This window comes from Balaenoptera ricei, chromosome 3 (genome assembly GCF_028023285.1).
Source record: "Balaenoptera ricei isolate mBalRic1 chromosome 3, mBalRic1.hap2, whole genome shotgun sequence".
In the NCBI taxonomy this organism is placed as follows: domain Eukaryota; kingdom Metazoa; phylum Chordata; class Mammalia; order Artiodactyla; family Balaenopteridae; genus Balaenoptera; species Balaenoptera ricei.
Window position 1 is genome coordinate 81750061 of NC_082641.1, and position 72089 is coordinate 81822149.

At 34.9% G+C, this 72089-nt stretch overlaps 2 pseudogenes; one reads left to right on the top strand and one right to left on the bottom strand.

Annotated features, from left to right (window-relative positions):
* Positions 1–14110: 14110 nt before the first annotated feature.
* LOC132363356 (myotilin-like) lies at positions 14111–15468 on the bottom strand (annotated as a pseudogene).
* Positions 15469–34398: 18930 nt separating this feature from the next.
* LOC132363357 (phosphatidylinositol-glycan biosynthesis class W protein-like) lies at positions 34399–35803 on the top strand (annotated as a pseudogene).
* Positions 35804–72089: the final 36286 nt, after the last annotated feature.

The window sequence follows — 72089 nt, forward strand, 5'->3', positions numbered from 1 at the left end:
TCAGAAACCTTCTCCATTTCTTTTTTATAAGCTGCCCATTTCTCTAAGGAAGCATGTTTATAAAATACTCCATGACATACTAAGACAGACTGCTTTAGAGGAAAATCAGAGGTGTATCCAGGTTGTGAAGCTTAGAAAATTTGATGTGTCCTTTGTAAGAGAAAGAAAGCATAATTACAACTTTTAAATTAAGTCCAAAAGTGACTATATAAATCACAACGAATAGCAAATTTCAGAAAATTACAAATAGTGGATCACAAAATCCAGAAAAATATAATATTTTTATCCAATAACTATCTCACCACCTCTATAATACTTTTTTCTTACATTTTGATTGTATTATTTCTGATCACCATGTCAAATGAAAAGAATTTTGTAATACAATTGTCAATGTAGAAATAAAAAATATTATTCAGTCTTTCTTTAGTATGGTTGATGGAAACTTTTATTATTAGTTATTACTTAGAAAAGTTTCTTTCAACTTCAAACTTATTATTGGAAATGTTATATAAATTCCAGGATTGTTTCCAAATTTGTTAAAACCTCTTTTGAGTTTCTTTCATGTGTGAACTTTAAGGTTTCAGGAATTTTCTGTGTGTTTGTTTTCCTGTGCAGTGTTTATAAGAAGCAGATATCATTGTTCCCCTGAATGTGAATTGTCTTTTACTCTGCCAGCTTTACAGAATATTTTTCTGTTTAGTTTTTAGCTGTATGACTATGATGGGCCAAGGTATGCGTTTTTGTACTGTTTATCCTGCCTAAGGTTCCTGAACTTCTTTCATCTCCGCTTCCTTTGTGTTGGGCTGTTTATTTATTTTTTTAATTTTTTTCCTATTTGGAACAATTTCTCCACTATCTCTTCAAATATTCCTCCCTCCTGGGTCTCTTTCCTCTTCTGGAGCTCTAATTGCACATATGTTAATCATATGGTATTGCCAAATGTGGAGGTTATGAGAATGAGATAGTTCACGTAAAAGCACAATACTTGGCATGTACTATCTATTCAATAAATAGTGCTACCTTTCTTATCTATCTCACCCCACAACATTCCTGTAATGCAGATGCTTATTGTGGAAAGTCATCAAAAAGACGTGATCTCTAGTCTGGCCCACAAGCTGGACCTGACAATTGGAGGCTCCTCACACCCTCCCCTGTCCTTGGAATATGCATTCCGCTTACCTTGCCCATTTCTGGAAGCTGCCCCAAGGACACAGCCTTGAGATAACAATGTAGTGATGAAACGGTCTGGACTGTGTACGTGACTAAACCCAGTTAAGGCCTCTATATAATCTTTCGAGATTCTGAACAGGCAGGTTCAGAAATAAACTTGTCTTTCAATAATTTCTCTTGCTTATTAAACCCACCACCTACCAATCTGGAGAGTTTGCCTGCTTCTTAGATCTCTCCCTGCCCTCCGTGAATGGGGCCAGTTTCAGGTAACAGTCAGGAAGCTCTGGAGGAAACTGCAAATCAGCAATGCTATTATCATCACCTTATAGATGAGGAAACTGAGGAACACAGCTAACAAATGGCAGGACCAGGCTAGGTCTCATATATCTGCCTCCTCACACTGTAGTTTATTTCTTTTCAGTTGGCACAGTGGCAGATTAACTTATCTCTCAAGGTTGACTCACAGGCACAGAGAGGGACAGGGGCCACTGGCCTAGAACTTCTCTAAGAAGTGCCCCTCTAAAGGGAATCTAGAGTTAGCACAAGGAAAGAGGCTCTGTCTCACCACCCATATCAGGACTTAGCAATAACCCAATGTCCCTTCGATCCTGGTTCTTCAGAAAACCCAGGAGCACAAGGTCACACATCTATCAGCTAAATTCCAACAGTTATCCTGATGTGATCTTTAACAACAACAAAAAAAAGAAAATAACATTGCTTTTTTAAACTTTAAGCTATTGACATTTAGCAATATGGAGAGTTACAGAGTGCTATAGCTATGATGTTACACTTATGGAGAGTTGTTTCAGTAACAGCTGTTATTTAGAAATCTATCTGGGAGAACTGATTAGAAACATGAGACAATTTTCTTTGATGCCAAACCTAGTTATATCTCCACATCTTTAGTAAAATTATTTTTTAATGAAATGGAATAAGGTTAAACAGATTGCCTGTGTTATGCCTTCCCTTCTTAACAACAAATTCATTCTTTTCCTTGGAATACGAAAATATGGACCCCACATGTATTTATTTTTAAAACCATTTCAAAAAGAATAAATAAAACTAAGCAAAAACTTATCTCTTCTGATAAATTTGACAGCCTTTCTGAAAGAGAAATATCCTTTCTCCATATATGATCCAGATATTCAATTGTAATAAGAAAGTGAATATGACATGACTCAGAGCTTGGTTACTAAGATGTCAGGCAATCCTGGGCTAAAATTCTGACACTATCACTTTTTTAAGCTCACTAGTGCATCTTTAAAATGACAATGATATAATTAACTCATAAATTTGTTGTGACGATTAAATGGGATAATGCCTTAGTTGAGCAATTAGCATAGAGTGATCACTCAACATTATCTGCTATCAGTTGTAGCAGGGGTAATAAGACAGCTAAAATATTTTCATTATAAAATAGTCCTCTCAGGTTATGGCTCTAGGTAGCAAAAGATTATGATTTCCCCAAAAAGCTCATCACAAAAGGATTCCAGATTCATCCTCTTAGAAGCCTGAAACTTGTAGCTCACCCCACACTCATCCCCAGGTCTGCATTTTCAATGTAAGGCTGTACTTTCCTCTTTCATTGTTCAATAACCATTGTTCTTAATAAAGAAAAAATTAAACAAAAACAAAACAAAATGCCAGTTTAGAGAATGCTAGCTACATTTTATTGTAAAGAAAGCATTCCAAAGCAATATCCAGGGCATTTCCAGCTTACCAAAACAAAGCATGACAGAAGGCATGGGTTACACCAAAGACACATTCAATGCTTACAAATTAGGTCAGCAGGAGGGAGTGTCTACACTGTCCTGGGCATGGGACTAGGCTTTGTATATCTGTCGCTCACTTTAATCACAGAGAAAGGTTCTGGTGTCCTTTTAACAAATAACAATGATAAGACTCAGAGAGGTCAAGACTATTGAGGACAAAGGTCACACAATGGCAGGGCAAGCATCCTAACATGTCTTTCCCTGACTGCAGAGACCAAGCCCTTTCCTCTACATGAAACTGCCAGTAAATTGTCTGAAAATGGTAAAGGGGAATTTTCTTTAGATGGAAGAACTTTCCATCTAAAACTTGGAAAACTTTCACAGCAAAAAAAGATATATGGTATATTTCCCATTGCAATGTTAACATTCATTATGCTTTCTGAAAAATGGGAAAAGAAACAACGTTTAAGTCATGATTACTAGGGTCTCTTATTAAAATGGGAAATATTAAGTTTATTATTTCCCCGAACTATAAAGGGTGTGTTTACTTTAAATGAAGTAAATGTGCCAGTTTTGTAAGTCAAAAGTTATCAAATATTGGCAGTTGTAGACAACTCAATCAAAAATAGATTGAGAATCACTTTTATCCCTGTTAATTTGACAGACATTTAAAAAATTTTTCAAAATAAATTACTTACTAGATTCATCACTTTTCAATATTTGCCATGTGGTATACTTGAAAATGTGATTGTATTCCTTTAGCAAATAAAAAATAGAATAAGATTTCTCATAGTTAAAGTTTAATTAAAACATTTACCTTTTTTCCTAAAGGATGTTGTCTTTTTTATACATACATGTCTCTGCACATGCTAGCTAAGAATTTAAGGGAAATTAAACACAAGTAAAATGATATTTAGGGAAAAGAATCAGGAATGTTCAACAAGGACTTGTTAGTAGTTATGACACCCAGCAGGGCTCTGTGAGGCTCCTGGGCACAAAGCCTTTCTGTGTCCCCCATTTCTTTGATTACAGGAGATAGTCTTCATTCAGCCTCCATGACCTTCCCTGAGTTCCAATGGGCAGATTCAAGCAGTTGTTAATTAGGGAAGGAGGGGATGCGAGACAAGGGAAAAACAAACAGTCAAGAGAAACAATAGTGCAGCCTTGGGGCAGGGTCCTGGTTCCCCATCAATGGATACACACAACAATTTGAGCTGTTTTACAGACACTGAAACCCCCTAATTTTATTCGTGTTTATTTTCAATTAAAAAAGTGTAGAGTAAATCTGCCTAAATTTAACGTACCTCATATTTGTGAAAATCTCAAAACAGGAACATGCTCTGTGGTACTTTATCCCATGAATTGATCATGTCTTCTGGAAGCAGAAAATGTTTAATTATCCTCAAACTTGATCACTCATTTCTGCTAGACAGAACACTGTGCTCAGAGTTGGATAAGGAATTAGACATGTAAACAATCTATTTGCATCAGCTCTTCTTAATCTAATGTGTAATTTAATTCTCTTACAGTCTCTCTCTTAAAGTACTGTTGACTTTCTCAAGGGGCTGGTAACGGCAGGAGAAAAGTCCCTGTGCCCAACAAGTAAACCAGTGTTCAAGAGTTGCTGGTATTCCAGTAGTTCTCCAAACCCTCTGAGCTCATGAAAAATCATTCTATCAAGGGCCTGAGTTACCTTTATCTATTGATTCTTTAACTTAGATACTGATTTTCAAACGTAGCAAGGCAGAAACTAGGTGAATTCAGTCATAGCTTCAGGATATCCAGATATTTAATTTTGCAAATGACAATATTTAGATATATAACTATAAATATTTAAAGAGGCTAGAAACAAACAAACAAAAAAAACCCACAGACCTTCTTTTTACCTTTTTTTTTTTAATTTGGGGCACAACTGAGTTTTAGGATCAATCTGAATTGTTTTACAGTAAGTCCCCTACATATGAACCTTAAAGTTGCTAACTTTCAAAGCTGCTAACATGGGTTCCATCAACATGAGGCCTGAGTGAAATTGCAGCTTGCCCTCTGTCTCCTATTGCTGACAATCCTTCAGCTCTACCATCTCCCACCTCCTCTCCCTCCTCTAGTCAGTAACTCTTCTTGCCTGTTCACTCGATGCCAGCCCCATGTATGCCAGCTGTTGTACTGTACCACTGTACTTATCAAGGTACTATACTGTAAGATTAAAAATGTTGTCTTTATTTTTTGTATTTGTTTGTTTTTTATGTATTATTTCTGTGAAAAGTATTATAAACCTATTACAGTACAGTACTATATAGCCAATTGTGTTAGTTGGGTACCTAGGCTAACTTTGTTGGACTTATGAATGCACTCTCAGAATGGAACACGTTCATATGTAGGGGGCTAACTGTACTTTGCTCGTTACTTACACTCAAGTGGAAAAAATTAAATCTTGGGAATTAAAATATATTTCTTAGATTTATATTCACAAAAAGCTGAAACTAATTTGTTCATCCTAGCAACTTTTCATTCCTGATCTCTACATACAGCAGACCATGCAGTCCCTTCATGTTTCTTGGAAGCCTCTACTCAGGTACCTCAGAAAATTACAAAAGCACATCCCATTGACAGAAAATTACAAAAGTGTGTCCTACAGGGGCCATTTATAGAAACTCATAGTGACAAGTTAAGTTTGAGCCAGCAACTTAATGATGCTATTGAGATACAAAATACGGGGGAAACATTCCTCAACTCAGGACAGAGTAAGATGTGCCCGGTGCTTATCTGAAGGGTTTATTATAAGAACTGCTAGAAGATCCTTCTTAAAATAAAAATTAATATCATGATATTAATATGAGACCTCCATTCATCTTTAATGACAGTCATGATACCCACAGTATCAACAGACAGAGTTTTAACTGGGTGGGGCTCATATAATTGTAAATGTAGGCATCTAATTTGAATCATAATTTGATAAAATAAAAAATGATTTTCAAAATCTCTCAGGATTAATTCAGTTAGAACTTGTTATAACTCTAAGAAGGTGAATATAAATAATCCACGAATTTCTGTTCTACAAAATGCAGAGGTTATTTCTTAAATTTGATATGGATGAATTAAAACATGATAATGAACTAAGTGAAGAGCTCATGCTAATAAAAAGCAAACAAAAAATATTGTGCAAAGGATGATAATCCATCAATCGTCCTTATCAATGATCTCTACCTCAAATGTTTATCATAATATGTAATCATTCATTCATTTGGGCAGTCAAAATTAATTTACTGAGTATCATCTCTGAACTCTAAGCACTGGGAATAGAGATGTATATACGTATTCCAGGAGCCCACAGGCCATAAGGGTGATAGACATGCAAGCCACTGTTTATGATATTTCATGATAAGTAGCTTAGTTATACTATGCATGGGGTGTTGTCATACCACAGAGGTTGATCACCATACTCAGTCTGAAAGAGGAATGTTCTAAGAGTTTTTACTAAAACTGAGAGAGGTCAGAAAAATAAGAATAAGATCTAGAGTGGAAGGGAAACATTCTTTTAATAGAGAGCAGGATACATATTATACTTGTTCAAATTTTATATCTTCTAATAGACAACTGAGGTCAGAAATTTTGTCATTTTAATTTTTATGTCTCTGATTTTATAAAACTCTTGCATGCAGTTGATGTTAAATTAAGATTATTAAATGAATTAAATGTTAAAAAAATAAATTCATCTGATTAGTCACTGAATATATATGTGCAAAAACTGAAGATATATACTTAAAAAGACACACACTGAATGCAAGTAAATTATCAAATAAAGTCAGAAGAGATTGAAGACAGAAAAAAAATAAAGCAATGAAGAAGTGTAATATGCTAAATAAAACTGACTTACTAGAAGTGACATTGATATATGCCAGTAATAGGAGTCTGAAGGAGCACCAAAGACATTTGAGTTGAAATAAAAGGAGAGGGAAAGAGAAGTAAAATCACAATATAGGACTAAGTTGTAGGGACTATATACTGCATTCCTGCTATCGATGAGGAATCTGCAATAGCATGATATCAATGATGAAAATTTTGAATACAGAAAGTGATGGTGAGTCTCAGAGGCAAGATAGACCATTTTAATTAACATATAAAAGATTAACTGGAAAGTTGAAGCGTATGATGAGTTACCCTCCTAGAAAGCAGAAACATAAGGAATTCATCTGCCTGCAGCTTGGGATAAATGTTGTAATAGAAAGAAACAACAGAGAAAACATAATTAATTCCTCAGCTCCCATTTCATTTCTGACTATTCTGTCCAGAAGAATAATCATAAAGCTATAAAGGAGATAACAAGTGGTATTTGGTAGAGCTTAAGACCCAAGAAAAATAGAGGGCCTTAAGAAAAAGACACATGGATTTAAATACTTGGACTTGGGCACATTACATTCCCACAGGATTATTATAATGTAGAGATAAGATGCCTGAACTGATGGCAGTGAACTAAGAGGACAATAGGGAATGGAAGGGCTGAAGGAAGACTGGAGATGAAAAAAACAATCCCGATGAAAACGAAGTATAGCCTCCAAAATACAAATGTAGAGATTTCCATTATTCTCAAGGAGAATTCTGTAATGGATAAATTAAAATATTCTTCTCTTTAGAAAGGGTTCAGTTATGGAGGGAAGCCAACATGGTTTTATCTGGATGTGGTCATGGAAAACTAATTTATTTTTTTCATTACTTCACCCATTCACTTCTGCAATGTCTACTGAAGGCTCTCCGTGTGCTGGCAAGAGTAAAGATTTGGAGTTCTCAAAAAAGAAAACTTGATTCATGTGAAGTACCATATTTGGGTTTAAGCAATCAACTATAAGCCTGCAATTTTTTACTAGTGGAAGTGGAGAAAAAAAAAAAGTTTAGACAATATATATTGTACCAAAAGGGCCACTGTTACACGCTATTACATTGAAAAAGACTCTTTATATTAGAGATACTTGAAGTGGTTGCTAGAGATGTAGCCTAAAGAATAGAAAGAAGTCTTCAGAGGGAACATAACAACTCTTCAAATAGGTAGACGGTTATGGAGTAAAAAAGAGAGTAAAAGCAGGATCTAGGAACCAACAGGCAAAAAGTTTATTTCATTCATTTAGAATTGAGAAAAATACATAATCCTTCATTAAACAATCCACACAGAAGCTAGAGATTACTTATTGATGATTGGTTGGTGACAGAATGTTATTCTTAAACCTAGAATTATAATATTCTGTTAAAGTTTTATAGTCCCTTATTAATCTTGTGTTTAAAAAGTTTTTTGGAGAGAACACTGACAATTAGTAGAATAACAAAGTTCTTTATAGAAAATAATTCAGATTTATATAATCTTGAAAAAACATAATCAAGAGATCAATAATTGTCTATGATTTTCAAAATGGTTTCTTCTGAGAACAAAGACTGGTCATTGATATTTCCTATATGATAATGGGTTCACACAATATGAAGAGTATTCTGCTAGGACAGACTAATAGACTTCTATTAATTTTTAAGTGCTGGACAGGCTAAGGAGAGAGGTTGTGAAACTTTCATAACAGGGAATCTTTTATGATAGTATAGCATCTCCTTTGGATGTTTTAGAGATTCATCTTGCCATCCATGTTTCAGACAGTATCTAATATGGTATCTCCATGGGTTCCCCTTCTATTCTTATGGTCTGAAAATTTCCTCATGTGTTCTAATAGTTTCTGTCTCCTACTGCTTTTGGAATAGCTTCTCCATTGGTAAGTAATATTTTGCACAATTTAATTTTATGATGGTAATTAGTCCTCTATTGGTTCTTCTCTGTTAAATAAAGTCACTAACTTTTATCCTTTTTATATTAGTTATGCTGGATTATTTCAATAAATTAGATATCTATATATTCATTTTAAGTAATACACATCCTATGCTTTTATGAACAATGTTCTCAAAAATATGAGATAATCTTTCCTTATTATCAAGTATTATTAAAAACACAACTGAAAACATTTCTCTCTCTTTTTAACACTCTCTTTACTGAATCAAGCTGAAATCATTTAGACATATGATTTTCTTTTGAAAATTGTAAAATAAATTTTGCAATTTCTCATTCTATTAAATGCACTATTTACTAAAACATTTTTTCCTGGTTTATTTTCATGAAACAGAAACATGTTTAATCCAATTGGATTTATTTGAATTACCAAATAAGTATATAAAACAGTTCAGGGATGATATGGCAGCTTTACAATGAAGGTTTTCACCTTCCTACTCAAATATCTTTAACTACAAGAAGCAAAAACCCAAACCAGCTGATTTTATCTTCCTTTAAAGTGATTTCTTGAGCTCTAACTAACACTTCCTGCTTACATGCCAATGTCAAAAATGTAGCACAGGCCACCCACGTTGCAAGAAAAGTTGGGAGCTCAGGAAACTTATCCAGACACACAGCTGCCCCCCTCTGAATGGGTCCGTATTATTAAGAAAGAAGAAAATGAACATCATTTACGCAAATAATTTCTGCCACAGAACTGAAACGACACAAATTTCAAGGAAACAAAGAGTATGTGAAGATAGTATCTTGCAAAATAGGCTAGAAGAGTGTTCCCTTATAGGAAAACTGTCTCTTATCTAATACGTATAGCCACTGTAGTCCACTGCTCTCTAATTCACAATATTTTGTTCAGTAAGAAACAAAAGCATTCACAGACTCACAGAGAACGAACTTATGGTTACCAGGGGGGAAGGGTGGAGGGAAGGGATAAATTGGGAGTTTGGAATTGACATGTACACACTGTTATATTTAAAATAGATAACCAACAAGGACCTACTGTTGAGCATAGGGAACATTGCTCAATATTCTGTAATAACCTAAATGGGAAAAGAATTTGAAAAAGAGTAGATACATGTATATGTATAACTGAATCACTTTGTTGTACACCTGAAACGAACACAACATTGTTAATCAACTATATTCTAATATAAGATAAAAATTTAAAAAATAATAAAGAAACAAAGGCATTCAGTCCATTCAACAAATATTAATTAAGCTCCCTATTATGGGTCAAAAATACTTCAGAAAAATTCCTTGAAAAATGTTCACTGTTTCAGGTACAGTTCACCTTGTAAATGAAATGAATACATGAAAAAAGAGTGATAACATAATGCCCTTGCCCTCAACAAGTTCACCCTGAAACAAGTGACAAAAGAAGATACACAAATGATTATAGCACAGTGATATAAACACAAATAGAAGTATCAATAACATTCCGTTGGAATAAAAAATAACAATTTATTCTCACTGGCATGGGGGAAAGTCAAACAAATTGAAGGAATGCAGGAACAGAGTATAAGAATTTTTCAAATGGGTCAAGGTTTTACAGAATATGGTTGGCAGAAACCATTCATTTTTCTAACAGATGTATTTAGACGCGGTTTTATAAACTTTTTAAAAGAAGCTTCGAGAGGGTAATTTAAAAAAACAGATTTTATGTTCAGTGTTCACTGATCCATAAAATTGCTTAGTCTTCCATGTCCCATGACTTAGTTTGTCATAATTTGAAAAATTTCTTAACACCCATAGAATAATATTATAGTCCTAGAAATGATAACCCTCAAGGAGAAGATTATAGCAGAAGACTGGCAGATGATTCAGGGGTTGTGAACTTTGCTAATAGAATAAGTCAACTTTCACATTGAAAGACATAAAACACTAAGTGCTATCAAATGGACATATGAACTCTTCAGCTAATTTTTCACCTTGTAATATTTTACCATTATACACCCTACATCCCAAACTGACATCTCTGAAATCAAAACCCATTATTAATTCATTTACCTATTAACACATAGGAAGCATCAGAACAAAATTCTTCACAGCACCTTGTGATTGGATTCAACCTCAGTGATTAAAGAAGAGACTGTCATTTTTATTAAAAAGGTTTTTTCAGGTATTGTTATCTGCATAGTAAGTTAAAAAAGAAATTAGTGAACTACAATTGCCATTCTAAAAATATCCTTAGAGTTGAATATCCATTTCAAAAAGAAAAGAAGGAAAGAATATTTTGCTCAACGTACAAACTAGGTGACATAAAAGTCAAATATGTCCAGATATGACATGATTTTTAATCAAATGTAATGGATTTTTTTTTTTCAAATAATATTCCTGGAGGCCAACAACATAAGGAAGAGTTACAGTGAACAAAACATGAGGTTACATTGCTTAACATTTCTTTGCCTACATCCCTTCAAAGACTTGAGAAAAATGAAGTTAACCAGACAAGAACAAACTGTGTATAAACAAAACATTCAATGAAAATCAGGAACTAAAATCTCTGAGAAAAGTAAATGTATTTTCACATTAATAATAACTTGTTAGTAAGTTATTGATTTACTTAGAGCTTTAATGTGTCAATGTTTACAATTACAACGCACATGAAAATAAAAATGATGCAAATGTTTTCCACTGAGGAAAAGAAATCTATTGCTATCTGCATTACACACTCTCATTTTCTTAGATATTTATGAGAGTAGTACAAGATTTAATAAGAGCTATTTGTTTTTAAGCCACTATTTGTCATGAAATGAAGGAGAATCTCATCAAAAAAATATGTTTTCCAAGTTTTTATTTATAATAAATAATATATATTATCCATTATATAACAGCTCAACTATTAAGCTAATTTTGAAATTCAGTTTTGAATTAGCTTGAATTTTTTTATTTTTTTTAATTTATATTTAAGTATAGTTGATTAACAATGTGTTAATTTCTGCTATACAGCAAAGTGACTCAGTTATACATATATACATATTTTTTTCATATTCTTTTCCATTACGGTTTGTCATAGGATATTGAATATAGTCCCCTGTGTTATACAATAGGACCCTGTTGTTTATTTATTCTATATATAATAGTTTGCATCTGCTAATCCCAAATTCCAAATCCATTCCTCCCCCTCCCCTACTCCCTCTTGGCAACCACAAGTCTGTTCTCTATGTCTGTGAGTCTGTTTCTGTTTTGTAGATAAGTTCATTTGTGTCATATTTTATATTCCACATATAAGTGATATCATATGATATTTGTCTTTCTCTTTCTGACTTACTTCACTTAGTATGATAATCTCTAGGTTCAACCATGTTGCTGCAAATCACATTATTTCATTCTTTTTTATGGCTGAGTAATATTCCATTGTATATATGTACCACATCTTCTTTATCCATTCTTCTGTCGGTGGACATTTAGGTTGTTTTCATGCCTTGGCTATTATGAATAGTGCTGCAGTGAACATATGGATGCATGTATCCTTTCGAATTATACTTTTGTCTGGGTACATGCCCAGGAGTGGGACAGCTGGATCCTATGGTAACTCTATTTTTAGTTTTTTGAGGAACCTCCATACTCTTTTCCATGGTGGTTGTACCAATTTACATTCCCACCAACAGTGTAAGAGGGTTCCCTTTTCTCCACACCCTCTCCAGCATTTGTTACCTGTAGACTTTTTAATGATGGCCATTTTGACCAGTGTGAGGTGGCACCTCATTGTAGTTTTGATTTGCATTTCTCTGATAATTAGTGATGTTGAGCAGCTTTTCATGTGCCTATTGGCCATCTGTATGTCTTCTTTGGAGAAATGTCTATTCAAGTTTAGCTTGAAGTTTTAGTTGAAAATGAGCAACTAACATGTATCTTTGTGAAGGTTTCTTTTAATACTAACCTTCATCCATTTTATCTTTATTTGAAAACTTCGTGTATTTAACCATTCTTACAAAGGCTCTGGAAAACTGAATAGGCCTCCTGGTCTCTGCCGCTGGCCTTGTGCACCTAACCTCAACTCCATCTTCTTCAGTTTAAGAAACAGGATAGTCTATTTCATATACAAGAGACAATAAGGGTGAGACACTTTAAAAAGCACCTATTCTTTTATTATTTTTCCACTGTACTCAAAAGAAATGGAACAGATTATCTTGCCTTTCATAAAGCTGGGGGTAGCTTCATAAGTTACCTACAAATATGATTTTTTAAACTGAGTTTGTATGAAAGTATGGCTTCAAGTAACCCATTGTTCAAGAAACAATCCTATCACTCCCAGTTATATATACATCCTTTTGAACAAGTGACTTAAGTTTTCTAAGTCTTCATTTGTCATCTGTAAAGTGGGGATGACATTTATCTTGCAAGATTTTTTAAAGAGCCAAATAAGACAATAAATGTAAAGCATCATAATGACTGACCCACTAAATATTAAAACGTTATTCACTTTCTCCCCTGGCAGCTAATATGTAAGTTGTTCTATTTGTTAGGCATCATTTTGAATTAGGAATTAGAAATTAACAAAAGTATATTTTAGTGATTTCAAGAAATCAACTATATATATCATTTTTTGCAGAAAAGTTAAAGGTAGCATCTTGATGTTATAACTCTAATAAGTAAGCAAATCTAAGAATCAGATGATGCCTTATTGACTGTGTGATTATACTTAGTCACCTTCTGGGGTTCACTGTTAGCTTTCTTAACTCCAAAAGTTAGCACAATTTATATAGCTTTCTAAAAAATATTTTCTTCAAAAAAATGAATCTGATGGAAAATAAAATAGTAGGAGAATTATGAATAGAGCTGAAAGAAGACAAAACTCACTTAGATAAATAGCTATTTGTTTTGGTGTAAGAGGAAATGTATTTTTTTGTTGTTGCTTGTTTTAAATATTTCAAATTTTATTCTCTTTTGATATAAAACTATGGAACTCTCATAGTTTTTATCTAAAACTCTGGCATCATCTATACCTTGTTAGTAAGTACAAGAGAAAATAGATTAAACAGTATTTAGAAAGCAGTACCAGTAAACTTTATTAGAAGCATTAGATGTGTTATTAAAGTTGATATTAATTCATAATCTGCAATTGTTAAATGTGTATAACTTAATGTTAAAATCCCACCTTTATAATCTACAATTATAAACCCAGATTTTCTGTAGGCTTCACAAACCAGAGAAGTAGCTCAAATGTGCAAGAGTCAAGGGATAAATAATATTATAAATATACATATCTATACATATATAGGCATTATATTTATGTGTAAATATTATACACATAATTATAGGCACAATGTTATATGTGCATGTGTATATATGTGTATATCAGTTATATTACCTAATTAAAACCATAACCTATAAATAGTTAAGAATTTATTTCAAAAATTCAATCAAATATATTACTAACAGTGTAGTCATTGTGTTTTCAATGTTGGTAAAGTTATTCAAATTTTCCACTTACATAAAGTCCAAATTGAGCTGCCAGATGCTGAAACTCTCCTTCTAAGTTAAAAGCTTGTTTCACATCCAAACCTTTGAAGTGCTAAATATTTGCTGAAAATTGGTTGAATCCATAACTGCTTAGGAGTTGGAAGAGTCTTAGGTATTATATGCAGTCATTCATTAACTTAGCTTCAGCAACTAAGTGCGTAGACACTATGTCACCCTGCATCTTCCTTATTTATATCTTTTATCAGTAAAGTAACTAATCTAGTTATCATGCTATCAGCTTATTCAGTCAGTGCTGAACTGAACCATTTCATGATTTCTTTTCCAGAGCACCTTTAGTGGAGGCACAGGTGAGATCTGGCATTCTAGCTTCACTGAGTCTCCCTCAAAAACTTCTTTGCTCTGTGGTTTGTAGATAAATATCAGTGTTCTTCTATGTTCTTTTGCAAGGATGTCCAGCTGCACAGTAAAGGTGGTTTCTCCTGCTCTGTTCATGGCAACACATGCATAAGCCCCTGAATCTGAAGCTCTGACCACTTTGAAGATGAGTGAATGAAAACCCTTTTAAGACACTATCATTTTTCAAAAAGCTTCCATTTATACACCATGACACATGAGGAGCTGGCAGTCTACTCACTTTGAAGTCCATTCTGCAGAATCTTCCTTCTTCACTTGACATGTTCTCTAGCATTTAAATGAATCATGGTGGGTAAAATTTCTCCTGGATTCCACACTGATCACTCACATCTCCCTTTGAGGATGATCTACTTCTTACTTGTGACTTAGGAACTTGTAGTCATGCACATTCTGAGTTGTGCTGTGGTATATCTTGGGCCTCAGTGTTATTTGAGCTTGAAACACAGCCATCTGTGAAACATCTTATCCTCAGATGTTACCTGTTTATTTCCATGATGAAGAAGCTGTCCTACATTTCAGTTTTCTCTTCCAAATCTTGAATCAAAGCTTATTTATTTATTTATTTATTTATTTTTGGTCCTTATGTTTCGTGGTTGGGAGTGCTTGATATGGGGCTAGCAATTGCAGTTCGGCCAAATGATGGTTGTTGATAGTTGGAGTCCACAGTGGAAGGGATTTTACTGCTGCTGTCATCAGGCTGTGGTGACAATATGGAGCCAAGGAAGCTGCCTGGAAACTGGTTATAGATGGCTGTAACCCTTTGGCTCTGGCTGGAACCAGAAAGCTGCTAGGGAGAAGCAGGAAAAGCAGAGGAGGCATGGTGATGTGAGAGCTCACTGTTGAGGGGGCAGAAAATCTTTGCTCTGTGCCCTGATGAGGATGGATGAGAATGGAAGGCTGTTCGGTCTGGCCAGAGGAGCTGGAGCTTTCCATAAAATGTATGTTTTTATATGCACTGTTTGTCTTGTGAATTATAATACTAATTAAACAAAGTAGAGGCAAAAATAATTCTTTTTTTTTTTTTTTTGGCTGCGTTGGATCTTCATTGCTGCGTGCAGTCTTTCTCTAGTTGCAGCGAGCAGGGCCTACTCTTCATTTTGGTGCGTGGGCCTACTCTTCATTTCGGTGTGTGGGCTTCTCAGTGCCATGGTTTCTCTTGTGGAGCACGGGCTCTAGGCGCGCGGGCTTCAGTAGTTGTGGCACATGGGCTTAGTTGCTCCGTGGCATGTGGGATCTTCCTGGTCCAGGGCCCGAACCCGGGTCCCCTGCATTGGCAGGCGGATTCTTAACCACTGCGCCACCAGGAAAGTCCCCAAAAATAATTTTATAAAACAGAAAGGATGAAGTCTTTCATATAGGACTTAAAGTCAATTGCCTACCAGATCTTATTAAAATATAATTTAAAACAATAACTTGAGTGTATAGAAGTATGCATTAAATCTCATAAATGATTTACAAATGGGTTATAATTTGGGGGTTACAGTAGTTTCCATTTTATTTGAATCTGTAAATACTGTGATGGATGTTTTAATTTATAAATGTCCAAGGCCTCCTTGAAAAACATTTATTTTAAAAACATTCTATTTATTTTCTCCTATGCTGATAGGTGAAAGATCAGCAATATGACATAGAGATCGGTTGTCCTAAGAGGTTAATTTAAACTAAGTGTTCTGTTTAAAAGTCTGTTTTGAACAAAAATGTTTTAATTAAGGTGTGTGTGTGTGCATCTGAATAAAATAAAATTTCATAAGTTTTGGAATGAGAAGATCTAACTGGATGCCCTTGGGCATGTCAAGGTTTATGAACTTTGATTTCTTAATTTTTAACATAAGGGAATACATACCTACTAGTGTTATCCATATGTGTGGCTCTGGCTAGTATATCGTGTTTCAACTCTCATGGCCTTTGTGACACAATAGATAGTTATGGTGCATGCCATAGACTGTTCACAGTCACTCGACCTCGTTCTCATTACATATCCTGCTAACATCACTTGAGCCTCAAGAATTTTTTTAGAAGGAAGCTACCTTTACTGAATGTTGATTTAGTAGAAACAATTCTAGGTGCATGCATACATATTATCTTATTAATGAATATGTATAATACCACGAAGTAGTTATTTTTAATTCCCATTTTCACAAATAAAAGAAACCTATGAAAAATTTACTTTTCTTACAACAAACACACATTGGTATATAGGAAAGTTAGGGGAGTTCATCTGATGTTTGTATCATCATCTTGAGTTCATCATTTTTATAATGCATGCATTTTTTAATTTAACCATACCAGAAAAATAGGTGTGTTTCTTATTCATATTTCACATATGAGAAAACAGCACACTAAAGAGCTTAAGTATCTTATTATCAAAAACAGTATTTAATTGATAAAATAAGGATTTATCCCCAAGGTCATGTGACACAAGAGCTTCCGCTCCTAACAACTACTCTTATTAGTATAGCTCAAGGTGGCAAGGTTCACAGATTAAGTGTGATCAGAAATATGTAACTACAAATCATCAAGATAAACAAAGGGCTCCTCTTTAATCTTAAAACAAATGAATTAATCTCCCTGATATTCCAAGGAATTCAGGATTTTGACTCCTATGGCATTGAAGTATAATAAAGTCATGACTATTACAATAACCATATTCTGTTTTTTATATAGATTCAAAATTAGCCAAAGATATTTTTTCCTGGCATAATCTAGAGGAATATAATTCTAATTCTCATTTATTTTAGGTACTGAATATTAAATTTTTAAAAACTTAAACTAGTACATTTTTGTTCAAGAGTCTTACTACTTTCATTCCACATTTCATTGCCCTTTATTGACTCCTTATTTCAGAGCGTAAATTTTATTGTCACTCTTGTCAAAAATAATTTTTAAAATTTTACCATGGAAACAATTATGCACATACATATAACTGATTATTATTCATCAGGAATATATCATGGTATGAAAAGAGGAAAACAGAATGCCTTGAGTCTATGAATATATTGAAATTTTAAGAATATGTTGGTTATTATATCTAACATTCAAATGGGTAATTTAAGTGTCAATATCTATCTTTTTCTATTGATCTAATCTATATAACCATCTGTCTATAAACACATTTATACACACAAGCACACATATATATGTGTATGCATATTGTTTATGTGTATTTACATAGGCACGTGCATGCACACACACACACACACACATATAGACAGAGGAAGAGAGATGACATACATTAATTTAGCCCCAATAATAATTAGATACCTAGAGTAGTAAACTGTATAAATGCTGCAAAGGAAACAATGTTATCCTTACCCTACAGAGTATTATAATGGCGACAGGAAGATTAGGAAGATAACAAAATCATTACTATCAACACATAAAACATATGTGATATAGGCAATTTCTAAATTCAAATGAATGTAAAGATTAAGTGTAGTTAATTAGAGAATACATTTTCAAGGCAATGAGTCTTATGCATGGAAGACCTCAGAAGTAGAGAATATATCTTAAAAAATGAAGTAAATTTGAGAATAATACTACAGAATGATAAACACAGAACACAGTTGGCCCTCAATATCTGCAGGTTCTGCATACATGGTTTCAACCAACCATGGATTAAAAATATTATTTTAAAAAAATCCTTAGACTTCAGTAAAGCAACTATACTCCAAACAATTTTTTTTAATTAAAACAAATTAAAAATATATATACAGTTGGGATTCAATAAATGACAGTTATCAATGACCAAAAAAAAAAATCCATAAACTTCCAAAAAGCAAAATTTGAATTTGCCACACAACAGCAACTAGTTATGTAGCATTTATGTTGTATTTACCACTCTTTACACAGTACTTACATTGCTTTAGATATTGTAAGTAATCCAGAGATAATTTTAAGTATACGGGAGGATTTGTGTAGGTTATACACAAATACTACACCATGTTCTGTAAGGGATGGCGCATCCGCAAATTTTGGCATCCAAGGGGTGGGTGGGGTGAGGGAGGTCCTTGAACCAATCCCCTGTGGGTACCAAGGAACGACTGTACTACATGAAAACACTGTATGAAAAACACAGAAAAACCTGGGTTTTATAAGAGATTCTCAGGGAATCTACTTTTGGAGAGCAGAAAGGCCATACTTAGAAATATTTATGTAGAAGACTTGGATGTTAAAATAACTTAAACTGATAGAAGTAGAACTGCTGAACAGCAGTCTATGGTGCTCAGAATGAATCTCACTGAGGAGTCACAAGAGATACTTATGTTGAGCCAGAGGCGACAATGAAGAAGTTTTGGGAAGACTGGAAGAGCACGATACACACATCCATCCTCTGAAGCCTACTTTGGTTCGTAGGACACTTCATTATCAAGGAACAACCTCACCAACAAAATTTGTTTCCCAATGTGGAATAGTAGATTGAAAAACTGGCTAAAATCCCTCAGTCTTCCTTATGTTCACACCTTTTAAATGTTGCTTTACATTTATTTCTATCAAGGAGTGAAGTTTCTCCATCTGTTGAATATGGGCTATCTGTGTGACATGGTTGGCCAATAGAATGTAGTATAAGTGACAGCATGCCAATTCTGAGTGTAGGGATCAAGTCCAGAGTCACTTCCCCTCTCTTCCTTGAAATCCTTCTCAGTTGTCATGTAAATAAGTTCCAGCTTGCCTGCAGAAGAATGAGAAAGAACAGGGAACAGAGACATCGTCCTGGCTACAGTAACTCTACTTAACCACTTCCCAGTTGACCATCCTGTTGAGCTCAGACACATGTGTGAGCCCTGCCAAGACAAGAACAACTGCCCAGATAAGGCCAGCCCAACTGCCAAGTCATAGACTCAGCAGTTAAACCACTAAGATTTGGAGTCCTTTGCTATACAGCAAAAGCTAACTGATACACACGGTCAATATCCTCCTGATGAAGGAATAAGGTTACTGTAGTTTATCACACAGGCAATCTAAATGCATTCCTATGTATATTAAAAAGTTTAATTGACACTTCACTCAATTATAAGATAAACTTCTTTTTCATCAAAATGTATTAGATAAGTCAGAGGTGTCAGTCCCGCTTCTTTAAGTTATAATTTGAAATGAATATGCATTGTGATTTTTTATTTTATTTTATTTATTTTTGGCTGCGTTGGGTCTTCGTTGCTGCACGCGGGCTTTCTCTAGTTGCGGCAAGCAGGGGTTACTCTTCGTTGCGGTGCACGGGCTTCTCATTGCGGTGGCTTCTCTTGTTGCGGAGCACGGGCTCTAGGCATGCGGGCTTCAGTAGTTGTGGCGCGTGGGCTCAGTTGCTCCGCGGAAAGTGCAATCTTCCCGGACCACAGATGGAACCAGCGTCCCCTGCATTATCAGGCAGATTCTTATTGCCTGCCATTGAGCCACCAGGAAGTCCCTGCACTGTGATTTTAGTCTCCAGTGAGTTTGCATTACTGCTTTTGCCATATGAACAACAGGAGCTTTGTTGATTGTCCAGTTCACTTCTGGAATAATCACTATACAACCAACTTCTGGTTTTAAATCATTTTACATTAGAATGCCACACAACTGTCTAAAACATCAAAGAGAAGAAAGGAATTATTCTGCAAAAACATTTTGTATATTTTTAGTTAGGCTTAGTGTAACTCCAGATTGAGAAGCTTTCTAACATTTCACATAGTTGCCTTTCTTTGCAGACTCTGTATGTATGTATGTGCATGTGTGCATCAAATAATGAACGGTAATATAAAGTAAATTGCCTTTCTTATGGTCCAATGTTAATTAAAACCAAACGTCCCTTCCACAATGCAGCTAATGTACATTAATTATTCTGTCTTGTGCAGATGTGACAAGAGGGAACATGCAATTATTAAGGGGGAAAAAAGTACACATTGTAACAATAATTGTCTGCAATGTGAAATACTATTGCTTTTCCCCTATGAGTAACTTGAATACTTGCCAAATAATCCTCTCTCCACCATTTAAATAATGTAAATTGTTCTTTCACAATAATATATACTTAGAATTACCTTTTTATAGAGTTAAACTGAAACATGTTTATTTCCATTTACCTTCCTTCCACAGTTTTAAACAACGCAAAAATCACAATAAGTTTTTAATGTTTTCTATTGGCATAAATTTAAACATAAAAGATGAGTGTTATTTTATAGAAGAAAGAGCACTGATAGCAGTCATAGTTAACTTTGAATGCTACCCTTTTCTCTTTAAACTTGAGAAAATCTTTTTACTTTTCAGAGATTATTAAGTTGGAATACGAATACCTACAAGGGTAGTAGATGGAAAGTGATTGAAAAGATTATGAGATAACATGTATAAAGTGACCAAATCACAAATGATCTTTCCTATATTGCTCTGTTATTAGGAACAGAAATTAAATCCATTGAGATAAATTTAGATTTTCAGATATTTGAACTCTCAATCTCAAATTATCTTTGTCTTTTAAATCCTTTACTAAAGAACACTTTCTCTGCTTCTAAATAATATTATATGATAAACATTTGAGGACCTCAATCAAATGCTGATATATCAGAAAAAGAAACTTTCTGAAGGACAACCACTGTCTCCCAGAGACTTTGTGTTCCCTACCCAAAGGAGAAACTGGTGTTCCCCAAAGTGATGATGAAAAGCATGATTGAAAGGCAGAAATACAGTGGAGACCATTTTCGGCCCAGCACTGTGGTAGTTTCTCTGCAGCTCTGTTCCACAGACCATTTTTCAGTTTTCTGAAAGTCAGGTGTCATTTCTGGTAGGGACTTTTGATTCTGACATTAGCTTCTGTGGTGGCTTCAGAGGAAGAGGTTGCCCTAGTGAATCATCTCTTCATCGTGGAAATTATTCCTGGACCCTGAGTTAGAATCTGGTTTTTGGCCTTCAGCATTTCTATCAGTTTTGGAGTCACTTAATTCCCTGTACTGAATATCTTTCTTGTTAAAAAACCTAGAGATTTTTCTTAGAGATTTTTCTATCTCTTGGATTAATCCCTGACTGATACAGCTTCAAAATATTTTTGATAAGGAATAAATTTGTCCAACATAGAGTGATTGTAGGAGAGAAACAATGATCAAGAGCTAGGTTAGATTTAGATTATAGAGATTTTTGAATGCATTGGTAAGGAAGTGGAATTTTTCTAAAATTCATGAGAAACCATTTGAGCAGAGAGATAGGATGATCAATATGTATTTTAAGAAGATGATTCTGGAACCTATGCATGGAGTAAATGGAAGGATGATAGACTGGAAGCAAGTGGTTTGATCCAGTGAAAGCTGTTGGAGCCGACATCAATCACAGCATAGAATAAAAGACAATCCTCTGAAATAACAGCTCTTTCACAAACAACAGGCATACAACTGTTTTTAGCACCACCAGAAAAATAACCAAGAACAACCCTTATAATTTTTTCTTCGTATTACAGCTAACAGCTGTCATTTTGTTTAATGCTTTAAGGTTACACTTACAATAGCTTTCCCAGATGACATGGGCATGGCAACATGCAAATGAATGGCTATGAGGCGCACACGTCAAATATCATTTTCTCTGACAGGTGGTTCCTGGCAATATACATCAGTTCTTAAAGCTTAAATATACCTGTTGTTTTCATTAAAACTATGAAACACTGGAAGAAAAGAAAACAACTTGAATATTTCTCAGTGATAAAACCAAGCACCCAGCTTGGAATAAGTACTCAGCACACATTAGTTCTCTTACTTTCCATCATACCTACAACACTGAAAACACCCTGATATTCCAAGCCAAAGCCAGGTATGATCTGAGACTAAAATGTGCCCTTTGTCTATGGAATACCCAAGCAATTCTGTGACCATTGAGCAAACTGACTTAAGTGTCATTTGAGAAGATAAATATCCCCTGGTGCTTCAGGAAAAAGGAAAGATAAAATCCAAATATAGGGTCAGGGGGAAAAACAGCTTTCTGAAGAATAAAACACTTGAGATGGGCCTTGAACCAAACATGGAAGAGTAGATGAAAATGGTATGATGAAAGGTACTTGCAAACATGGGAAAAGAAGGATATAAGGATTTAGTTAATGGAGGTTGGACCTATATTGTGGAGGAGAGAAAATGGCTTGCTGAGAAATCAGTATTTAATTGGCAGACTACAGAAAAACTTTAAAAGATTTTAAGTGGAGAATTGATCAAATAAATAATTTATAATAAAATGTTGGTATCAACACAACATTTACTGATGGAATTCCTCTGAAAGATATGTCTAACTTTGCCTCTATAGGGTTAGTCTATACAAAGGTTTTCCAAAAAAATTTTTGCCAACATTTACAAAATTGGACATATCACAATTACAAAGTGCAGACTTAGGATTTTTTTAGGGTTTATTTGAAATCAGAAGATACATAAACAGAAAGCATAAACTCCTACTCAGCAATTGTAGTAGGTTTAGAGATAAAGGCTTAGTATCATATTCTGAGACACTGGAATTAGCAGCTGTGGCTCCCTCTGCTCTGCATTTATGCTTTCCACCAGTACATTTCATTTATCCATGGCTTTGGTATATCTGAGACAGATGAAATCTGATAGCTGTATCCCCATTCCTAGAATATATCCTACCCCATATAAGTCCAAAAAGTACCTTCAACAGTCCAATACATTTGTCCATCACAGGATTTTCAGTACAGGCATACCTTGTTTTATTACACTTTGACTCATTGAAGGCTAGATGACGGTTAGCATTTTTCAACAATAAAGTATTTTTTAATTAAGGTGTGTACATTTTTTTTTTTTTTTTTAGACATAATGTTCTTGCACACTTAATAGACTATGGTACAGTGTAAACCTAACTTTCATATGCACTGGGAAACCAAAACATTTGTGTGACTTTCTTTAACTCGATGTTTGCTTTATTGTGGTGGTCTGGAACCAAACCTGCAATATATCTGAGGTATGCCTGTACTATTATCCACATAAGTTGATAAAATGTTTATTTCAAGTCTATTTTCTCAGGCAATTGTTCTGGTTAACAATAAGCAAGAATGTTTATGGATTTAAAAATTTAAGTTTAGAAGTCAAACTTTATATTTGATTATGCCTTCGTATTTATTATTTTAAAGAAAGTTTAAATCCATTTCCTGTATTATCAAAGGAGAGGGAAAGACTCTCATTTAAAAGTTGTATACTCAAAGAATGCTAATTTATTACATTGATGAGCTATAATAAATTGTGTCTCCATGTTTATTTAATTTCACTTCATATTTAAATATTACATGAATATTTATCACTATAGTGAAAAATTTTGCATTAAAATAATTACTTTTTGATTATAATACATAATAATTTTAGCTAAATGAGTGTCTCTGTATGAAGGCACTTGATTAGGCATATATGTGTCCTTGATCATAAAAATAGTCAGGGGGTTTTTGGAAGTTTGGAGGTGCATAGCTGAGACATTTAGAATACTACAATTTTGACACTGTTGGGGTTACGTGATTGCTTTCTGACTAACTATAAGGTAAAGTCAAGGGAAAGGCAAAAATGAAAAAGGACACAGATGGGCATGATGCTCCTGCTGGCTGGAAAATCAATTCCTGGCACTTGAAGGGAGCAAAGGAGGAGAAGGGATTTCCATATCTTAGAGACATGCTGTGTCAACCAGAAGCTCAAGAAAACACAGGTGACATAAAAGTAGATCTTTCTGGATTTTGTAACTTTCAAGTTCTAATTTGGTAGGTTTGCACCGACTGTTTACATAGCCATTGAGTCAGGCCCACAAGCTTAAAAATAATTATTTGCTCTCCGAAATAATTTCATAAAATAAACCAAGTCTTCAGCCTTTAAATCAAAGAATAATATAGTGTTAAAATTATGCCATTGCTAAGTGTGCATGTACATTCTGTAGAATTAAGGCTTTCTGCTGGTAGTTTTGTTATTTTGACCCAGGATACCAGGAACATCTCACCAATCACCTCTGATGGTCCTCACTTGAAAACACACACATACACGAAGAGATGGATATACAAAAGAAATAATATACAAATTAAAATTCCAGGGTATTAGCATATAAGCTAAAGTCACACCATGAAACAGGTCTGGTAAAGGCTGTGATGCAGTACATAGTTTAATGGAAGCCCTTACTTTCCTTGTTTCTTAAACTTGGGCTTTATTTTCTTCATCTGCCTCCCTAACAGGAATCAAAGTAGCAGGGCAAGTGAGATCATCAGATATGTACAGCCAACAGCCCACTTAGGCAAACCTTAACCATACCAAAGTGGATGGTACACAAAGGAAGTGGAAAATATAAAAGAATGGAGGAAGCACCACAGCTGTAGCACAATGATCTCACCTTCTAAAAAGTATCACCCTATTAATTCCTTGGACTCAAGCAATTTGATCTGTAGCTTCTCCTCTACAGGAAGTGCTGGGGGTGGCGGAAAGAAGGAAGTAAAAGCATTATTCTAAGCCTTCTTTTTGCCCCTCTACCCTCATATTGCCTGTTTCTATTCATTTTAGAAGTTCTGTTTATGTCTTAATAGATAAAATTAACTTCCTAGAATCATCAGCACACAGATTATTTGTATCCAGGTTTATAGATATTAAGTATATCCTCTGAAAGTGTACTGTTTCTAAAGAAAAGGAAAAAGCATTTCAGAAAAAGGCCATTAGTGAAAAGACACAAAACTTTAGCATCTTGCCATCTCATTTTGAGATGCAGTTCTGGACTTTAGGAATTTCAAATTATTCCTCTGATTCGCAGACAAAGCAAAGCTCAGTGAGGCAGTATTCTTCATTAAGAAACGGTTAACTCAGTAATGGTCTGGGCCAACTGGAGAATGAAGAAAAGCAATTTAAAAGAGCACAGGATCTGTTTTAAGAATAATCACTTGTTCACCATATAAAATGAATAATTTAATGGCCATTAGGCACAATTATTATAGGTGGGCAAAGGCAAATGGAAAATTGTATATTTTCATGGATGCTAATTGCATCTTGGTTGAGGAAGAGAAATTCATGCATTTGCTGAATTGAACTACCATATTAAGACAAAACAACTATTTGGTTGCTTGTGAACTCATCAGAGCTTTAAATTACACATCGATCTATCTTTTTTCTAGTTTTTAACATTTTATTATGTAAAATTATATAAATACACCAAGCATCCAGATTCAACAATTAATAAGTCACGGCAAATACTGTTTCACCTAAATCCCCACCCAATTTCTCCAATTACCCCACTCAGATTATTCTGATTAAGATTTATACATCCAATCATTTACTCTGTAAATTTTTATATTGAGTTATCCTTATGTTCAGTTTTGATACCAATTCTGAGTTCTCATTTTTTTCCCAAATGACTGAAGCAAAGGAAGTGAGCCACATTTACCAACATATATCAACCACACAGCTTTTCTTTTATGAACACACTATTGTGGCTGATTCGTGAGATAAAGGTATTGAACATATTTCAGGCTGCCTCAAGTGCTTGTCATCATTATTTCTGTATATTACTTATAAAGGGGCTCAAAGAATGCTTGTAGAATGAGTTCAGAGAATCTATAATTTATGACCAATTACTCTCATAAAATTCATGTCAATATTACATATGAAAAAACACTTATAATATAAAAGCTATAACAGTGTCTACCACATATTGTCAGAATTAAATTTGACAGTGCCTATACAGCACTTAACAAGTACTGACTTGTGATGTACTATTAAATATTTGAACTTAATATTCATGTTGTTGTTTGTTATTAAAAGTGATTTTGTAATAGTAAGCACAAAGGAACGAGGATCTGCAAACTTTTCTGGGGAAGACTTGACCACCTGATCATTCATGGAAAAAGAACTCTTCAAAACCTTAAAAACACTTTAGAGATTAGATTTATTTCTTCTGTACCAATGGTACCAAAAATAGCCTAGCACCCACTATATTGATACTCCAACCACAGTCGTAGAACCTTAGTTTTTTTTTCTCAGTGTAGGACCTCCAAATACTCTGGATATCAACTATGTAAATATTCTAAGAGTGATGATCAATAGAGCTATTGCTCTCTTCCCCTTGAAAATTTGCCTAGAATCCCACTAATTAGTGAGGCAGTATGCTCTTGCTCTAGAGCTCTAATCTCTACATATAAGAGTGTCACCCTGGGAGAGAAATTGGACAGAGAAGCGGGAGAGTGAATACAGTTCATTACTAAGAAAAGTACATCAATCGATCTAGAAAAATTATTAAGAGAAAATAGAATTGAAATTTTGGTTAGATATTTCAGTAGCATAAACCATGCTCTCTCCTGAAAGATACTAGCAATCTAGTTGTGTAATGGACTCTAACACACATGAAATAATTTGACAACAATGTTACACTACCTACTTTAGTTCCAAAATATAAATGTGGTATTAAAGTCCATAATTAAAACTTAACTCATAGACAGTTCTCCAAAGAAGACATACAGATGACCAAAAAGCACATGAAAAGATGCTCAACATCACTAATTATCAGAGAAATGCAAATCATAACTACAATGAGGTGCCACTCCACACTGGTCAAAATGGCCATCATTAAAAAGTCTACAAACAATAAATGCTGGAGAGGGTGTGGAGAAAAGGGAACCCTCCTACACTGTTGGTGGGAATGTAAATTGGTACAAACACTATGGAGAACAGTATGGAAGTTCCTTAAAAAACTAAAATAGAACTACCATATGATCCAGCAATCCCACTCCAGGGCATATATCTTGAGAAAACCATAATCCAAAAGGATACATGCACCCCAATGTTCACTGCAGCACTATTTACAATAGCCAAGACATGGAAGCAACCTAAATGTCCATCGACAGATGAATGGATAAAGAAGATGTGGTACAAATATACAATGGAATACTACTCAGCCATAAAAAGAATGAAATAATGTCATCTGCAGCAACACGGACGGACCTAGAGATTATCTAAGTGAAGTAAGTCAGACAAAGACAAATATCATATGATATCACTCATATGTGGAATCTAATTTTTAAAAAAAGATACAAATGAACTTATTTACAAAACAGAAGCAGACTTACAGATATCAAAAACAAACTTATGGGGCTTCCCTGGTGGCGCAGTGGTTGAGACTCTGCCTGCCAATGCAGGGGACACGGGTTCGAGCCCTGGTCTGGGAGGATCCCACATGCCGCGGAGCGACTGGGCCCGTGAGCCACAATTACTGAGCCTGCGTGCCTGGAGCCTGTGCTCCGCAACAAGAGAGGCCACGATGGTGAGAGGCCCGCGCACTGCGATGAAGAGTGGCCCCCACTTGCTGCAACTGGAGAAAGACCTCACACAGAAACGAAGACCCAACACAGCCACAAATAAATAAATAAATAAATAAAATATTTAAAAAAAATAAAAAAACAAACAAACAAAAAAACAAACTTATGGTTACCAAAGGGGAAACACTATGGGGAGAGATAAATCAGGAGCTTGGGATGAACACATACACACTGTTATATATAGGATAGATGACCGACGGGGACCTACTGTATAGCACAGGGAACTCTACCAATATTCTGTGATAACCTATATGAGAAAAGAATCTAAAAAAGAATTACTATATGTATATGTATACCGGAATCACTTTGCTGTACACCTGAACCTAACACAACATTGTAAATCAACTATACTCTAATAAATTTTTTTTAAAACAATCTATAAAAAATATATAATACACACAAGAAATATATAAGAATATATATGATTATAAATGGATCCACAATAAAAATTAGTGGCCCTTAACTGAAGTATGGTCAGAATTCATCCCCAGAAATTGTGATTATGTAACTCTGAACTAGATCCTCAAGAATTCATACTTTAAAAAATGTCTAGAGGAAATTTTGATAAAGACTCCTTATTGAATGACACTGGTATGAAGACTATGATGTGAGCTGTACATGTCTACAATGTACAACACAATATATCTGCAAAAATCATCTCCAGAAGAGGTAGCATGTCACCGTATGCCTCCATGGTTTCCCTGATTGGCCTGTCAAAACTATGTATGTGACTAGCACATAACAAGCACTAAATTAATATTTGATTAACTTTTTATTTATTTATTTTGATTAACTTTTTATTTATGAAGCAATGAAAGAGAAGTTAGATTTTATTGAGTCCGTCAAATAGAATATCAGTGAGAAAACTGACCAAATATCATGATTCACAGTGAATTAAAGAAAAAAAATTCATTAAGCAAATGAGAGAGCAAAAATCTAAGGCTCAGGTTTATTGCATGAGATGTACTGAGTGTAGGTGAAATCTACAGCATGGAGACTCAAGGTAGGGCCAGAATAGATACATAAATATTTTCCATGGATGTATATATATTATTTTAAGAGGTCTTTCTGGAAACATTGTTAAAAATTAATCTAAAAAGTGACTTCTGCTATTCAGATCGGAATAAAATCTTCATTGTACATTAGAAACTCAAGATTTGTCTCAAACGATTATGAAAGTTGCACTAATTATTTTAGAAGGCCAACATATATGTCAGAGTTAAAAACATAATGTCTTAACCAACTACATAAAAATTAGCACCTTGTTAACAGATTTTTCTCTCAGTATATTTGTTCATTATATGCTTGGTTTGTGTGCCCTTTTTAATCAAATGACTGCAATAACTATCAATATAGTACCTAAATATATTACCTGCCACGTATAATCAGAATATACTAAACTTTATCATATAACATTTTTACCTAATATTCAATACACTTAAAAAAATTTTTTTTTAAATTATAGCTAACTTGAATAGCTTACATCTTGCATCACATTAGGTTCTGTATTGCTTCAGTACTAAATTTTGGTGTGCCCTAAGTGCTCAATTTTACAACGAAATGAAAACACCATAGAAAAACAGTCCTATTACTGTGGGAAATGTGCCAACTACTGTATGTGTAGTTTCTGCCTAATACTCTAAGGGACAAGATTTATCTCCTGGTCTGAGACCTCTTCCAAATATGGAGATAGAAGCAAGAACCAATTAAATATCAGGCAAATATTTGATCATATTCTGAACCATGTTATTAATAAGCTGAACTGATTTCATTCCACTCTCTTGCTGAGTTGCCTGCATGCCTCAGTCCACTTGGGCATGGTGGAGGTTAGGGTTGATTTTTTAGAGAAATGTATATAATGTTCTTTACTTTCTGTGTTAGTAAACCAATGATAGCCAGTGGCAACCCTGAACAGACTTTGTAATTACAGTGGAGCCCATTTTCTGATATTGTCTAATAAATTAGTGAAGAAACCTCAATAAATGTTCAGAGTTCATCCATATTCTTTCAGATATTTGTCTCTAAAGCCTCAGGCAATAAACAAAATCACATTTAAATAATTTTTTAAAAAGCCATTCCAGATATTGCTATGTCCTGACATGCTTTTTTTTTTTTTCTAAAATGCTCCAGGTGTCCATATCTTGAGAACTGTATAAGCCAGTCTTTAATAGAAAGTTTCATTTAGGGGGAAAACAGCATAGGGTAGAAGTGGCAATTTTTTTTTTCCACCCAGGTCTCAGTGAAGAGTGAAAACTCACTTAAGTGAAAATGAATGTATCATCTGCAAAGACTTTTTTGAGACATAAATATTTTTATTAACAAGGCATCAAGGAAGTCAATTTACTGATGATTTATGGATGATCATTTCACATATTTAAGTTAAAGAGACATTTATTAAACACCTGCTAGGGCTGAAGCACTATATTCAGTACTTTAGACCTGCCCCAGGAAAGATTATTACAGTGAGAAAACAGAAAAATATGTAAGCATAGAAGAGGGACTCTTAGCATACCCTGGAAGGTTTTAGGATGTTTTTTATATGACCTTTGCCATTAATAAAACCTATCTCAAGTATAAACGTATAATTACTTGTATAAGTTCATTATTTCTAGACTGCAAGGTCCATGAGGATGGTGGAAAAGTCTATTTTTGACAGCTTTACCTCCAGAGTCCAGCATAGTATTTAGCACACAGTAGGCACTCTGTTTGTTAACTAAAATAGCAAGTAATATGAGTTCTGTGTAAGTTGTGATCAAAAGATAAGTTAACATGTCAATCTAAAACTCTCTAACTATCCCTCCCCACCACCATTTCACCCTGATAACCATAAGTTCTTTCTCTAAGTCTGTGAGTCTGTTTCTGTTTTGTAAATAAGTTCATTTGTGTCAATTTTTTTTAGATTCTGCATATAAGCGATATCATACAATATTATTTAAAATGGATTACCAACAAGGACCTACTGTATAGCACAGGGAACTCTGTTCAATATTATGTAACAACCTAAATGGGAAAAGAATTTGAAAAAGAATAGATACACGTATATGTATAACTGAATCACTTTGCTGTACACCTTGAAACTAGGACATAACAAAATAAAAAGTTAAAAAAAAAAGATAAGTTGAATTAGCTGGGCAAAAATGTTTGCTGGGAAGGGCGAAGTTGAAGTGAAAGAAAGATGGGGTAGGATATTTGTGATAAGGCCATGTTACACTGAGTGGCGATCACAAGCCAAGGTATGAAGACTGATAGGTGTGGGGTGCCACATATGATATAGTTCCAAACAGGGCATTCCTGGAGATGGAAGCTTGAAAGTTAACTAGGGTTTATCCAAAACATGATAGGCTATGTTTCCCTTGGTAAGGAGCTAAAATCCATGCCAGGACAAAGAGGGCTTAAACTTGCACTAATACTATCACTACCTTCTCAAATAAACCAAACAGGCTTAATTATTTTGTCACTGATCAAAGCACACTTTCACGCTGAGCCAATATGGTCTCTGAACAATGGATTTAAGCCAAAAATAGAAACCTTTTTTGCTGAGCCTGATCAGGACAAAGCGAGGCTGTACAAGTTTTTCACTAGGGAAGTAACAGCATCAAATGTGTGGTTTAGCTTACATTTTGTGTAAGGTTGACAAGAGATACTCCATGCAGTGAGATAATTTATGAAGTAAATCTTTTGTGGTAGGTTGACAAGAGATACTGCATGCAGTGAGATAATTTATGAAGTGAATCTAATAATTTATATGAAATATAAATAAAATACTCTATATTAAGGAAAAATGCTATATGGAGCCTTGTTTTGTAACTGTTGATTGATTTATCCATTGCCATTTTAGTCAATTTTCTAACATATTTATTTGTTCAGTTTTTATTATTTCTTCCTTCTCCTTTTTATTCCTTTGTAGTAGAACTTATAGTTTATTTTAATTCCATAAGAAATTGTTTTTACTGTTTATATACTCAGTAAGATTTCAAGGTACTGGACTTCCCTTCTGGAAATTGGGTTAAATATTTTAATATCTACAGTCTTTTATATATGGCTTATTCCTTTAAGTCTTCTGATAGAACATTCTCATACTACATGAGCTGCCCTAGATTAAAACAGAGCTTACTTTGGGTATAACTCATTGATTAGTATTTTCTTATGGAAACAAATAAACTACATCCTTTTAAACAAATTCCCTATGATAATTTTCATTTTACTTGTCTGGAGAGAATGAAATATGTTTATTAATATTACCTCCATTTTAATTATTTTTCTTTATTAAATATAAATCTGCATATATTCTAAAGAAAGGTTTACTATGTGTTTTAACTCTCAGATATAATTAATTAATTTTATTCCAATGCATTTTTCTTTCAGATAGTTTTGATGAAAGGGAGAGCAACTGCCTGTATACATTATTTTTTTCATTTGCAATGTTTAAAAAATGGAGGTGATAGAAAGATATTGTCTTACAAAAATATATCGCACAGAAAACTAGAACCAAATGCCCAAAGACTGGCAAACAAAAGCTGTAAATCAGAGGTTGAAAGTTTGATTTCACAGTTTTCTAATATTTATCACTTCACAATCCATCACAAAGTTGTTGATCTAAAAAAACCTAGGATCAGGTATCTAACAGACTGCAGTTTTGTTCACAGTATTTCCATAGCAGTGAGTTTTCACTTTTCTACTTAAAGATTTCCAAATATTCATGCCTAATTATACTAGTACAGTACCATATTATTGATCAAATATTTTTCCCCATAATCATTTTAACAATAACATCTAAATACTTCAGTTTAAGCCTTATACATTCTTTCCTCAACACATTTTTCAGAGTCCTTGAATACAATAATACGCAAATAATCTGTTTCTTATGACACTTTCACCCACTAACTTTAGCATCTTCAATGGATCTTGTATACAATATTTCTTTCTCTGGTATTTGCCTAATGGAAATTTCCTATTTCCATTGTTCCTGCTACATTCTACTTTAAGAAAGAGCTGCTCTTCTCCATTATTTTTTTCAATTATTCATTTTTATAAGGAGGATCATGAATGAATATTTACATTAGTCCACAGTTTATCCATAATTTGTATATCCATAATTTATCATAAACTGTTCAAAAATGAATATTGTTATTTATTTTGTTGCTCAAATTGTCCCAGATTTGGCCATTAAGATCTTCATGTTGGTGCTAGTGTCTTTTTTTTATGACTTTACTATATTTTTGAGCACTTCATTAATTAGCATCCTGATGTTCTAGGCTTACCTTGTAATTCACCTAACCTCACAAGATTTTTCCAAGGAGTCCTGATTTTTTTATTGGAAAATAGTATTTAGAAAGCAAGGTTTGGATGGTAGGTGTGCTCACTGCCATTAGATACTGTTCCTACATACGAACATGTATATCTATATATTTCTATGTCTACCCATTTGTGTGAGAGAGTGTGTGTGTGTGTGTAATCACACTGATAACTCTCATTCCAATCTATCACTATAGGGATCACTCTAGCCTTCCTCCTTTCCTTATTTGTAATTGTTTTCTCTAATAGTGTGAAACCTGGCTGTCATGCACAATATTTTTACTTACTGTAGTGACACACGTAAGTAAAAATGAAGATGTTTCAGAATCACAAATTCTCCTGTAAGAAACGAATTTATTAACTAGAGTTAATAATCAACTATATTTCAATAAAATTTTTTTTAAAAAAGATTAATATGGAGTAAGGCCAATAATTTGTCAAACCACTGACAGAACAAATTAGTACTCAGTTACAAAATATTTCAATTATGTTTTCAAATTAATGATTCCTAATAGTATTTTTAATTTAAATAAATATGTGAAGCAAAGGACTTTGAGCCTGTGATTACTTACACAACCTACTCATCTTTAAGGATTTAGCTGAAAAAAATTGGGATGAAAAAACAATAGAGAGATAAATAAATGTAGACACAGGCATACATCATTTTCTTGTGCTTTGCTTCATTGCGTTTTGCAGATATTGCTTTTTTTACAAATTGAAGCTTTGCGGCGACCCTGTGTCGAGCAAGTCAATTGGCACCATTTCTCCAACAGCATGTGCTGACTGCAAGTCTCTCACATTTTGGTAATTATCATAATATTTCAAACATTTTCATTATTATTATTTTTGTTATGGTGAGCAGTGATCAGTGAGCTTTGATGATACTATTACAATTGTTTTGGGGCACCACCAATCACACCTATATAAAATGGCAAACAATCAATAAATGTGTGTGTTCTGATTGCTCCACCAACAGGCAGTTCCCCCGTCTCTCTCGCTCTCCTCAGGCCTCCCTATTCCCTGGGACACAATATTGAAATTAGGCCAATTAATAACCCTACAAATGCCTCTAAATATTCAAGTGAAAGCAAGAGTCACACATTTCTCACTTTAAATCCAAAGATAGTACTGATTAAGCTTGGTGAGGAAGGCATGTCAAAAGCTAAGATAGCTGCATCAGCCAGAAGCACTGCGTGGAAGGCAGAAGCTTACATGGCTCTCTGCAGCGGGGCACCGAGACCATCAGGAGCACGTGAGGAAGAAGAAAAAATGTCTTCTGTCCTCTACTCTGTATCCTGTGTAGAGGGCTCCTGATCATTCTCTCACAGCATTTACGTTCTTCTTCACATACCTGGAAAACTCTATTCTTCGTTCACTTTGCTTTCCTAATAGTTCCTCTAGTGACCACTTTGACCATTTTCTCTTCATTTGTCCTCCTCGAGGACCTCGTTGTAATTATCTTGGGGGCAGGGCTGCTCTATGAAATATACTGCGGGAGAACTTGCTATGCCAGAATGCCTGTCCAGAAAATCCTTGAAAAATTCTTGGAAGTCAGTCCCAGCCATCTCTGTTTCCGTGTAATTAACAGTGCATTTACTGCTGTTGCCATTTTGGCTGTGGACTTCCCACTTTTTTCCAGAAGATTTGCCAAAACCGAGCTCTATGGGATAGGAGCAATGGATTTTGGAGTAGGAGGCTTTATTTTAGGGACTGCAATGGTTTGTCCAAAGGTTAGGAGAAAATATACAAAAGGGTCCAGACTTTGTTATCTTATAAAGTCATTGTACTCTGTTTGGCCATTACTTTTCCTAGGAATGGGACGATTAGTCATTATAAAATCCATAGGCTATCAGGAACATTTAACTGAGTATGGAGTTCACTGGAACTTTTTCTTTACCTTAATAGTTGTGAAATTGATAATCCTAATGCTATTGATTATTTTTCCCCTAAATAAATCCTGGATTGTGGCCATCAGCATTACTGTATTATACCAGCTAGCCTTTGATTTTACCCCACTGAAACAGTTAATTTTATATGGCACTGATGGCAGTGGCACAAGGGTTGGTTTATTAAATGCCAACCGACAAGGAATAATTTCTACCTTGGGGTACGTGGCAATACATATGGCTAGTGTTCAAACAGGGTCATACGTGCTTAGAAAAAGATCACATATCAAAGACTGGATAAAAGTAGCATATTGTATTCTACTGACAGCCACTGGCCTCTTCATATCTCTTTACATAGTTTAGGTAAATGTAGAAGTAGCATCGCGAAGAAAGGCCTATTTAGCCTTTTGTATTCGGATAGTTGCTTCCTGCATGATCCTTCTTAGGAGTTTATTACTGGGTGATATAATTTTGATTTTTGCCAAATTTCTAATTTAAGGGGCAGCAGTATCAGGTTCTTAGAAACTTATCCAGTCACCTACTGCAAATAAAAAGCATTCAGAATTTCTAGTCTCTGAAGCTGAAAGAAAGGAACCCACTCTTTGTTTAATCACAGCAATGAACAGAAACCAGTTAATTTTCTTCTTGCAGTCAAATGTAACAACTGCCCTAGTCAACCTGTTGGTAGATACATTACACAGCTGTACCTTGTAGGCCTTATTTGTGCTCAATCTCTACAGGTTTACCAACTGCTAACTGCTTAATTATATATGTGCTACACTTGTAAGATAAGACAATAAAATTTTGGTGATCAATATGGGTAGTATATGCTTTGAGCAATATTATTTTTTTTTTCTGTCTGAACGTACACTTTTATTATTTTTTTGAATTTTTGAATTTTATTTAATTTATTTTTTTATACAGCAGGTTCTTACTAATAAGAACCTAACTGAGAAATATTATTTTAATGAGGAAGAATAAATATAAAATGTGAAGAAAATGGGCTTTTGGCAACCCAGGGTTAACTGTATTTTATTATAAAATTAAGTTTCACTCCTACTCTAACAGTAGTGATGCTTAATATTTTAAATGTATCTCAACACTATGTAAAACAAACCAATACCAAAGAAACATAGCCTTGTGACTTGTTAGAATACTTATAAATTTCAGTATTTTTTCCTTAAAAGAATTTTTGTTGGAGTCTAGTTGATTTACAATGTTGTGTTGGTTTTAGGTGTGCAGCAAAGTGAATCAGTTATACATATACATATATCCACTCTTTAAATTTCAGAATTTTAAAGAAACTGTTGTGTTTACAGTTGTGCCACTGGAAGACTGGAGGGTGGGGAGGAGGATTTTTACTTTCCATCTTATATCACGTATTATCATTCTGTATTTTTTATTGTATGTATTTTATAATATTTACATTAAAATATCTCAGTTGTGGAATTGTCACACAAAAAAAGCCAAGACAGGCTGAAAACTAGGCCACTTGTACCAGTTAGCCAAGTTGTGGATGCAAAGAAAAGTTCTTGCAGGAAATTAAAACTGCTACTCCACTGAAAACACAAATGAGAAGAAAGTGAAACAGCCTTATTGCTGATATGTAGAAAGCTTTAGTGGTCTGGATAGAAGATCAAACCAGCCACAACATTCCCTTAAGCCAAAACCTAGTCCAGAGCAAGGCCCTAACTCTCTTCAATTCTATGAAGGCTGCGAAAGGTGAGGAAGCTGCATAAGTAGTTTGAAGCTCCAGATTTGCTTCATAAGGTTGAAGGAAAGAAGCCGCCTCCATAACATAAAAGTACAAGGTGAAGCAGCAAGTGCTGATGTAGAAGCTGCAGTGGGTTATCTAGAAGATCTAAGATAATGAATGAAAGTGGCTACCCTAAACAAACAGATTTTCAATGTTAATAAAACAGGTTTATATTGGAAGATGCCGTCTGGGACTTTCATTGCTAGAGAGAAGTCAATGCCTGGCTTCAAAGCTTCAAAGGACAGTCTGATTTTCTTGTTAGAAGCTAGTGCAGCCCAAGACTTAAAATCAAAGCCAGTGCTCATTTACCATTCTGAAAATCCTAGGGCCCTTAAGAATAATGCTAAATCTACTCTGCCTGTGCTCTGAATGCAACAACAATGCCTGGATGACAACATCTGTTTACAACATGGCTTACTGAATATTTTAAGCCCACTGTTAAGACCTATTGTTAGGAAAAAAAAAAAAAAAAAACAGATTCCCTTTCAAAAATATTACTGCTCATTGACAATACACCTGGTAGTCACCCAAAAGCTCTGATGGAGATGGACAAGGAGATTCATGTTGTTTTCATGCCTGCAAACATAACATCCATTCTGCAGCCCATGGATCAGGAGTAATTTAGAATTTCAGTTCTTATTCTTTAAGAAATACATTTCATAAGGCTATAGCTGCCGTAGATAGTGATTCCTCTGATGGATCTGGGCAAAGTCAGTTGAAAACCTGAAAAGGATTCACCCTTCTAGACGCCATGAAGAATATTTGTGATTCATGGGAAGGGGTCAAAAAATCAACATGAACAGGAGTTTGGAAGAAAGTGATTCTAATGCACATGGATGACTTGAAGGGGTTCAAAATTTCAGCAGAAGAAATAACTGCAGATGTGGTAGAAACAGCAAGTGAACTAGAATTAGAAATGGAGGCTGAAGATTTGACTGAACTGCTGCAATCTCATGATAAAACTTAAATGGATGAGGAGTTGCTTCTTATGGATGAGCAAAAAAAATGGTTTTTGAGATGGAAATTACTCCTGGTGAAGATGCTGTGAAAACTGTTGAAATAACAAAAGGATTTAGAATATTACATACACTTAGTTGCTAAAGCAGTGGCAGCATTTAAGAGGATTAACTCCAATTTTGAAAGAAGTTCTACTGTGGGTAAAATGCCATCAAACAGCACTGCATGCTACAGAGAAAGTGTTCATGAAAGGAAGAGTCAATCAATGCAGCAAACTTCATTGTTGTCTTATTTTAAGAAACTGTCACAGCCACTCCCACCCTCAGTCAGCAGCCATCAACATCTAGGTAAGACTCTCCACCAGCAAAAATATTACAACTCCCTGAAGGCTCAGATGATGGTTAGCATTTTTTAGCTATAAAGAGTTTTTTTAATTAAAACGTGTACACTATATTTTTAGATATAATGCTACTGTCCACTTAATAGACTATACTATAGTGTAAACTTAACTTTTATATGTACTGAGAAATCAAAAAATTTGTGTGACTTGTTTTACTGTGATATTCACTTTCTTGTAGTGGTCTGGAACCAAACCGGTAATATCTCTGAGGTATGCCTCTATAGAGACAGATGGGATAGAGATAGGGACAACTGGACAGACAGACAGACAGACAGACACACACACACACACACACACTGGGAAAGAGGCACTACAGGTTAAGGGCCATGCTACCTTAAAAGAGCCTTCACCGTAATAGAATACCTCAGAACAAATGGACATAAAATTTTCAAGAGCAGTCTTTGGTTGTCATGGACATACTCTTTATTGCTTTTCCTCCCTCTATCCCTTCCAGTTTGCTTCCTTCCTACCTCACTTTTTTTTTTTTTAAAAGACATTGTTTCTTAAAACACACTTACACGAGGCTGATGCTAGAAAAAAAAACCTTGTCTGTTCTCAGGCATATCACAGTCTAACTAGAGTATGGACAAGTAAACAGAGAATTGCAATAAATAATTATGGAAGGTGTTATGACAGTGATATGCACTGGTTGCTTCGGAATAACATAGGACCTTTGGAAGCATGATATCCTCCTTCAAGTTACTGGCCAGCACCACCCTTATCACTCTATTCACTGATTACATATGATTCTACTACTAGTTTATAAATCGTTTGTCTTCATCTGTTCTGACTACTATAACAAAATACCACAGACTGAGTAGCTTAAAAACAACAGAAATGTATTTCTCACAGTTTTGGAAGCTGAAAGTCTGAGATTAGGATGCCAGCATGGTCTGGTGAGGGTCTTCTGGATTTCAGACTTCTTGTATCCTCAGATGGCAAAAGAGGGTAAAGGGTGATATCTTGGGCCTTTTTTATAAGGGCATGAATCCAAATAAATGGAAAGATATCATATGTTTATGGATTGGAAGAACTAACATTGTTAAAATGTCCATACTATCCAAAGCCATCTACAGATTTACCATAATCCCTATCAAAATACCCATGACATTTTTTCCCCAGAACTAGAACAAATAATCCTAAAATTTGTATAGAACCACAAAACACCCTGAATAGTCAAAGCAATCTTGAGAAAACAAAACAAAACACAAAGCTGGAAGTATCACACTCCCACACTATACTACAGAGCTACAGTTATTAAAACAGTATGGTACTCGCACAAAAACAGACATAGATCAATGGAACAGAAGATAAAGCCCAGAAATAAACCCTATGCATTTATGGTCAATTAATTTACAACAAAGGAGGCAAGAATATACAATGGGGAAAAGACATTCTCTTCAATAAGTGGTGCTGGGAAAACTGGACAGAACATGCAAAAGAATGAAATTAGAATATTTTCTCACACCATATACAAAAATAAACTTAAAAAGGATTAAAGACCTAAATGGAAGACCTAAAACCATAAAACTTCTAGAAGAAAACATAGGCAGTATGCTTTTTGACACTGGTCTTAGCAATACTTTTTTGGATATGTCTCCTCAGGCAAAGGAAACAAAAGCAAAAATAAATGGGACCTAACCAAACTTAAAAGCTTTAGCACAGCAAAGGAAACTATCAACAAAACAAAAGGCTGCCTACTGAATGGAAGAAGACATTTGCAAATGACATGTATGATAACTGGTTAATATCCAAAATATATGATGAACTCATAGAATTCAATATCAAAAAATAAACAGTCTAATTAGAAAAATGGTCAGAGGAACTAAACAGGCATTCTTTCAAAGAAGACAAACAGATGGCCAACAAGCACATGAGAAGATGCTCAACATCACTAATCATCAGGGAAATGCAAATCAAAAACCACAATGAGATACTACCTCGTACGGTCAGAATGGCTATTATCAAAAAGACAACAAATAGAAAGTGTTGAAGAGGATGTAGAGAAAAGGGGCCCTGGTATACTGTTTGCGGCAATGTACATTAGTGCAGCCACTATGAAAAAACAGTATGTGGAGGCGCCTCAAAAAATTAAAAATAGAACTACCATACAATCCGGAAATTCCACTCCTGGGTATTTTTTCAAAGTAAATGTAAACACTAATTCCAAAAGATATATGCATCCCTATGTCCACTGCAGCATTATTCACAATAGCCAAGATATGGATGCAACATAAGTGTCCATCAGCAGATAAATGGATAAAGATGTGCCATATATATATATATATATATATATATATATATATATATATATATCATGGAATATTGCTCAGTCATAAAAAAGAATAACATTTTGTCATCTGCAACAATATGGATGGACCTGGAGGATATTATGCTTAGTTAAATAAGTCAGACAGAAAAAGACAAATACTGTATGTTTTCACTTATTTGTGGAATCTAAAAAATAAAATGAACGAATATAACAAAACAAAACCAGACTCACAGATACAGAGAACAAACTAGCAGTTACCAGAGGTGGTTGGGGTAGGGGCGAAATAGGTGAAGGGGATTAAGAGATACAAATGATTAGGTTTAAAATAAATAAGTTACAAGGAATTAATGTACAAAACAGGGAATATAACCAATATATTAAAATAATTTTATATGTTGTATAATCTATAAAAATATTGAATCATTATGTTGTACACCTGAAACCAATGTAATTGTAAATCAACTAAACTTCAATAAAAAAAGTGTAAAGTTTCTTACCCAGAGGAGGTGCTTGATACAGAATGGTTTTCAACTTCTCTTTTATGTTTTTCTAAATATGATTAAATTTTTATTAAGAGATTTAACAATTTTTTGTTAAACTCAACTAAATACTATACAATATTCTAGGAAGCAGGAAAGGAATCAATTATGCCTCTTGGATTTTAAGTTCAGTTAATAGATGGTTTGATGATGCATGCTACTGAACTGAGGAAGAAAGGCACAGATTAGAATCAAAATTATATATTGCCTCATTATGCTTGAGATACCTTGACAACAAAGTAAAAATGTTAAGAGGCTAATGGGCATTTTGTTATGTATTTTAAGCAAAATTGAAAAAATCACTGCTAAAAATATAAATAAGTATATAAATAGGAATAATATGATATGTGAGAAGGTAGAGACTGAAAACATGAACTATACATTTATGAAGTCTTGCTGTAATGAAAAGCAAAGAAATGGAGCAATATCTGGATATTTAATTGATGTCAATGGGAGATTTATAGTTTTTATATATTAAAAAAAAGTTTGTCCCAAATGACTTTCAGAGAACTTCCTATGCATCTGTTTACTGTTGTTAGTGTTGTTTTCCCTTGTTAACATAGTGGAAGCAATATATAAAATGCTTGTTAGCTAATGCTCATCAATAATGCAAAGTATCTGACTACAAATATTGTATGGTTCAATCAATATTCCAGCTGAAACAAATTATCCTAGATTAGCATCTGATTGTGTTGGGTTTTCCTAAATTGCTACCTTAAAATTTAATGAACTCTAGAAACTAAATAGGAGTTTAGAGATAAACAGAAAGAGGGTAGATTTCAACTCTGTCTTTTTCTTTATTACTTCTTTCTTCCTTTATAATCTGTGACCACCATCTGCTCAGTTTCATATCACAGTTATTTGTTTTCCCTTTTAATCTGACTTAAAATTCAATTATGATCTCACCTTAATTAAAATAGCAAGAACTTTGTGAATATTATCATTAATACTAGATGGTGAGTTCCTTGGTGCATATATATTTCATTTGAATATGACCATAGATACTCCAAAAGTAGTTGTTCTTTATACAAATATATTTGTGAAGATAAATAGAATGTATTGAATCCTTTCTAAGAATCTGAACTAATTTCTGTTGGTTGAATTTGAAATGTGAATATATGACAAATGCAGGCCATATAGGAGATGTTCATCTATTTTTTTATACACTACCTGTTTTTCTGTGTGATACATTTAGGGTAACAGCAACCACCCAAGTTTGCCTAGGACTGTCTGGTTTGAGCACTAAAAGCCCAGTCCAGGAAACCTCTCAGTTCCAGGCAAATTGGTGCAGTTGGTCACCACACATTCTAGAAACCACTTTATTTTAAAGATAAAATACAAATTGCTAAAAAATATTTTAAATAATCTACTTAAACATTAGTAATCTATTCAGTGTAATACAGTGTGTCTTCATTTTGAGAAAGAGTCTATGAAGTCTGTATTAAGAATTATTTCAAACCTGTTTTAGAAAGTGCATTGGTTCAAAGAAAGAAATTACCACTTTATAAGAGAGATGTACAATACAATCATATGATTTTATTTTTCTAAACTACTGTCTCTAAACCTAGGTTGAATCAATACTTCTCAATTTGCTTTCAACTTTAAGGCTTTTGCAACTAACGTAACACAAAAGTGCAAACCACAGAGAAACAAACTTCTCAAGTTTTTAAATCTGGAGTTTAGAGAAGGGGTACATGGTACATGCTATAACTATTGCTCTGAAGAAACAAAAAAGCTTTTTTCATATAACTAAAGAAGCAGAAAGTCTCACGGTAATTACTAAAATGTTGCTTACATTTTTTTTCTCAACAGTGTCTATCATCTCTGATGAGATTATAAATATCCAAGAATTTGCCAACACTCAGCATTTTGTTCTTGATTCTCACTGCTGACAAAGATCACCTTTCACAACATAGTGAACTTCAATAAAACCCCAGGACATGTGTTGGACATGAGTTTCAAGAAGACAGAAAAAAAAATAATGGTAAGAAAAAGCTTAAATGTGACCTTTTCCTTATTTTGGGGCGTGGTCAATAGTGTAAAGAAAAATAGCCTGTTTGGGGAGACAGCATCAGACTTCACATTATTAAAGAAAAGAAAAATCTGATTGTTTCAACAACTGGAGAATTTTTTCATCTATCTTTCAGGACAAAGAACATTATTAAATATGCTACAAGATATTCCAACTGGTCCCAAATAAAAATTCAACATTGTCAGGATACGTACAATTATTATATTCAAAACTTAATGTATCTCAAACAATCAAGTAAGCTACAAAACCAAAGCGCTCTACATACTCATTCTTCTACAATGACAGTATGTTAAAATTGGTCTCTGTGGCACTGTCCAGCTTGTACTTCTGCTTCCACATTGTTTCTTCTGTTATCACTTCCATCTACCCTGTCTAGACAGCCTTCCTCCAATGTATGCAAACCATCTCACTATCTCCCTCACTCTTGTGTTAGGTGGAATATCCTGAAATTTTAGCATGAACCACTTTATAATTTTACTATATATCTCTATATTTATATATATGCATATCACCTTATAATAATAATAGCTAACTTTCACTGAGTATTATTTGCATGCCAGGTACTGTGCTAAACACTTATATCTATTGTTTTATTAAAAAAAAACAATTCAAGGCAGTTTTTATTATATGTTCTATTTTACATATGAGGAAACCAGAAGCTCAGAGGAGTAAAGTTACTTGCCTCATTCAGGCAACTAAAAATGGTGGATTAGAGGCAATAACCAAGATTTTACCACATTAGACTAAAAATAACAATTACACACACACACACACACACACACACACACACACAGGTTTTCACTTTCTTACTCAAAGAAGGCACTCAATACAGGTTTCTATGGATGATAAAGATCTATTATCATGTAATTAGAAAGTGTAGTGTGACCAGGAAATCAGCCTATCTACTTGATAGTCCTCTAAACAAGTTTATCCATTTTGTGGACAAACACTACAAAGAAAATGGTAAATTTGAGTAAGGTTTCATTCACAAGGTAACTTAAGGCAACCCAGAAACTTCCCAAATCTCGTCCTAAAAATTTTTACAGAAAGAGCTTAGAAGCCTCTCAGCCTGTCCTAGAGCAGATAAAATTTCAAAATAATAAATAAATATCTATGTATGTATATGTATTTTGTGTTCATAGAATTAGAAAAATGATAGGTAGAATTGAAAGCAGCTCTTTTTCCCCTTTCCTGCTTGCCGATTTTTGTCCCCTTCTAACCTTGAAAGAACCTAATTATAGGAACAAGATCACTAGGCAATTTAAACTAACTTCTGACATGCTCTCCTGAATACACACTGTGCCTTGCCTAACCTGTTGATTCTTCTCCTAGATAAAAAGAAGTAGTAAGAATGAAGAGTTAAAAAAAAAAGAAGAATTAAGTAGTTAAATAATGACCAGCTCTTCACCCCCAACAGCTCCCTTAGCAATCCTGCAGGCAAATCACATGGGCAAGATAACATCTAAACAGAGAGTTGGCCAGTCTGCAAGTAATAGAGAATGATGCAGAACCCACCTCCTGCCTAGCTGATTCACTGAGATTCTCCCCCACACCCCACCTTTTTTTCCTTTAAAAACTGTCATGGCTGAGCAGAATCTTTGGAGTTGGTCTCTGGACATGAGTCCAACTTCTCCCCAGACTGCTGGCTTTTCTGATTAAAGCATCTTTCCTTTCTACTGACAGTTGCCTCTCAATTATTGGCTTTTGAGTGGCAAGCAGCTGAACCTGAGTTCAGTAACAGAATTAGAAAATTGATAGATAAATAAATACATGGATAGACAGACAGAGAGATAGAAAGCTGAGTATGACAGACAGAGAGATAGAAAGCTGAGTATCATGGAAAAGCAGCACTGGTTGTGATGTTACACAGAGTGGGGCAATTGGTCACAGGTAAATGGCAAGGAAGGAAGGAAGGAAGGAAGGGAGGGAGGAAGGAAGGGAGGGAGGAAAGAAGGAAAGGAGGGAGAGAAAGAGAGAGAAAGAAAGAGGGAGGGAGGCAGGGAAGAAAAGAAATATTCACAGTCACAGGAAAAGAAAAATTACAGTGTGCATTTAGGAAGCACTAAAAATGCAGAAGTATTAAAAGCATGCTTAGGGCATTGGTTCTTTTTACTGTCTAACCTTGACCAAGAATACTAATATAATTTAACTTCAGTTTGTATTCTGTAAGGCAATCAATTGCATATAAAATATAAATATAATATACTTTCTTATATGAAAGTTATAGCCACAGGAAGAGTATGTGTTTCTCTTAGTTCTATTTTCTCACTACCCTCTGAGTATTTCCAAATCAGCTTATATTTTGTTATACTGATACTCCAGTTATTTATTTTTCTGTCAAATTTAAGTTACTCTCACAATCTCACACTTGTAACCAAGTGCATGTGATTCCAAACCTTACATATTTTACTGCCTTATTTTGTTTTGTATACATACTCAATAACTAACTTTCTCAAATTTATTTCCTATTGCAGTTCTGGCCAGATATATGAGCAATATTTTCCTTTAGATGGCTAGTGCTGCACTTGCTTTTTGTTTTAGTATGCACACTTTCATAATATTCCTTCTTAATGGCATTTCATATACACCTCTTTGTAATTTTCATTCTCTGTGTACTTGTCCCTTCTCCCAGCATTCTCCTTATATTTACACTCATTCCCTCTACCTGCAAGTTCTTCTCAGAGGACATTTATTTCCTATCTGTGTAAAATCCATCTATCCTAAAGCAATTTCTAATTCTTTACAAAACTGAAATCCATTCTGTCTGTGCCTCAAGCTAAGTTTTTAGTTTTATGTTCCTCCACGCCTCCGCCCAAATGAGGCACAGGCAGCATAATGAGCTCTGACCAAATTTCAAGGATGGCTTATGTGGCAAAGCAAATGGATTGTGCTTCCATTTCACAAGATGATAGTAGCCAGGAAACTCTTCACTAAAGTAATATAAAGCAAGGGGTGAGATAGTCATTGGTATCAAAGCATTGATCATAAAAGATGAAGAGAACTCTTCTTGAGACAGTTTCTCCTCTCTGTGGGATTATGCTAATTACAAAGCATCATAAACAAATTTTAAAACCTATTCTCAGAGAGGGAAAGGCTCCAAAAACACTTTTCAAAGGGAAATAGCAATGTGATTATCACAACTTATTTCCTTCTATTTATTCTTTTTGTTTTCAATTTCATAACTTACCTTTTAATCTTGCTTCATATATCACAAAGATACATGAAACAAGATTAGAAACACAATTACAAAGATAGTCATCAGAGTTACTCCTCCCGGTATTCTCCCTGAAACATACCCACGAATAAAAACTGCACTGGCATATAAATAGTGAATCACTGCCACATTCTAAGTCTTTATTTAAAGTTTGATAACTTGACATTTGTGAGGATTACTAGGGCTAGTTAATCTTGTTAGAATGAAAATGTCATGAAAAATAATCAAGTTATTACAGATTTATAATATTATTACAGTATGTAAAAAGCTTGATATCACTTAGCATTGACTCTGTGAAAATTAATGCAAATTCACAAATAATCATTGAGCACTATTCTAGACTTGCTCCTGAACCCACGAGAAACTCATACCACTTTGTACTTATTTTATGTTATGCAGTTTGTGACAGATAGCAAGATTTCAAAGAATTCACTATAAATTGTAGAAAATATTAAAGGACTCTCAAAGCTTCTATATATTTTACTTTTAACCCATACTCCCACAGCCTTATATAAGATTAAACTAGATCATCACATTGCACACTGACCCTATATAAAGGACCTTATACAGCCACATGAGAGAATCCTTTGTCAGGTTTCTGTATCATTGTTCTCATTCAGAACTATATTTTTGTCCTGTTTCTAACCAATATTTACTCCCCTCATACATGGCTTCCATGTTTGCTGTAGTGTAATACCTGTGCCCTTCAGAAAGATCTGCAAGGCATGAAAGGAGAATTGTCCATGATGAGACTTTAGAACCGAAAGACTTCTCTGGTGGCAGTTCTAATCACGTTTCCCTGCTGCAAGCTCAGGTTGGCAGAGAGATGCTTTGTCATATCATTAAAGAGCCATGAGGCTATATAAAACTATGTAAAATAACGTCACCTTTCTGAGTTAACAGTGTAGTTTTTGTCCCTCTCAAGAGGAGGGTCAGATTCAAAAAGAACATTTTGAATATCAGTAAAAATTATTACTAACATATACAGGTTATATCTTGAAAACTGGAAATCGTGGTAACAAATTGTCTAATAATTTTGAAAATCTCATTTAAATTATACTGGTTTTGCTTTAAGTTTGGATAACGAAACAGTGAAGTACACATACAAAAATGGTTTAAACTCACCTAAAATAGCATGTCTTTTCTGAATAGAATAGAGAAAATAAAAGGCTGTTTTCTCTCCTATAGCCATAAATACTTGGTTTATAAATAAATACTGGACCAGATTACACATATTATGAAAAACTTAGAAGGTAGGCAGAATTATTATATCACATTCTTATTATTCATTATCCTGGAATTCCAAATAATTAATATAACTTTCTAACTATTAAACCCACTAATAAAACAGAGTTACTCAGAGTGAGGTTATGTCATTACCATGAGTTTTCAAAATGTCCACACTTTTTCTTTTATCATATTTATTGGAGTATAATAGCTTTACAATGTTGTGTTAGTTTCTGCCCTATAACAAAGTGAATCAGCTATACTTATACATATATCCCCATATCCGCTCCCTCTTGCATCTCTCTCCCACCCTCCCTATCCCATCTCTCTAGGTGGTCACAAAGCACCCAGCTGATCTCCCTGTGCTATGCAGCTGCTTCCCACTAGCTATCATTTTACATTTGGTAGTGTATATATGTCCATGCTACTCTCTCACTTCGTCCCAGCTTACCCTTCCCCCTCCCCGTGTCCTCAAGTCCATTCTCTACATCTGCGTCATTATTCCTGTCCTGCCCCTAGGTTCATCAGAACCATCTTTCTCTTTCTTTTTTGATTTCATATATATGTGTTAGCATACGGTATTTGATTTTGTTTTTCTGACTTACTTCACTGTGTATGACAGACTCTCGGTCCATCCACCTCACTACAAATAACTCGATTTTGTTTCCTTTTATGGATGAACAATATGCCACTGTATATATGTGGCACATCTTCTTTATCCATTCATCTGTCCATGGACACTTAGGTTGCTTCCATGTCCTGACAATTGTAAATAGTGCTGCAATGGACATTGTGGTACATGACTCTTTTTTTGAATTATGGTTTTCTCAGAGTATATGCCCAGTAGTGGGATTGCTGGGTCATATGGTAGTTCTATTTTTAGTTTGTTAAGGAACCTCCATACTGTTCTCCATAATGGCTGTATTAATTTATGTTCCAACCAACAGTGCAAGAGGGTTCCCTTTTCTCCACACCCTCTCCAGCATTTATTGTTTGTAGATTTTTTGATGATGGCCATTCTGACTGGTGTGAGGTGATACCTCCTTGTAGTTTTGATTTGCATTTCTCTAATGATTAGTGATGTTGAGCATCCTTTCATGTGTTTGTTGGCAATCTGTATAACTTCTTTGGAGAAATGTCTATTTAGGTCTTCTGACCATTCTTGGATTGAGTTGTTTGTTTTTTTGATACTGAGCTGCATGAGCTGCTTGTATATTTTGTAGATTAGTCCTCTGTCAGTTGCTTCATTTGCAAATATTTTCTCCCATTCTGAGGGCTGTCTTTTCGTCTTGTTTATGGTTTCCTTTGCTGTGCAAAAGCTTTGAAGTTTCATTAGGTCCCATTTGTTTATTTTTGTTTTTATTTCCATTTCTCCAGGAGGTGGGTCAAAACGGATCTTGCTGTGATTTATGTCATGGAGTGTTCTGCCAATGTTTTCCTCTAAGAGTTTTATAGAGTCTGGCCTTACATTTAGGTCTTTATTCCATTTTGAGTTTATTTTTGTGTATGTTGTTAGGCAGTGTTCTAATTTCATTCTTTTACATGTAGCTGTCCAGTTTTCCCAGCACCACTTATTGAAGAGCCTGTATTTTCTCCATTATATATTCTTGCCTCCTTTATCAAAGATAAGGTGACAATATGTGAGTGAGTTTATCTCTGGGCTTTATATCCTGTTCCATTGATCTATATTTCTGTATCTGTGCCAGCACCATACTGTCTTGATTACTGTAGCTTTGTAGTATCATCTGAAGTCAGGGAGCCTGATTCCTCCAGCTCTGTTTTTCATTCTCAAGATTGCTTTGGCTATTCAGGGTCTATTGTGTTTCCATACAAATTGTGGAATTTTTTGTTCTAGTTCTGTGAAAAATGCCATTTGTAGTTTGATAGGGATTGTGCTGAATCTGTAGATTGCTTTGGGTAGTATAGTCATTTTCACAATGTTGATTCATCTATTCCAAGAACATGGTATATCTTTCCATCTGTTTGTATCATCTTTAATTTCTTTCATCAGTTTCTTATAGTTTTCTACTTACAGGTTTATTGTCCCCTTAGGTAGGTTTATTCCTAGGTATTTTATTCTTTTTGTTGCAATTGTTAATGGGAGTGTTTCCTCAATTTCTATTTCAGATTTTTCATCATTAGTGTATAGGAATGCAAGAGATTTCTGTGCATTAATTTTGTATCCTTCTACTCTACCAAATTCATTGATTAGCTCTAGTAGTTTTCTGGTAGCATCTTTTGGATTCTCTATGTATAGTATCATGTCATTTGCAAACAGTGACAGCTTTACTTCTTCTTTTCTGATTTGGATTCCTTTTATTTCTTTTTCTTCTCTGATTGCTGTGGCCAAAACTTCCAAAACTATGTTGAATAATAGTGGTGAGAGTGGGCAACCTTGTCTTGTTCCTGATCTTAGAGGAAATGATTTAAGTTTTTCACCATTGAGGATGATGTTGGCTGTGGGTTTGTCACATATGGCCTTTATTATGTTGAGGTAGGTTCTATCTATGCCTACTTTATGAAGAGTTTTTATCATAAATGGGTGTTGGATTTATTCAAAAACTTCTTCTGCATCTGTTGAGATTGTCAAATGGTTTTTATCCTTCAGTTTGTTAATATGGTGTATCACATTGATTGATTTGCGTATATTGAAGAATCCTTGCATTCCTGGGATAAACACCACTTGATCATGGTGTATGATCCTTTTAATGTGCTGTTGGATTTTGTTTGCTAGTATTTTGTCAAGGATTTTTTCATCTATGTTCAACAGTGATATTGGCCAGTAGTTTTCTTTTTTTGTGACATCTTTGTCTGCTTTTGGTATCAGGGTGATGGTGGCCTCATAGAATGAGTTTGGAAGTGTTCCTCCCTCTGCTATATTTTGGAAGAGTTTGAGAAGGATAGGTGTTAGCTCTTCTCTCAATGTTTGATAGAATTTGCCTGTGAAGCCATCTGGTCCTAGGTTTTTGTTTGTTTTAAGATTTTTAATCACAGTTTCAATTTCAGTGTTTCTGATTGGTCTGTTTATATTTCTGATTTCTTCCTGGTTCAGTCTTGGAAGGTTGTGCTTTTCTAAGGATTTGTCCATTTCTTCCAGATTGTCCATTTTATTGGCATACACTTGCTTGTAGTAATATCTTATGATCCTTTGTATTTCTGCAGTGTCAGTTTTTACTTCTCCTTTTTCATTTCTAATTCTGTTGATTTGAGTCTTCTCCCTTTTTTTTCTTGATGGGTCTGGCTAATGGTTTATCAATTTTGTTTATCTTCTCAAAGAACCAGATTTTAGTTTTATTGACCTTTGCTATCATTTCCCTCATTTCTTTTTAATTTATTTCTGATTTGATCTTTATTATTTCTTTCTTTCTGCTAACTTTGGGTTTTTTTTGTTCTTCTTTCTATAATTGCTTTAGGTGTAACGTTAGGTTGTTTATTTGAGATGTTTCTTGTTTCTTGAGGTAGGATAGTATTGCTATAAACTTCCCTCTTAGAACTGCTTTTGCTGCATCCCATAGGTTTTGGGCCATAGTGTTTTCATTGTCATTTGTTTCTAGGTATTTTTTGATTTCCTCTTTGGTTTCTACAGTGATCTCTTGGTTATTTAGTAGTGTATTGTTTAGTCTCCATGTGTTTGCATTTTTACAGTTTTTTTGCTGTAACTGATATCTAGTCTCATAGCATTGTGGTCAGAAAAGATACTTGATATGATTTGAATTTTTAAAATTTACCAAGGCTTGATTTGTGACCCAAGATATGGTCTATCCTGGAGAATGTTCCATGAGCACTTGAGAAGAAAGTGTATTCCGTTGTTTTGGGATGGAATGTCCGATAAATATCAATTAAGTCCATTTGTTTAATGTGTCATTTAAAGCTTGTGTTTCCTTATTTATTTTCATTTGAGATGATCTGTCCATTGGTAAAAGTGGGGTGTTAAAGTTCCCTACAATTATTATGTTACTGTCAATTTCCCCTTTTATGGCTGTTAGCATTTGCCTTATGTATTGAGGTGCTCCTATGTTGGGTGCATAAATATTTACAATTGTTCTATCTTCTTCTTGGATTGATCCCTTGATCAATATGTCATGTCCTTCTTTGTCTCTTGTAATAGCCTTTATTTTAAAGTCTATTTTGTCTGATATGAGAATTGCTACTCCAGCCTTCTTTTGATTTCCATTTGCATGGAATATCTTTTTCCATCCCCTCACTTTAAATCTGTATGTGTCCCTAGGTCTGAAGTGGGTCTCTTGTAGACAGAATATATGCGGGTCTTGTTTTTGTATCCATTCAGCCAGTCTATGTGTTTTGGTTGGAGCATTTAATCCATTTACATTTAAGATCAATATGTATGTTCCTATTACCATTTTCTTAATTGTTTTGGGTTTGTTTTTGTAGGTGTTTTCCTTATCTTGTGTTTCCTGCCTAGAGAAGTTCCTTTAGCATTTGTTGTAAAGCTGGTTTGGTGGTGCTGAATTCTGTTAGCTTTTGCTTGTCTCTAAAGATTTTAATTTCTCCATTCAATCTGAATGAGATCCTTGCTGGGTAGAGTAATCTTGGTTGTAGGTTTTTCCCTTTCATCACTTTAAATATGTCCTGCCACTTCCTTCTGGCTTGCAGAGTTTCTGATGAAAGATCAGCTGTTAACCTTATGGGGATTCCCTTGTATGTTATTTGTTGCTTTTCCCTTGCTGCTTTTAATATTTTTTCTTTGTATTTAATTTTTGATCATTTGATTAATATATGTTTCGGTGTGTTTTTCTTTGGGTTTATCCTCTATGGTACTCTCCATGCTTCCTGGACTTGATTGACTATTTCCTTTCCCATGTTAGGGAATTTTTTGACTATAATCTCTTCAAATATTTTCTTAGTCCCTTTCTTTTTCTCTTCTTCTTCTGAGACCCCTATAATTCGAATGTTGGTGCGTTTAATGTTGTGCCAGAGGTTTCTGAGACTGTCCTCAATTATTTTCATTCTTTTTTCTTTATTTTGCCCCCTGGCAGTTATTTCCACTATTTTATCTTCCAGCTCACTTATCCGTTCTTCTGCCTCAGTTATTCTGCTATTCATTCCTTCTACAGTATTTTTAATTTTAGTTATTGTGTTGTTCATCACTGTTTGTTTGCTGTTTAATTCTTCTAGATCCTTGTTAAATGTTTCTTGTATTTTCTCCATTCTGTTTCTGAGAATTTGGATCATCTTTACTGTCATTACTCTGAATTCTTTTTCAGGTAGACTGCCTATTTCCTCTTCATTTATTTGGTCTTTAGGTTTTTACCTTGCTCCTTCGTCTGTAACGTATTTTTTTCCATTTCTTTTTTTTTTTTTTTTTGATGGGTGAGGCCGCATTCCTGTCTTACTGGTTATTTGGCCTGAGGCGTCCAGCACTGGAGTTTGCAGGCAGTTGGATAGAGAGGAGTCTTGGTGCTGAGATTAGGATCTCTGGGAGGCCTCACTCCAATTAATATTCCCTGGGGTCTGACGTTCTCTGTTAGTCCAGTGGTTTGAACTCAGAGCTCTCACTCAGGAGCTCAGGCCCGACCTCCAGCCTGGGAACCAAGATCCTGCAAGCTGTGTGGCATGGCAAAAAAAAAAGAAGGAAAAAAAGGAGCAGTACAATATCAAAGAATAAAAAACAAAATTAGAAAGATAAAAAATATATTAGGAAAATTAAAACTATATTTGAAACAACTGCAACAAATAAAACCACAACAGAAAAAAGAAAAAAAGAACAAAGCGGGTGAGGGGAACAAGCCAAAGGGGGGAACAATAACAAAGTATATAGAATAAAATAAGATTAGAAAAATAAAAGATTTATTAGGAAAAATAAAAATATAAATGAATGAACAACAATGAATCAACAAGGTAAACAGAGCCCTAATCTCAAAGAGGAAAAAAGGAAAAACAAAAAAAAGCCTTGGCTATGGGGGCGGAGTTTTGGTGGGGGTGGAACTTAAGCAGGGGTGGGGTTTAGGGTGGGGCGGGACCTAGACTGGTGGGGGCGTGACGTTTGAGCATGTGGCGGGGCCTAGGCTCAGGATGCACGCAGCCAGCAGGAGAAGGCCTTGGGGGCGGGGCCTAGGCAGGGTGACGTTGAAGCATGGGGTGGGGCCTCTGCTTAGGACCTGTGCAGAAGGGGAAAGGCAGCACCTCCAAAGGAGGGCCTCTGGAGTGTGGAGTTCTGGAGTTTGGAGGTAAGGCCCTGGGTGAGGGTGCACGGGTGGGGTTTAGGTCCAGCGTGTTGGAGGGGGTCTCAGAGGGGTCTCTGAGTGTAGAGGTAGGGCCCTGGGTGGGAGTGTAGGGGCGGGGCTTGGGCTCTGCGTGGCAGCAGGGAGGCTCCGAGGGCAGAGGATTAGGTCTGGGAGCCCAACAGGCTCCCTGGTGCCTAAGTGGACAGGGAAAGAGCTGGCCGCGTTCCCTTCTGTTCCTCCGCACCACCCCCCACCGTCTCCCCCAGAGTCTCCCCCATCCCTGCTGGACCCCGAACTGTGGGTGGGTCCCGCTGGGTGTAGAAACTCCTTCCCTCCCCCAGCCTCACCTCAGAGGTGCTAGTCTCAGAGGTCCGGCCTTTACTGTTGCTCCCCCTTCCCTCCCTTCCATTCCCTCTGGACCCACGTGGCTGGAGGGGGGCCTTGGTGGGCAGAGGATCAGGACTGGGATCTCAGCAGGCTTCCGGGGGCCCACGTGGGTAGGGGAAACCCGGCCATGCTCCCTTTTGATCCTCTGTCCTCCCAATGGTTCCCCAATTTCCCCCTTCAGGCATGGGATCCCTTCCCCTCCCCCAACCACCCCTCAGGGGCGCCAGTCCTGTCTGCCCTCCACTTCTCCTCCCCCTTCACTCCCCCCACTCCCCATGTCCTACCCGGTTGCTGGGGGTTTCTCCCATTCCATTAGGTGTCTGTGGTCCCCCACCAGTGCCTGGTAGGTGCCGTAGTTGTGCAGAGACACGAATTCTGCATCCTATACCCTTATTTTTTAGAGCTAAAAATGTATAGTATTTTTATTGTAGTTTTTTCCTTCTTTATGTTAGAAAGAACTCGGAAAATTAGCAACTACACTAAGAGGACAGAGAAGGTGACCTAAGCATATAAATGTGTCTCTTTCCCCCCAACTTTCCTAAGAGTGACCAATTGGAAAGGAAAGTATCAACCCCACCTAGAAATTCTAGAGGTGCTGATGAAAGAGTTATGAAGGACTATGCTCCGTTGCCAGGCCTAAAATCTCTACATCCACTTCCTCATTCTAAGAAGGCTTATTGACTTTTACTCTAATTAAGGTTCTCAGAAAGATACTCACCAGAAATTTTAAAGCTATTAACGACCTTCTTGCTGTCAGAAGAGGATTACTGAGGGTTCTACCTGCCTATCAAATTCTGAAGCCTCCAGCTGAACTGAAGAGTAGGTTCTCTTTAAAGTCATTCTTTTTCATCCCACTTAAGGTGAGGTAACTTTATACTGACATACAGAAGGTGCCCAACAATCCATCACTGGCCCCTGCTTGGAGTGCAAAAGTGAGCATGACTTACCAGGGAAAATCAAATTGTGAAAAAAAATTTGATGTCAAGAGCCCATACTAGCTACTAATACCAAATAGTATATATTATGATATATAAATATAAGTAGGCAGTTTAAACAAATTAAAGTCAACTGACAAAGAGAATGAACAACTGAAAAATAGAGACCTAGGGAAATAGAGCAAATGCACTGCAGCGAAGGCAAAAAATAGTGAAAAAAATATAAAAGGAGAATTTTTAAAAAATGTGTTCATTGTACTTCCTTACAAGTTTTAAAATAAAAGCACTTTAATGGGAGCATTTACACTTTCAATAAAATGAATTCAAATTACCATGAAAAATTTTGGAATAAGGAAAATTTTGTGTGGCAAGAGAAACATAACTGCTTAAAATAAAAAAAAAAAATATTGATAGAGGATGTGAATAGTAAAATAAATCAGTGTAACAGGAGGTAAGTTATAGGTATACAAACAGAAGGCAGATGAAAAAGATAAAAAGCATAATTTAGGAAGAGAGAGAGAGAAGAGAGAAAGCAAAGATAAAAAGATAAATCAAACCCAGAATGTCCCATATCCCTGTGTGTCAGATAGCATTCTATACATTAAAAGGAACAGAAGTCTACTCTAATCAATCAAAATTTAAATTTATAGGAAATGTAATGTTCCTATACGAACAGAGGTTCGTTTTATTTCTGTACCTAGAACTGTATCTGGGACATGGTAGATTTCAGCAAATATTTCTTGGATAGATGTATGGATGAATGATGGACAGATGGATAATAGATGAACAAATTGATAGATACTTTTAAAAAGAAAATTATACATGCTCTGATATTACTCTTTGGAAAACACATATTTCCATAATTTTCCTTGCTAACTTAGCTAAAGAATGACAAACTCTTGTTCCTTTTTTTTTAATGTTGTGCTAACTTCTGCTGTACAATAAAGTGATTCAGATATATATATATATACACACACACACACACACACATATATATATATATATATATATATTCTTTTTTATATTCTTTTCCATTATGGTTTATCAAAGGATATGGAATATAGTTCCCTCTGCTATACAGTAGGACCTTGTTATTTATCCATTCTATATATAATAGTTTGCATCTGCTAATCCCAAACTCACAGTCCATCCCTCCCCCTCCCCCTTGGCAAGGACAAGTCTGTTTTCTAAGTCTGTTAGTCTGTTTCTGTTTTGTACATAAGTTCATTTGTATCATATTTTAGATTCCACATATAAGGGATATCATATGGTATTTGTCCTTTCTGACTTACTTCACTTAGGATAATAATATCTAGGTCCATCCATGTTGCTGCAAATGGCATTATTTCATTCTTTTTTATGGCTGAGTAATATTCCATTGTATATATGTACCACATCTTCATTATCCATTCATCTGTCGATGGACATTTAGGTTGTTTCCATGTCTTGGCTATTGTGGCTAGTGCTGCTATGAACATAGGGTTGCATGTATCTTTTTGAATTATAGTTCTCTCCAGATATATGCTGAGGAGTGGGATTGCAGGAGCATATGATAACTCTATTTTTAGTCTTTTGAGGAACCTCCATACTGTTCTCCACAGTGGCTGCACCAATTTACATTCTCACCTACAGTGTAGGAAGGTTCCCTTTTCTCCACACTCTCTCCAGCACAAAATCTTGTTCCTTGAATGAAACAGTATTCAAAAATGTTACTATATTAACAATTTTGTTTTTAATCTGGAGATAAAAACAAATCTCTGAGTGCTGACAGATGGTTAAGTACTCTTGTATGATAAGATTTATTTTGGGAGAATCACAATTATAATGTAAGTAGTTTTTGTTTATTCTGATGATAAATATTTAATATATATTCTCCTGGAAACAAGAGAGTGACTAGAGTTACTTAGCAGTATGTGCTTAAGAGCACTAATGTACCTTTAAATAACAGTATTCAGGCATGCACATAATAACAAAACACAAATGGGAAGAAAGAAGACTCAGAGGGTTGATTTATAATGGGATGTTAAGCCTTTTAGCTCAAGGTCATCAGTTCAGATATAATCTAAGCCATCAGTCAGTGACATATTTACAATTTGCAGAAATAAGATGAAATAATTTATTCTCTCAAAAGGCAGTTTTATTAAAAATCGGGATGGAACAGGGCTCATATGATAGAGTTTTATAGTTACGATTACTCAAATGAGATAAAGAATACCTACTGAGTGTCTATCTATGAGCCCAGCATTCTGCACCCCAAATATATCCATGTGAAACTCTCTCCTATATTTATGGACCAGAGGTCAATTACAGATACAGAATTCTGAGAATAATAAATTAAACATAATTAGGGATTAGAACTTTCAAAATGACTTAAGGGATTTTAAATTGTTAGCTCAAAAAAGAATCCTCTGAATCTTTAAACATGCATTTCTTCATTCTTAAGGAAAATGATTTTATGCATGAGAAGCTGCCTTTAATTAAACAAGTTCCTCTATAAAATTCACAGCATAGTTTATTTGAATAGGCTATATTAAATACAGAAAAGTTTACACATAAAGCAATTTTCAACTAAGAGAAAGAGACTTCAAATTTTTTCTGAAAATATTTTTTTGTGTTTATCCATTTCATCACTTTATATTACTTTCTCTTTATTTTGCTATTGCTTATTTAGATTTCAGCACATCTTTTCTTTTTATTCTTTACTTTTTCAGTGGTAGTCTCTTGAGTCTTAATGATTTATTAAGAGATTACTAGTTGTACTTTCAGCACAGTGCCAGGCTGGACTTTTCTATCACCTCTCCAACCTATGATTAACTTGTAGAATTTGTCTGACAGAGAGGCAAACACTTTCTTTCTAGGGAAAGAAATAGATTACATGGTAGGGCCTTGTAGGATATTAGCCAGTTTTGTATCTAACTGAGAAATCTTATCCTAACACTACATATAAATGCCTAGTTTTTCAAATGATCTTTGAAGCCATCATAACATCTTACTAGTTCTCCATAAGTGAATTACTGGAATAAGGTATTTGACATTTTAATGTTATGTTTGCATGATACTCATGATTTTTCACTCTGAATACTGTACTTTAACATTAAGAACCTTTTCCTTAACATTAGCTAATGTCCATTTATGAGGCCTTAGAGGATAAAATTCTTCCAAGCATTTATTTGCTTTTGCTAATCAAACCGTATGTTTTCATCTTATGGGCACTGAATTAACATACTCCATTGACCCCTTTGCTTTATCTACTCAAAAACTAGAAGCCAAATATTAGCAGCTTGTCCTTAGGCATGTGCAAATTATTAGCACATAAGGTACTAAAATCTCTTCCTTAACAGGATAGAAAGCCCAGAGATAAATCCATGCACCTATGGTCACCTAATCTATGACAAAGGAGGCAAGAATATACAATGGAGAAAAGACAGCCTCTTCAATAAGTGGTGCTAGGAAAACTGGACAGCTACACATAAAAGAATGAAATTAGAACACTCCCTAACACTATACACAAAAATAAACACCAAAATGGCTTAAAGACCTGAATGTAAGACCGGACACTATAAAACTCTTAGAGGAAAACATAGGCAGAACACTCTTTGACATAAATCTCAGCAATATCTTTTTTGACCCACCTCCTAGAGTAATGAAAATAAAAACAAAAATAAACAAATGGGGCCTAATGAAACTTAAAAGCTTTTGCACAGCAGAGGAAACCATAAACAAGACAAAAAGACAACCCTCAGAATGGGAGAAAATATTTGTAAATGAAGCAACTGACAAAGGATTAATCTCCAAAATATATAAACAACTCATGCAGCTCAATATCAAAAAACCAAACAACCCAATCCACAAATGGGCAGAAGACCTAAATAGATGTTTCTCCAAAGAAGACATACAGATGGCCAACAAACACATGAAAAGATGCTCAACATCACTAGTTATTAGAGAAATGCAAATCAAAACTACAATGAGGTATCACCTCACACCAGTCAGAATGGCCATCATAAAAATCTATAAACAATAAATCCTGGAGAGGGTGTGGAGAAAAGGGAACCCTCTTGCACTGTATGTGGGAATGTAAATTGATACAGCCACTATGGAGAACAGTATGAAGGTTCCTCAGGAAACTAAAAATAGAACTACCATATGACCCAGCAATCCCACGACTGGGCATTTACCCAGAGAAAACCATAATTCAGAAAGACACATGCACCCCAATGTTCAGTCACCCAGCTCATTGAGTCTTATAAGTGGTTGACTGGAAGCATCCAATGCAGACATTTTGTGTATTTCTATTACTAGTTCATGCTATGGATCATCAGTGTCATTAAGATCTTTACATCTAATCAGATTGAAGAACCAGTTCCAGAAACCTTAAAACCAATTCATAAAACTCATCCTTAAAATTCTCTTCCTCTAGAACCACTCTCATTACCATAATCTCTAGAGAAACAGAACCAATAGGATACATTACTGATACAGATATAGATATGTATATATATATCTATACTTACATCTGTCTACCTATCAACTATGCCTTTCTTAAAGTTAAAGCCAACATATAATTTTATTCATGGAAATAAGGTTATATTTATAGCATTTTCCTATTCTGACACCAATTACCATTTGTTAGTGGGGGTGATGGTGGTAATGGTGGTGGTGTTGATGGTGGTAATGTGTGTGTATATGGTATAGATATGAGATTTTTTTTAATATTAAAACAGACAATAGAGAAGTGTATAGTATATATTCAGGAAATCTAATTATCTTAAACCTTATGCTGGGCAAAAGTAATCCACATACATTAAGACCAATATCCCAGTGGAGAAAAATCCATAGTGTTTTACATATTTATATGAACATACTGTTCCATACTGTTTTACACATTTATAGGAACAGGGTCCATACTGTTTTACATTTTATAGGAACAAGATGGAGGAGGGAGATCTATGTGAATTGTGATAATGCAAGTTTGCTTGTTAAGAAATGGGTCAGTCTCTAGACCACAGCTACTAGTATCAGCCTATTCTTTTCTGGAGCTAACTCAGATCTATTGAGCATGTTCTCCTCCACTAAACTCTCAAAGTGAGAAAGGAAATGAGCCCCTAGGGCCATTCAAATCTTTCCTCCACCCACCTCCCAGGACTTGGGGATTGGTAAATATTATTCCCATCAGTTCTATTGACCCTGGGTTACAGGATTTCCATAATCAATAAGAAGCAATCAATAGATTTTGAGTCAAAAAATTAGAATTTGTGATTACTAATTATTATATTATTATTATTCAAACAAAGGTATAGTTAGGTTTTTTGTTTCCTCTTAAATGCCTTCTGATTCTAACCAATACATAAGAATGTGGCTTAAGAAACCCAAATTTAGTCCAATATAACAAATGTCAGAATAATTCTCCATACAACATCCAGGTTCCTTTGTCAGGGTTCTGCTGTTGAGATTTATATTGCTTTAAAGGGAAGGTCAATTTAATTATTGGTGATGAAATGTTACCACTTTTTAAGAAAAAAAAATCTTAAAGTTAACATTTGCCAGACAAAGATCAAGTATCTCTGGCTCTGCCACTAAGAAGTCATCACTGCTGTGGTGTAAGTTACATTAACATAAGTCATGGATTAAATTTCAAAATGTAAAGTCAATTTAAAATACGTATAACTTGAAAATATACTCATTCATTTTTACATAAATTAAGACTCATTTACTTTATTCTGCCATCTCATAATTATAATAATGATAAAAGGTAAGAAGAGCACAACAGAGATACATGAGAAGAGGTCTGAAGATAAATAGCTTGTATCACAAAGAATGAGCATAGCATAACTAACACTATACATGATAAACAACAATTTAAATAAATAAGCCAAAGAAGAAAATGTACCGATTTTACTAGAAGGTGGGATTATATCCAAAATGATCACTGCTAACTTGAAATATTTTGAATGCTCGAGAAGAGGGGAGAATATTATGTGTTTAAGTTATGATCTTGTAAGAAAATGAAGGGATTGTATAACATTTAGCTAAATGTTGATTTTCAAAAATTTGCATTCAAGTGCATTGCAATATAGAATCAATAACAATATGGCAGTGATTTATATTTTACTATATCCTTTTGTCAATGGAACTTCAAACATTTCAATCACAGCTACCAGGTCATTTACTAGCTTTGAAACTAAATAACTTAGGTTCTGATTGTTTCACTTCATCAGTGTTTAACTGACAAGAGGGAAATTTTTCTGTTGTTCTTCTTTTGAGAAATAGTAAATAATAAGGAGATAAAAATGACACAATGGAAAGATCTTGGCTTTAAAGTAATCTATGTTTTTTCTATGGCTTGGAGCAGTTTCTGAAATGTAAGTTGATATACCTGTACAGATTTCTTTAGAAAACTTAATTATGTATTTTCCCTGTTAATTTAGATTATTAGAATATAATATTACTTATAATATTTCTTATATTTATATTACATAAAAATATAACTATAGATATATCATGTTCATAGTTCATACAAGTTTAAAAAACAAAATTACCAATTGAATATGATCATAATTTTAACATCAATAAAATTTAAATCAATAGCATTGATTTAATGTGTTGGATAACATAGATTTGCCAAAATGTGTTTGATTATCTTACCATGGACCATTTGAAAAATTAATTCTTTCACTTTTTTCCTAACTACACTACTAAAAAATTGGACTCATCAAGAATTCATTATGTATATATTGTCTTCCTTTTTCATTTCTCATTACTGCCAATCTGCTTGTAAATGCAAATAACAAACATCAGCACTACATCACATGGCAAAATGTTTTTACAGTTATATTCTACATGATCATAAAATTCCTTAGATATTCTAAATAAAACAAAATGATAAAGTTTATAATTACCCATGGACTAAGTGTTCACAAAAATATGTTTTAATCATCACCTTGGAGAATAAGTCATTTAACTTATTTGAACCTCAGACTCCTCATGTGTTAAGTGGGTGAAGAGGAATGTAGACTAGATGACTGAGTTTTATTTTTATTCCTTTTGTCATCCATAATTCAGTGAAAACCATTTAACATACATCCATTGAGTACCTAATGTCCATAAATGTGCAGGGTCTGAGATTCTACTCTTCTTGAATGCTAAGAAGTTAGCCTGACATAGTTTCATGGATGTTGTCAGAAGTGACAAAAGAGTCTCAGGACAGAGCCAAGAGACGTTATTACTCCTGGGTACAAAGAACTGTATGAACCTCACATTTGTATCATTATTTTCCTTTAACCACCAAATCCCGTGGGGAGGACATTAAGTGGTCCAAATAGGTACTGTGCATGCAGTGGGTCTGAATCATAGCTGAGGAACTATAAAGGATTGCAAGCAAATCTGTCCTTTGCCTGGGAGGGAGACACTATCTTTATTATCTTGAACAGTAAGAAAAGAAAAAAAAAATACATGTCCTTGCTCTGGAAGTAGATACTACCTCTATTTTCCAAGGCTGTTTGCTATAAAAGTATCTTTGAGAAGGCAGTCTAGAACAAAAGGGTGTCAGATGCACCAGGAATTGCACTAAGCAGGTGGGAAAATGAACACGAATAATTCAGTCTTTATTCTCAGGCAGCTAACTGACTAGTGATGGAGAATCAATACTTAAGTAGTTTTACTACAGTAAAGTAAGTGTTAAACAGAACACTATGAACCCCCTGTTAGTTTACTGTATTAACAATGTAATTGACAAAGGAAAAGTGCATACAAAAGCTTAGGCACTGCAAGATCTCATTCTTGATTAACTCATCACCAACTGCGTTCAGCATCACACTGAGTGGTCAATGTTATAAACTAAATGTTTGTGTTCCCTGAAAATCTATATGTTGAGGCTCTAACCCCCAGTGTGATAGTATTTGGAGATGGAATTAGGCTTAGATTAGGTTTCAGGAGTGGGAATTCATGATGGGATTAGCACCCTTATAAAAAAAGGAAGGCAGAGATCTCTCTCTCTCCCCAAATGCAAGCATCGAGGAAAGCCACATGAGCACACAGCAAGAAGGTAGCCCTCTATAAACCAGGAAAAGGGCCCTCACCAAGAACTGAATCTATTGGCACCTTGTTCTTGGACTTTCCAGCCTCTAGAACTAGGAGAAACAAATGTCTGTTGTTTAAACTACAGACCAGTCTATGGTATTTTGTTACAGCAGCCTGAGCTGACCAAGACAGTCAATAAGGTTGCATAGTAAGGGTACTGAAACAATATGTGAATCCTGAATAACCTCCTGAAAACGTCAAGTGGTTTATTTAAGGCAATGGTTTTCATACTTGGTTCCATATTTATTCATAAAATACATTTAACACTTTTCCTTATTTAATTATTTTATCTTGGCCATTTTCACTTGATTCAATTTTGAAAAATAAAAATTATATACTTCACCTCACATGAGACCAGTTTGCAGTACACTGTAACTGCTTTTAAATTTCTAGTGAATTCTACCACAAAGGTGAAGCACTTAATCTGTAAAATATCCTTTGATGTTCTAACACTGAAGGTACTAGATAAGTGTAGGGTACTCTTGTTGTTATTAATATTTATACTATTATATTAAGTAGGAAAAAGTATCATTTAAAAAATTCATTGTAAGCCTGCTATCATTGAGATTAAGAATGATAGTTCAAAGTAATAATTCATGGCTCATTTCTATCTGCAAATAGAAAATTTGAAAGTCAAGTCTAATTAGAAAATAGCATCATCATTCTTACAAACGATCCATAAACTGAGTTGTGATTCTTTTTTCCTTTCTTTGCAATACTGTTCTGTTACAGCTTTATTTCCCTTATGACATTTTGATTTCACTTATGGAAGTTTTCTCTGCAAAGTATCAATCCTAATCAGGTCTAAATTCTCCTTGGTAACATATTTTGTGTTAAATTTGAGGTGGACAGAGGAGGAGCAATCTCATTTTTAACTGAACAGACACCTGCCAGTCAGTTACCTAAATATAACTTTCACATGGTTTTAAGCCCTAGAGAAATTCTTCTGTATATTTTAGAAATTCAAAAAATTTTTGTAAGAAAAATGATTTTCAAATAAGTTTTTAGTAATAACATTGACATCACTTTAAATGACACATTTACCACTGAAGGTTTTCTTTTCTTTTCTTTCTTTTTTTTTTTTAATAAATTTCCAGTGCTAATGATTTTCCCTGAACATTATTCCATTTCATCTATTTTGTAAAAGGCTTATGTAAATACAGAGATTGCTTAGGTTCCCTTTTTACCTTTAGGGAAAAGCTTCTGTGCTTTTAAAAATCTTTAATCATCCTATCATCTTCTTTTCAACAAAACCCATTAAATATACATAAATCAGTTTGAGGGTAGAAAGGAATTTTGAATACATAAGATGCAATATGACATTTTACAGTTAATTTGGGTTTTAATTTACCTTCATTATGTAGAAAATGACACTCTTAAAAAAGAGAGAGAGAGAAAAGAAAATGACACTCTAGGCTTGATATTCAATTCAGAAGCAACCAATAATACAATTATTGGATCTCATTCTTACAGCATTCTGAGCAGATATATAAACTCTGTGACACCATAAGCAATCTATTATAATATTAAACACATGACTCATGATACACTTTAGCAATTATATTTTTTCCCTTTTTTGAAGAAGCAGAAAAAATCTCATATTAAACACAAAGGAAAGCAAGGAATATTTACACATAATGAGAGGAAAAGTTGTCATCTATAAGAAAAGTACTAGATCCTCTTTTTTTGAAATAAAAATAGATTCATAAGAAGTTACAAAACAGTACAAATAGGTCCCATGTACCCTTTAAACCCTTTTCCCCCAATGGTTACATCTTCCATAGTTATAACAGATTATCAAAACCAGAAAATTGATATTGGTAGAATCAATGCTTAAAGTTTATGCCATTTATCAAATGTAGACTCATGGAACCTAAATACAATCAAGATACAGCTCTATTCCACCTCCATTAAGATCTTCCTAGTTCTACCCCCCTCTAGTCACATTCACCCCCTTCCCCCTCACCATCTGTGATGAGTTGAATAGCACTCCTCAAAAATTTGTTTCCTCCCAGAACCTGAGAATGTGACCTTATCTGGATATAGGATCTTTGCAGAAAGAATTAGTTAAGGATCATGAGATGAATTCATCCTATATTTAGGGTGAAATCTAAATCCAATGACTTGTATCCTTAGGAGAAGAGGAGAGGACACACAAAAACACAGAGAAGTCACATGAGGACAGAGGCAGAGACTGGAGTTATACAACAAGCCAAGGAATGCCAAGAGTGGTCAGCAGCCACCAGCAGCTAGGAGGGGCATGGAACACTGTTTCTCAGGGGCTCCAGAGGAAACCCTGCCGACACTTTGATTTCAGACCTCTAGCCTCCAGAACTGTGAGGATAAATTTGTTTTAAGCACCTGGTTTGTGGGACTTTGTTACATCAGCCCTTGGAAACTAAACTATTCTTAAATCCTGCCTACTACTAATATGTTCTCTGTCTCTTACAATTTTGTCATTTAGAGAATGCTATTAAGTGAAGTCAAACAGTATGTGACCTTTTGAAATGAGCTACCTCACTCAGAATAATACTCTTGAGATCCATCCAAGTTGCTGCATGTATCAATAGTTCATTCCCTTTTATCATGGAATAGTAGTCCCCAGTGTAGCTGTAGCAGAGGTTTAATCATTCATTCACCTACCCAGGGACATTCTGATTACAAACAGAGCTGCTATGAACATTTATGGACAGGCTTTTATGTTCTTAAATTTGCCAGGAATAAATGTCCAGGAGTGTGATTGCTGGGTCATATGATAAGTATATGTTTATTTATTTTTTAAAGAAATTGAAAATTATTTTTCAAAGTGACTATACCATTTTACATTCAAAGCAGCCAGTTTCTCTACATCCTTGCCAGCATTTGGTACTGTCATTCTGTCATTATGTTTTATTTTAGTTGATGCAATAGATGTGTAATGATATCTCTTCATGGTCCTTAATTTGTATTTCCCTAATGGATACTGATGTCGAACATCCTCTCATGTGCTTATTTTCCATCTGTATATCCTCTTCAGTAAAATCTCATGTCCTTTGCCCATTATCTAATTGAACTGACTCTGTTTTTTATGTTTTTTGGTTTTTTCCTATTTTTGTTTGTATGTTTGTTTGTTTGTTCCTTCGGAGTCATAACAAAAGTGGAGAGAAAAGGGTAGACCAGGTCCTCAGGACCTGAGGACAGGGGCGATCTCTCTGGATTTCCTTCTGCCTCATATATATCAGACTGAGTGGTTGGGTTCTGGTCAAGGCGCCAAACGAGAAATGTCAATACGTGCAGACCAAAAAACAAAACAAAAGCAAAACAACAACAACAAAAGAACAAAAGCTTTTCTCTCCAGTACAAGGGCCAGAAAAAGGGAAGGCTAGCAACAAAGAAAAACTTTTAACAATAACCATTCTACTTCAGGGATGCACCAAAGAAAAAACTGTGACCCCACCACCAGTCCTCCAGAAATTCCAAGTGCAGAGCCTAGACATGAACACTAGTCAGACAGTAATGACTCACTCCAAATTTCTGCCAGGGTGGTATCAGAGTATGGAGCTGGGACTTTCATCCCAAATGAGTGACAATGAGCCCCCAGTGTGACGTCAGTGGAGACCACCTAGGGAGCCCATACTTCTATCCCCATGCATCAGCGAGGAGGTGTCCTTCCTCACTCCAAAGGGGCAGTTTCAGAGGAGGCCTAGGGAAAAATCAGGATCTCCACCACTGCTCAGCAGTAATGAGGTAACCTCCTCTTCTCACACAGGATACTATTAACAGTGGTCTAGTAGGGAGCCTGAATTAGCAAACCAGCACAGCAGCCTATCCAGCCACCTGCCCAGCCGTGAGGAGGAATCCTTCTCTGCCCAATCCTGGATGTCAAGAAAGGGAAACAGAAAACCTAGATTCTAACCACTTCCAGCCGTGAGGAATTGTCCTCATCTCCCATAACTTGGAATTGTATCACAGGAAGCCTGCTAAAACACAAGATTTAAATAATAGCTACAGTTTCATGCACAATGCCCCAAATATAGAAGTTTTGACAGAAAATCGCCAAGAATAAGGGAGATCCCAACTTCAGTGAGGAAAGACAATCAACAGCTGGCAACAAGAAGATGACACCAATATGAGAATTGTCTGACAAGGATTTAAAAACAGCCTTCATGAAAATGCTTCAACAGCAATTACAAATATCCTTGAAACAAATAAAAAATAGAAAGTCTCAGCAAAAAATAGTAGAAACAAGATTCAAGTAGAAACTTTATAGTGAAAATTACAATGACCAAAATTTTAAAACTAGTTGAATGGGCTAAGCAGCAGAATGGAGAAGAAAGATGAAAAAAATCAGTGAACTTGAGATGAAACAATAAAAATTTTCCAACCTGAACAACAGAGAAAACAGACTGGGAAAAAAAAAAAAAAGGTGAACAGAGACTCAGGGACGTGTAGGAATATAACAAAAGGTCTATCATTCATGTTACTGGAGTTTCAGAAGAGTAGGAAAAAGATATTGGGCCTGAAAAATATTTGAGGAAATAATGGATAACAGGAAAATCTCCAATTGCTTGGAAACTAAACAGCACACCTACATAATGAAAGGGCCAAAGATAAAGTCTACAGAAAAAAATTTTTTTAAATACATGGCACTCAATGAAAATGAAAATATAACATAAAAATATTTCATGGAGAGATATAATAATTCTGAGACAGAAATGTATAGCATGAAATGTTTTTTTAGGAAACAAGAAAATCTCAAAAATCTAAGCCACTCAGTATACTAGAAAAAGAAGAGCAAATTAAAAATACAAAGCAAGCAGAAAGAAGGTAACAATAACAGTAAGAGCAGAAAGCAATGAAAATGAAAAGGAAAAGGCAATAAAGAAAATCAATGAAACAGAGGATACCACTACAGACTTTACACACAACAAAAGTATAAGGTAATTTACAAACAAATACTCACATTTGACAACTTAGATGTAATGGACCAATTTCTGGAAAAGTACAAACTCCCACAATGCACCCAATTTAAAATAGATAATTTGATGAGCATTGTAACTATTCAGGAAATTGAAATTTTTCTTTAAAAACTCTCAAGAAAGAAACCTCCAGGCCCATATGATTTCACTCACAAATTCCACCAAACATTTAAAGAATTAACATCAATTCTACACAATCTTTTCAAAAACAAGAGGAAACACTTTCCTATTCATTTTATGAATCCAATTTTATTTATCAAAACCAGAAAAAGGCAACATAAAAAGAAAAGTACAGACCATATCTCTCATTAATCAAGATGTAAAAACTCTCAAAATATTAGTAAATATAATTCAGAAATACATTTTTAAAGTATATCATGACCAAGTGGTTTTTATTTCAGGTATACAAGCTAGTCCGAAACTGTAAAATTAATTAATGGAATCCATTTTATCAACAAGCAAAAGGAGAAAAATAACATGACAATATCAAGTGATGCAGACAAAGCATTTGGAAAAAATCAACACCCATTCATGACAAAACTCAGAGAAATAAGGATATAGAGGGACTTCCGCACATTGATAACAAATATCTACCAAAACAAACAAACTTATAGCACATACCACACTTATAAAAGACTTAAAATTTTCCACCAACGATTAGGAACAAGGCAAGGGTGCCCACAATCACCACTGATCTTTGAGTTAGTTGTGGAAGTTCTAACCAGCAAATAAGCCAAGAAAAGGAAATAACATGCAAACATGAGAGAAGATGAAATAAACCCCGTCCTCTATTTGCAGATGGTGTGATCTATGTAGAAAATTCCAAAGAATCTATAAGCAAACTGCTAGAACTAATAAGTTATTCAGCAAAGCTGTAGTATACGAGATCAACATACAAAATCTGTTGAATTTCTAGATCCTATAAATGAATACTTAATAAATGAAATAAAAAACACAATACCGTCATCGCTGGGCGCAAGGGTACGAGTGAGAAGCGGATGAAAGCAACGTGAACGTAGAAGGCAGTGCCAGCACACCGAAGGTCCCAGGAAGGGGCTCGCCAGAGACTTCATAGTGAGCGCCAGCGTCAGAAACATATAAATAAATTTAGACCCTAGTTTATATCTTTTTACAGTATACTATTTTCTAAATCTTTGTTGAAATTAATCAGCTAATTAGATCATGCCAGCGTCAGAACTGGAGGGCCCTCCCACAGCTCCCGCACCTGACCAGGAGGTGCTCCAGTGCGCATGCGTAGCAAGGGTCTGCACCTGCTCTCACTAGCTGGAGGAGACCTCTCGGGGCGGCCAGGTGGAGCCGGTTGTGGTGCTGCTGTGTGAGCTGAGAGGTGTTGGGCACTCCTCGCCATGTTGGCACTGCTTCTCCCCTCCCAGGCTGAGGCAACTCATGGCATCCACGATTTAATAAAAAAATATATATACCATTTTACAATAATTCAAAAAATATGAAATACTTTTGTGTAAATTTAACGAAACATGTATAGGACTGCATATTGATAATGATGAAACATTAATGAAATAAGATCTACATAAATGGAGAGAAACACCATTTAAATGGATTGAAAGATTCAACATAGTAAAAGTCAGTTCTCAAATTTATGGAGTTCTAATGCAATTTCTATCAAAATTCCATCGAATTTTTTTGTGGATATTGCCAAGATCATTCTAAAATTCATATGGAAATATAAGGGAAGTAGAATAGCAACACAATTCTGAAAAACAAGAATAATTAGCAAGATTATTCTACCTGATCTGATGACTTATAAAGCCACAATAATCAAGACCATGGTAATGGCAGAGGGATAGACAGGTAGATTGGGGGAACAGAATAGAGAATCCAGAAATAGCCCCACGTAAGTGTGGTCAGCTGATTTTTGACAAAGATACATGTGCAATTTAATGAAAAAAAGAAAAGCATTTTCCAACAAATGGTGCTGGAGTAATTAGCCAAAAAACAAAAAGTACCTCAACATGCATTATAGATTCAAATGTGTACCATAAAACTATAAAAATTCTGGAAGATAACACAGGAGAAAATCTCCTGCATCTAGGGCTTGGTGAAGAGTTCCTAGACAGTCATCAAAGGAGTGATCCGTAAAAGAAAAAAAATCAATAAACTGGACTTCATCAAAGCATTTTTTTTCTGCAGAAGACCCAATTAAGAGATGAAAAAACAAGCTACAAACCTGGAGAAAATACTTGCAAACCTTATATGTAACAAAGGATTCATCTCAAACATATAAATAAATTTAGACCCTAGTTTATGTCTTTTTACAGTATACTATTTTCTAAATCTTTGTTGAAATTAATCAGCTAATTAGATCATGCCTGATGCAAATGTACTATTTTTATGAGTGCAATGGGAGGTGAACTTCATGAAGAAGCACAATCCAGAAAATGGATATTTTTCATCTTTTAGCAAATAGGCAAAAACAATCATTTATGTAACTAAAATGTTAAAAAATATTTTATGCCCAACAGTTTTGGGCATGTTGTGGCTCGATATGCCTGGCAAGTCACTGCCTATAAAGGCTGCACACACATTTACTGTTCATTCTTTAACAATGCCTAAACTAACAGAATCTTTGTCCTGTACATTTCATTTTCCACCATGCAACTCTCAAGTCTTTGAGACAATGGCCTGCTGCACATTTTATGATTTCTTTTGATTAAGAATCTAGCAGGCTTCTATTATATAAAGTTTTAGAATAGGTAGAAACAATCTGTGGTTACAGAAACCAGATCTTTAGCAGTTTAGGGCCATAGCGTAGGAAGGATTGATTGTAAAGGCCAGTGAAGGAACTTTTGGGGATGACTGAAAGTTTCTGTATCTTAAATAGCGGTGGTTACATGACTGCATGTATTTGTCAACACTTACCAAGTGTTTACAGCTGATGCTCTATCAAGTTTTGGGCTTTCAAGTAATTTTGAAGACCAGTTCACCTACATTCAACACTGGGAAACATTCAACAGCAGTTCTTTTGATCTTGGGTAATTTATCATCAATAGGGAGTCACATATTTCTGATCTCTAGGCCCTGCTGAGCTTCCACTCCCACCACACCTGACCCATATTCTTTGCTGATATCTCTGGTGATATCTCTATGCTCCAAACAGGCCCTTTATCTAATTCTTTTAGGCAATTAGCGAGAATGCCAAAGGCTCTTCCTGAGACTTTCGGACCTTGATTGTTTTTAGCTTGAAATAATCTTCATGTTTGATGAAATAAAATTCATATTTTATGGCAAGAGGAGAAAAATTTTAACGTAAAATTTTTCTTTGCCCTTTTGGGCCTCCTCCCTTCCCTTTAGTGTGTATTGTGCATCTTCATTAACCAGACCTCCTTAGGAGATAACATTCTTTCTTAATCTCATCAAAGATCATAACTCCTTAGGAGATAACCTTCCTTCTTAATCTTGTAAGTGGCCACAATTACCCATGACCCACTACAGCTTTGTAGGTATAGATCTAGATTGTGTAAACTGTCAATAACCTGTGATTTGACATATAATCCTTTGTCTCAAAAATTTATATAACTGTTCTTTGACTTCTAACTAGCAGAATGGTCCTCAAAGCTTTGTGGAAGACTGTCCCTTGGGTTATAATCCTCAAGTTGGCTCAGATAAAATTTTCCATTTCTTTCTTGGATTGACAAATGATTAATTTTTCATTGACATGTCAAAGAGATCTATTTTGGGGTGGTAAATTTTGCTTCCCTACAAAAGCAACAAAATTTACCCTCAATAGAGAACTGATGAATAAAATATGTTACTTCTACAATGAAGCACTCTGCAGTTGTAATTTTAAGTTAAAATTGGAATATCAACATCAACTCTCTAAAAAATACATTTATAAGCTTAACTCTATTTACTGTAAAGTGACAGAAGTACTCTTATTCAATCCCCAGCTGTATTTCCAAAGTTTCCTTTTATTAAAAGGACATCTTTAATAAACTTACTTTTCAAAAATGTATCACATATCTATTTTTATTTCTTAGGAAAATTATTAGGGGTATATAATTGGATGAACAGATAAAAACTTTACAGTTTTTGATTCACGTACCTGAATTTTCCTCAATAAAAGTTATGCCTTTTCACACTCTTATCAACAATGTATGGAAATGCCAATTTTATAGCA